At 42.2% G+C, this 60,948-nt stretch overlaps 3 protein-coding genes and 1 long non-coding RNA gene across 15 annotated transcripts; 2 read left to right on the top strand and 2 right to left on the bottom strand.

Annotated features, from left to right (window-relative positions):
• Nucleotides 1-10,537: 10,537 nt before the first annotated feature.
• On the bottom strand, nucleotides 10,538-29,415 carry NME5 (NME/NM23 family member 5). 6 transcript variants are annotated; one of them, XM_062002053.1, is made up of 8 exons: nucleotides 28,392-29,415; nucleotides 25,962-26,084; nucleotides 24,847-24,967; nucleotides 18,721-18,887; nucleotides 16,289-16,494; nucleotides 15,829-15,929; nucleotides 14,787-14,905; nucleotides 10,538-11,837 (listed from the first exon to the last, which is right to left on the bottom strand). In XM_062002053.1, exons 4-8 carry the CDS (start codon nucleotides 18,871-18,873, stop codon nucleotides 11,751-11,753), a joined length of 666 nt encoding a protein of 221 aa, XP_061858037.1. In that variant the 5' UTR covers nucleotides 18,874-18,887; nucleotides 24,847-24,967; nucleotides 25,962-26,084; nucleotides 28,392-29,415; the 3' UTR covers nucleotides 10,538-11,750. The 6 variants fall into 6 exon arrangements, with proteins under 6 accessions (XP_061858037.1, XP_061858039.1, XP_061858042.1 ...); XM_062002055.1 differs by having other exon boundaries at nucleotides 25,962-26,068; XM_062002058.1 differs by lacking the exon at nucleotides 18,721-18,887.
• LOC133626029 (uncharacterized) lies at nucleotides 21,119-27,715 on the top strand. Its single transcript, XR_009819235.1, has 3 exons — nucleotides 21,119-21,261; nucleotides 24,958-25,043; nucleotides 27,361-27,715. It is a non-coding gene; the product is annotated as an uncharacterized LOC133626029 (long non-coding RNA).
• On the top strand, nucleotides 28,489-54,335 carry HNRNPAB (heterogeneous nuclear ribonucleoprotein A/B). Of its 4 annotated transcripts, none has more exons than XM_062002049.1 (9): nucleotides 28,489-28,742; nucleotides 29,004-29,298; nucleotides 32,434-32,602; nucleotides 32,686-32,844; nucleotides 33,261-33,392; nucleotides 35,125-35,233; nucleotides 35,328-35,480; nucleotides 35,559-35,643; nucleotides 53,627-54,335. In XM_062002049.1, the coding sequence occupies exons 2-8, from the start codon at nucleotides 29,042-29,044 to the stop codon at nucleotides 35,627-35,629; spliced, it is 1,050 nt and encodes a 349-aa protein (XP_061858033.1). In that variant the 5' UTR covers nucleotides 28,489-28,742; nucleotides 29,004-29,041; the 3' UTR covers nucleotides 35,630-35,643; nucleotides 53,627-54,335. The 4 variants fall into 4 exon arrangements, with proteins under 4 accessions (XP_061858033.1, XP_061858032.1, XP_061858034.1 ...); XM_062002048.1 differs by lacking the exon at nucleotides 28,489-28,742 and adding an exon at nucleotides 28,749-28,886; XM_062002050.1 differs by lacking the exons at nucleotides 28,489-28,742; nucleotides 53,627-54,335 and adding exons at nucleotides 28,749-28,886; nucleotides 35,897-36,220.
• On the bottom strand, nucleotides 38,195-46,922 carry PHYKPL (5-phosphohydroxy-L-lysine phospho-lyase). Of its 4 annotated transcripts, XR_009819234.1 has the most exons (14): nucleotides 46,797-46,922; nucleotides 45,118-45,236; nucleotides 44,197-44,356; nucleotides 43,533-43,607; nucleotides 42,566-42,674; nucleotides 42,355-42,471; nucleotides 42,062-42,144; nucleotides 41,559-41,784; nucleotides 41,147-41,301; nucleotides 40,573-40,662; nucleotides 40,230-40,360; nucleotides 39,773-39,829; nucleotides 38,448-38,509; nucleotides 38,195-38,358 (listed from the first exon to the last, which is right to left on the bottom strand). XR_009819234.1 is itself a non-coding variant. In XM_062002045.1 (13 exons), exons 1-12 carry the CDS (start codon nucleotides 46,853-46,855, stop codon nucleotides 39,777-39,779), a joined length of 1,377 nt encoding a protein of 458 aa, XP_061858029.1. In that variant the 5' UTR covers nucleotides 46,856-46,922; the 3' UTR covers nucleotides 38,195-38,358; nucleotides 39,773-39,776. The 4 variants fall into 4 exon arrangements, 3 of the variants coding, with proteins under 3 accessions (XP_061858029.1, XP_061858030.1, XP_061858031.1); XM_062002045.1 differs by lacking the exon at nucleotides 38,448-38,509; XM_062002046.1 differs by lacking the exon at nucleotides 38,448-38,509 and having other exon boundaries at nucleotides 42,566-42,653; nucleotides 46,797-46,920.
• Nucleotides 54,336-60,948: the final 6,613 nt, after the last annotated feature.

Raw genomic sequence — 60,948 nt, 5'->3', positions numbered from 1 at the left:
TGGCAGAGCAGAGGACACCGCCACTGCAGAGCTTTATCTCACCCATCACCACAGAGGTCACAAATCACCATCCAGTCCCTTTCAAGCAGTTGGCAGCACTAAATTGTACCTCTCATACCCAGGCAACACCAAATCTCCCAGGGCCAGGCCAGGTACATTGATAAGGAGACAGTATAAGTGGTCAAACAGGATGGAACCCAAAGTTCACCATTTCCTGTGCTTTAACCTAGAGAGTGTCAGAACTGTGTGAGAGTCTCATTTAGGTCATTTTAGATTATCTTGCTTGCTGAAGGGGGCTGCTCTGGCCAAGGACTTGCCACTGCTCTGCTTCAGTGAAGAGGATCTCAGGTTTCACATGAAATTAAGTATAGGGTGCTCTGTATGTTTTCAGCACAAATTTAATTACAGCAATGATCAAATCTATATTTGAGAAGAGTACCAAACAGTACCATGAAGATAACTGAGAATGGCAATCAGCACCTTCCAGCAGGAAGCCAAGAGAAGTTTTAAACCCCAGAGGATCTTTGGGACACCTGTACTTTCTCTGTTCTGTGAAGAAGGTGTAATTAAATTCCATACCACCATGATTTGTTCAGGCTCATCCTGTCTCATAACCAAGTTAAGCACTGATAGAAACTCTTCGACTCATTCCCATGAAACGTGACTGCAGGAGGACACTGACCTCACCCTAGGGAAGTGTTTTCTTGAAGATTTTTTTCTAGCACTAAACACACAGTTACATCTTGGTAGGCTATTAAATCCACATGTGAAAATAAACTCATTTATCATCTTGTGCATGCAGTTTAGCTTCCTTTTAAGGAGACATAAATGCACTAGAGCATCCCATTAAAGCAATTTACATGTCTCACTTTATTTTCCCAGGCAGGCTGTTTCTCCCTTGCCTTTTGGGAAAATGCTACCAACTAAAGAATCATAGAATCACAGACTCGTCCTTCAGGTGCTCCTCTCTGGAACTAAATGCCAGCACTCTGGCCTGTGTTTTGAATGACATTTGGCTTTTCACACAGACCCCTTCAACCCCAAGGCACTTTGTCACAGCCACATGGCAACATGGGAAAGACAAAATTAAGGTCCAAAGACTGGAAAAATTGAAAAAAAAAAAGCAGCAAAGCACCACTGAGACAGCAAGTCAGTGCTTGCAGGGTATGAGGAGACTGGCTGGAGAGGCATGCCCCACAGCAGCTCCTCATCAGGGCTGCAGATGCCTGGGAAGCAAAAGGGGAAGAGCCAGGATGGCAGATGGCTCACCAGCTTTACTTCAGCATTGTCCTCTCTCCGAAGGCCCATCAATCATCATTCAGCAGCCAGCTAATGATGGAGACGCCTCTCTACAAGTGCTCAAGCTACCAGAGCTTTTAAGACACAAGGAAATGGGCTCAAGTTGTACCAGTGGAGGTTTTGATTTGAATTTTTTACCAAGAGTTTTATCAAGCACTGGCACAGGCTGACCAGGGAGGTGGTGGAGTCCCCATCCCTGGGGACATTTAAAAGATGCATAGCTGAGGTGCTGAGGGACATGGTTTAGTGGTGGGCTTGGCAGTGTGAGGTGAGTGGTTGGACTCGATGATCTTAAAGTTATTTTGCAATGGCAATGATTCTGAGACAGGCCGTGAACAGTGGGAGATCAAACCCCCATCTCACCAGTGTGTGGCTGCTTCTGAGATGGATCAGGCATAGCCTGATTTTATGAGGTGTGACAGAAGAGACACACACATGCTTCTCTGCTTGCTGAAAGACATGGATTCTCAAGACAACTAAATGATAGAATCATAGAATTGTTTCAGCACCTTTAAGATCATTGAGCCCGGCATTTGTCGTTGCACTATCAACCACTAGATCAAAATAAATCAAACCAGAAAAAGTCTAACAGTAAAAACCAACAACATCCTTAAAAAAAGGTTTGGATATCACAGGCTTCCTTCTATCATTCCAACCGTGGCCCTACCACCATGGACACATTGCCTTGTAGCCTCTGCCTCAGAGGTTTGGTTACCAATCCACTCACCAGTCCTTGAGGAAGAAACACCCTGGAGATTTCATATGGGTTAGAAATAATCCTCATTTCTTAATGACAGCCCAGGTGATGAGACGGCGCTCTGTGGTCCTACCAGCCGCTGCTCTGGCCAGCTTCCCACGGTAGGTCATGCTGTGACAAATCACAGAGTGGTTTTTCTCAATGAAATGTCTTCGGTAGCATTTAGAATCCAGAAAACCTGCAGCTTGCTCAAATAAGGTACATTTCACGGGTTTTAATGTCTTTTTTTTCCTAAACATCCATCATTCCTTGACACCTGTTAATATCTTTAAAAAATTTGCTTGCACAAGAAGTAACTGTTTCCAACAGGAAGCAATTTGTGACTAACTTCACCACAGGCCTGCAGTACATGACATGCAAATCATGGCACTGCAAATATGCAAGCAGCTGGGGAAAAGGTGAGTAATGCAGGTGCTTGGCAAAGGATTGCAGTGGCCTGTGTTCTCACCCAGAAATTTTAGAGCATGGTTGCTGTGATGCAAGCAGAGATCACAGCAGGCCAAAGACCTGAAGCCACCCAACTGGCTTCTTACTCCTCTGTCCCACCAGCAATAAGGTTTTGGGAACACTGAGAGGTCACCTGGAAACACCTCTGGGCTGTGGATAAATATGGACAGCCCCCTCACAAGTGTAATTTTGTCCTTATTTTAGGATGTCAGAAGACTCTGATGTCCTTGGATCTGGCCTCAATCTCCTATTATGTAAAAATATAATGAGGAACATGTCTGACTCCCTGGCTGATGGTCTGGAGGAGCAGACAATCTGCTTCCCAGGCTCTGTCACATGGGATGATGGAGAAAAATAGATGTAACGCGTGTTGGCAGTGGCATACGTTATCATATTTCTTTGCTGTTATGTTTATTGTCACTGATTTTTTTAAGTACTCATTCAGTATCTTACTCAGTGTACTTAAAAACACTCCTTCCACATTAATCATGTTAGAGGAACAAAATATCTTGTGCCAACATACTGACACCTACCCCAAAGGTCTCTTTTTATGACATAGGATGCCTGGACCAAGCCTGTTGGTGTGCCAGAGCAAGATAATCAAAGCAAGATTACATCAGGCTTGGACATTTCAGGGAAGGATGTACTAGAGACAGTTGTAAGGTTGTAAAGAAAAGGAGTGAATTTGTGCTTCCTGTAATTATAAAGATGAATGTATTGATTGGCCCTGAAGGGTTGTAAGGGGAAAAAAAAGGCTTATTTTCTGCAGGGCAAGCCATTAGAACTAAGAAGGCTAAGCCAGAAGTAGAGCCTACAGGTAAGTGATGGCTCAATTTAATTCATAAACCAAGTTTAACTACTTTATCAGAGAAAGAAAAAGCAACCCAGCAGTAACAAAAAAAAAAAAAAAAAGAGAGAAAAAAAATAATCAAAACAGGCTTGGAATGTTTTTCAAGTGTTTCAGCCAAGGAAAAATGCCCTATCCACTGCAGTGGGCAGTCAAGTAAACTCATGGTGTGGATACCAAGTCAGAGAGTTGACACAGAGGCCAGGAAAAGCCAAGCCTAGAACAAAACACATCATCAAATTGTTTATGTGGGAACAGCCCTCATTATGGAGAGGGGAGGCATACTTTCCCAGGACACTGTGTTCGTACTTTCAGTTTTTCAGGAAAGCAGTATCTCTTTGAAACTGAAAAATTATGCCAAAAATTTCTTGGTTTCCACAAAGGAAATAACAGCACTGATGGCAAGGACAGGAGTGCCCAGTCTGTGTAGACACTTAGGTACCTCAAGGCAGCCTTTATCTGCTGCAGCCTTGCTTAAAAGACTGCCCATCTCTTCTCTTATCCCCCAGAGCCTTACTAATTCAGCTGAAGGGGTTAATTGAGACTCATCTCATTATTTCTTCCAAAGGAAAGATCCAGAAAGTTCTTGTGTTCCCCATAGGTGTCTGCACCCCCCACTGCAGCCTGAACGTAAGACCAGAGCTGCAATATTAGCTGCACTGGAATGTTTTGGTTTCCCCTTGCAAAACAGGCTCACCTCTCCAAGTGTGAATGTGCTTCCCTTACCTAAACATACTTGAGAGGGGGGGGAAAAAAGGAAATTTCCATATTTTATGTTTAACTAAAGGGTTCCCATTTTTGTTGAAAGGAAACTGAGAAGGGCATGCCTCAACATGTTCCCCTTGCACTATGGATTGAGGCAAGAAGAAACTTATAGGTGACAATTTTTTCATCTAAAAGAATTCTATCTCCTCTGCACCAACATGCAAATCCTACAGCCCCTGTGAGCAGAAAGAATTTCAGGTTACACATGTGTGCACATAACAGACACTGGAAAACCCACCTGGACCAGCTACTGCTATTCCATATGCACATACAAACCTAACTTCTGAGAATTCTTCTGCATTTAAACTTTCTTAACCATAAGGAAGCAAATCTGTGGTAGGACTGCAAGGTAATGCTAGGTGACAATGAAATGGTGGATTTTCCTTGGAACTGGATAGATAAAGATCCAATTTCTTGTCAGTACAAGGAAGTAAAAATCAAAAGGTGCCACTTTACACCGTCAGGACATTACAGCCTTAGGTCATACCCAAACTGACATAACATTCACCTCAGTAGAATTACACCCAGAGTACAGTACCCAAGGATGTGGCACAACACTGCCTTCTGCATTAAATTTGGAAGGGAAAAAAAATAGCTACCAAATCTGCAGTCGTCATGGAGCAGAGTTCAGTAAGAATATTTGCAAGGTGAAGGCATAGGGAAACATTTTATCTCAGTGTTGCAGGAGCAGAGAAAGACATAGACACCTGAAGCTGAGTTTGCAGAGAAAAGAAACATGCCTGTCCTCGTTTGGTCCTTTCTCTACCTGTTCTCTGTTTCCTCTTGGATCATTGCATTTAGTGGCTATAGAAAATATGACAATCTGAGATGTCTCTAGAGCAGAGAAACACAGACCCCCTGGTCACAGAACCACCTGTATCGCTGGAGCTGAATTACTCCAGCTTTGGAGCTGCTCCAAACCTGCTAGTTCAAAACCTATAGATATGACATCAGAATGATGTTGCTCTGCTCATCTTCACTTCCATGGATGAAGCATGACTTCTTGCTCTCCATTACAGCTCCCCAGTCTCCTTCTCCCACAGCTGTGTTATGTAAAAGTTTTCTCATGACTGCTTTCAGTTGAAATGTTGTTTTGGCTTTGATTTATTCCCACTAAACTGAGTTGTCAGCTAGTAGTTTTGCAGTGCCTGAGCAAAAGATGCTGAAAAGATGCTTTTCTTTTGCTATAAGACATTCTTCTAAGATCTTAGACCAACTGACTCTTGAAGGTTATTCTACAATATATTTTTAGAAATAAGCCTTGGCTGGATTGAAGAAAAACTGGCCACTCATTTTTGATCATCGATTTAAGACGTCAAGAAGTCATTAACAGACTTGTTACAGACATTACTACAGGGATAGCAGCTTTCTTCACTCAAACATCATACAACACAGAGTAATTCTCCACATGTACTCAGCTAACAGTCACTGCTTCCAAAGAAACATTCCAAACCACGGCATGTCAAATGATCCAAGCACTGAGCGAATGGCACACTTTGAAAGCATAGGTATTAAACGCCTCATTCCTGTGTACAAGTAGGTGCTTAAACATGCAGATCCTAGCAGTGCATAAGCAGTAACTGCCTGCTTGCGCAACTACCTGTATTTCCTCCCACTCCAAAGTCCAGCGCAGGCAAGAGGTGCACGAGCACTAACGCTCCAGGGAACAGGCTGTTCATCCAAGCAGGCTGTGAGGAATTGGATGGTCATGTGACTATTTGCCTGTATTTAGATGGGAAAATTGAGATGTTAGGCGCACAGAAGACTGACAGACAAGCCTGAATTGAGAATCCAGGAGCTTTCACTTGTGTTCTGTTCCAGAAAACAGTAAAGAGACTTCCTCCATATTGACTAGGGGATGTTGGACTGGGCTACACACCCAGTACTCAGTGCCAAACCTCCCTAACGACAAGCTGTCTTTTTTCATTGATATACTTGTCAGCTGACATGACATAAAGTTGGAACTAAAGAGAGATGGGTTTTATTCTTGATGCTCCTTCTGCTCCAAAGAGTGACTCTAGGAGAGTCATTTCACTTCTCTGTCCCTGACCTTCGTACTTGTACTATTAGTTCCTTTATGCAGTATTGCTTCAGCTACTGAAGAGAGATGTTATAAGGAAACTCGGTATCACTATTAAAACTATGTTTATGGATTACTTAAAATTGTTCACTCCAGGGATCGCATGTGGTCCTAAAAAAGAACATTTTGCAGAAAAATGAGCAACTGGTAAAGATACATCACAGCTACTGCAATGTGGTGACATTCTTTGCTAAGGGCAATGAGGAGTTAACAGCAAATCTAACACTAAGCTCGACACTGACTCAGCACTCAGGTGAGGCCATGCTTTATTGCAGTTCATTAAAAAAGGGCAATAAAAGGCTTAAGAGCCATCACAAATCCTAACTACATGAAGCTAATAATCAGTATGATAAACTATCATTTACATGAATAGGGAATTGAATGGGCATTTCATTTCCTACGCTTTGGTTGCTCCCATTCAGTTGCACTGACTATGCTATTCAGGGAAGCCAGCATGGTGCCTGTTTACAAGAGAACTTTGCAAAACAAAGACAGTCATGGTCAAAACTTTGCTGGTCAATTCAGTATATTGACATGGAAGACCTCTGAAGAAAAAAAAAAAAAAATCTGAAATAGCCTCATGGGATAATTTAGCTGGAAGTGGTAATTAGCAGGGAATGATCTCAGGGCTAATCTAGACTTGTGGTGGCCACAGAAAAAAAACCCATCTGGTTTTCAAACAGAAGCTTGATCAAACTTCTCTCACCAGGCAAAAACACCATCGCACAACTCCCTCAGCAAAATGAGAAAGTGTTCTGCATGCAGAAAACAGCATTGTCCAAGTCTGGCTCCAGAGAAATCTGGCACAAACTCTTTCCTTTCAATAGGAGTGGAGAATATGCCATGCCAACATCTGACAATACATTTCAGATGTAAGTATAATGTACCAGCTGAGTAGCTCCAGCAATTATCTCATTTTCCTTCTTTCTTTTAACTAAGAGAATGGAAGTGCTCTGGATTTATAATGAAGTGAACCGAAAGCACAGTTGGACCCACTGTTTTGGAGCTGACTTTGCTATGCCGCAACTTTGCACGGTTCAGTTGCTAAATGGTGCACTATAAAAAATAAGTAAGTGCAAGTGAGAGACTGTGTTAATCTCAGGCGTTCAAACATGGCCCTGTAATGACTGCTTTATATTGTCCCACATTAAAGTACCTTACGGGGCAGGCAGGAGATTTACCCTCATGTGCACTTTAAATGCTCCTTGGAATTTTCTCACGTGGAGAGACAGAGGCCCAACACAAAACTCAACACATAGAAAACACTATCGTTGTTCACGGCGCAACAACCATGCCACCCAGTGAAGAAAAAAGCTTTACAGCACCTCACGGAGGTAAGAACTGAGAGACAGCACAGCATTAAGATATTGCTTTTGAAAGTACAGGATTTCCTAACTTGACAATCAGTGCAGGTTCTGGAAACATAATGAAAACACAAACTGTCTCCTTGCAGAGGAATGAGAGCTTAGATGTTGACTATAAATACATCATAATGAGGCATGGATGTTTTGCAGAGTAGCTTACTAAAGCCAAGAGTATTTAGAGACAAATTAGGTTCTTGCACATAAAATTTTCCTGGAGTTTAGAGTGAGTTTGTATCTGTCTCCTGACCCAAGCACTCTGGGGCTGATACACTGCACCTAACAGTTCTCTCTAGTCATGCAGAGGATCCATCCAGGCTGACTCAGAGGCCCCAGGTGAGACTTTAAAATGAAGTAAATACGGTGGTAAATAAGTTGCACCTATGGCACCAGTGTCTTTTTCTGTCTTTCTTTCCTTTTTTAGATAATCAGGCTTCAGAATAGCACCACAGCTAAGCAGGAACGAGTCAGGCAGGTGTTCTCAGGACAAAATACAGTGCCAAACAAGACAAATATAAGTGTACCCAGCAAGGCACTGGGTGAAGTACTTTGTATGACAGCACCACCTCTGAGCTGTAAAACATTCAGAAGCAGTAAACTGAAGAGAATTCTTAATCCTTCAGTGTTATCATTATTAGAGTATCATTCACTCACTTGTCTGCGAGCTGCTTTCTTCTCCCACCAGCTGCTTCATCTTACAACAATGACTCATTTCTGGCTCAGAAGACCAACAATAGGCTCTCCCCTGAGCTTATGGCAGCATCTCCGTGATCCCTTGGCAGGAGGCAGCATGACAATAATTTAACAGACATCCTCCCAAGGAGACTCAGCACATCAGTCATGCTGCTGCCATGCTCCACACCGAGGAGCTCATCCAGGCTACAGATGATTTCTAGGTGCAGGCAGCTCCTCTTGATTGACTGTCCAAAAGATAGTAGGTTTTTCTGTTTCACTGACAGCAGAATAAGAAAGCACTTTGTTTCCTGTGATGGTCCCTGTGACATTGCCATGCTGGTTTGAGCTAAATCTGCTTGTGTAAAGGAAAGCAGCAGGTAATCAGTAGAGAAGACTGAAGTCTTCTCTAGTCCAAGGACAAATTTACTGACTGGCATCTAGAAGGAAACAGTATTGCAGAAATGGTTGCAATGAGCTACTCTTTCCAACAGATATAAAAAGACTACTCTTCACATTTATTTGAGGCAGGAAATTGGAAAAAACCCAGCATTTTCAGAGGATACACTGTTGTTGGGTAGTGCCAAAAAGGATCAACAATTAGCTATGACCATTGTGTCTTTAAATAAAGTCTCTTATTCTAACATAGCACTGAAAAATAAGAGTTTGAGTCACTCCTTCCCTTCCTAGAGTGCAATGGGACAAACACCCATCAATTTATTACCAACACACCAATTTTGTTTAGACAACTGTTGTTTAAAGGATTAATAGCTTGAATGAGGGAAGAAAGAAAATCCTCTCTTCCTTTCCTACATGAGAAAGGCAAAGGTTTGCAGATGTCCATGTAACACTTTTTTTTTTGCTCAGAGTTGCTGAATAGCAAACCTAAGTGCTCAACAGCGACTCCTTTCTGAAGCTTGGCATGCTGAAATCCTCTGACTCACGTAGGCAATGGGTGGGTGGCTTTGACTGAGGTTTCTGCCATCTTTAAAGTACGGTCAAGGTTCCTGGCAATTTAACTGCTCTTAAAGATAATAAAACCCTTATGAGACACGAAGGCTGAACAATCATGTATTTCAGACTAGCTCAATTTGCACAGTTCCAAGAATAACTTCCAGTGCAGGTGATAGCAAGCATTTGATAAGTAAAGTTCCAGAAGAATGCTGAAAAAAAGAGAATTATGGGAAACAGCCTGAACTGCTGGGTTTATGGACAGAGCTCTATTCCAGCCCTCAGTCAGTAAAACTAAAATGAACTCCCTCAAAGTTAGAAATGCCTAATAAAGCTCAATAGACAAGGTAAGCATTTTGACTCAGAGGGAGAAGGGAGGTCACTCACTCCCACAGAGAGCAGGTGACCTTGCTGATACCAGATAAGATATCTTTCAGCTCATCTAGGTTTTTTTCAAAAGCTATATTTTCTGTGATAGGGTTTTAAATCACTAGCCAAGCCTACATCATCCTGAGCCAAAGAAAAAAAAAACCCTTAAGGCCCAAGGAAATGTAAGCAATATGTCCTCCAACAGCCTTTCCTGTGGTGTCACAGCTCCTCCCGGGGACCAGGCGCATTTTACATCTCCTGGACTGACCTGCTCACATCCAGCTTACTAAGGCAGGTTCATCAAGGTCTGGCCTGTGAGATTTGCTGGATCAATACTTGTCCTGAGCACATGGATACCGTGAGACAGGATGGCACTCAAGGGATGAGGGTAGCTGCTCTCTTTCTACCTTTCCCTTGGAAAAATGGAAACGGACACCAGTTAGTAGGTGTTAGCTCTAATGTCAGGGAATAAATCCATGGTAGACATTTGCTTGAGTGACACGAAACTTCACTTTGCATTGGTTATAAAAGTAACATTTGCAACATCAGCCCTTTTTCCTCCTGATAAGGGCCCAGATGCTCTTTACAGAAGTTATGATCTTCTGTAGGTATGACACAACACTGTCTGTCACAAAAGCAAATCATAAACTCCAGCAGTAACATAAAAGGAGATATTGTCAAGCAGTATCATGCTAACTTAAGTAAGGAATAATAACTAATAAAACACAAGAGAATGTCTTGTGAATTCACCAGATTTTTGTTTCTGGCATCTTTAAAAAATAAATGTTTTGGTTTGGCTGACAGCAAACAACTAAGTACAACTGTCCTGTAATTGGAGCAATCAGACACATATGGGGATAATAATTACAAGCAAAATAAATTACTAGTAAACAGATCTGCTTGCTATATTTTCAACCACCTCATTTTTCTTCTTCATATTTGAGAGTTTGTTATTGCTTTTCTTATTTCATTGGGTTTTTTTCCCTGCTCCTAAAAGTCCCCAAACTTCTAGGTTCCAGAATTGTAGGGACCGGTTTTCTAAATGTTTATTCTCTGGGCTGGCAATAGTGGTTTACCCCATAAAGAAGAGAAACAATTATCCTAAACAAAATTACTGTTACAGACAAATTACTTGTGTTTCTCGTAATTACTCAAGTTGGGGGAGCAGGTTTTTTCATGAAACAAATTATTAAATTGCTTGCTTGTTTAGCATTAGTCAAGCATACTAGTATTTCAGTTATGAAAATTACTCTCCCTCTGAGACAGTCAAAACATAAGATACGAATCTTGAAGTTAACAGTGCAAATAGAAACTCATGAGAAAATTAAAAAGCCTCCTCCCCACAAAAAAATAAAACCAACAGTCCAATTACTTTAAGGTAATAGCACAGGAATAACCTATCACTCTAACCCACCTTAGCCTCTAACCCATTCTCTTGAAATTCACACATAGAACACATTGAAAGTTCAAGGGTAAACATCAATATAAGGAAAACAACAGAAATCAGCATTTTAAGAGCAGAACACAGTAAACATCCTTAAGGTGTTCCAATTAAGCACCTTTCTTCCAAACCAATGTTGCAAGACAGCATTAGTTTGTGACTTCTAATGGAAATCAAAGACTGGTTTATACTACTGAGAAAGGAAAGGTACATTTGATGGACCTTCAAATTACATTCTGACAAGATACATCAGGCTCAAGTGAATCATGTTCAAGAGTGACCTTAGCCCAGTGCTGTGGTCAGCAATTAAAATGCCAAAGTTGCTAATATGCCTCTAGTAACTAATTTCTAACTTATATCCAAGTACCTTCCTTCATGATGGAATTGGTGTCTGCTAAAAAAATGAAACAACTCCCAGTTTCACAGAGCACAGGCCAGCTGTATGCCACTTGGGAATCTGCACTGCTGTAAAGAATTTGTTTCTCCACAGACAGCCAACTCGAGATAAATACAAAAAATAGCAATCACATCACATCTGAGGGGAATTTTGTCCTTTTCTAGTTACCTGACATCATATCACTTTGTCGATAAAGGCACTTAACCAGGATTTAATAGTTCTAGTAGAAGTCTATTTAACCCATGAAGACACAAGTAGTTATGACATTTACTTCAGATAATATTGATTACATAGCCAAGAGATTCAATAAAAACAGTAACATGTATTATAATGTGGAATGCTTGAGAGGGGTTCCACTGAGCTCTCAGCCCCGCTGCTCTTCCTTGGTGATCTGATACTGTAGCTTCGGTTTATTGGGATTGTGTTCAATCAACCAGTCAGCAAGCCAAGTCTGTGCAAGAGAACACACAAACATTTTCAGTTTTCTATGAGAACATTAAAAGCATTATTTGAAATCTCTGACAAAGATGCTTTCCTACTGTGCTGTGAAATGAAGACCTTTCAGAATAAACGGACATACCAATAACCTGCTTCTTCTAAGTGTACTTTTAAATCTTCACAGCTTATATTGCTTTTGAACACTTCACACTGACCTTTCAAAGACAGCTTTGCCTGGCAATGTCTATCTTTGTGTATGTATAAGAACATTTGAACCACACTTCAAATAATCTGGTTAACTCTTTTGTAATGAGGCTGTACAACATGCAGGAAACAACCTAATGAAATATTACTCCCAAAAACACTTTATTTAGTAATTATTGATTAAAAGTGCCAGTCTTCCCTACTGAAAACAAGAGTACTGAAAACATAAATGCAAAATGTCATTACTTTTTGGAATTCATCTTCTAAGTTTTTCAGCAAATCATACTTGAATAAGGATGTGGGAGGTAGGAATAATGTCAGTCCTAACTTCATCTGCCACTGCCTTGGCCTGGCCTTGGGCAAATTAACCCTTTACCTCCATTTCTCCACTTGTAAAGAAGAAATTTTAACACATCCTTATTGACTTTACCAGGCTGTTGACGATTAGTTTCTGGAATGCTAAGTACAACAAACTTCATACCATATTGTGAAATAAAACAATTGATAGGAGACCAGGAAGGTAAGCAACACTCTCCTTTTATTATCAGGTACAAAAACATTGGTTTGCAAAGACAGAGATAATCCTCACAAGTTAGTCAGCAATGGCAGAAGAACAGCAAGGAATCAAGACAGATGGAAAACAGATCAACCAACCAAGCCAAAACCCAAGCCCTTGTAAAGACTATTTGGGAAAACATCATTTGAGTCTGATTAAATTAATTGGCTGAGACAATCCCTTTACTGCTAGCAAGTATTTCTGAGTGGGAAGATAGTTTCTGATGCCACCTTTGAAAAGAAAGGGGAAAAAAACCCCGACAAACCAAATCACTCCAACTTCAGTTATTCACTTTTGGAAAGAATGCTAGAAAAAAAAAACCCCAAACCCATTCTATCAATCTCCCTGTGAGTCACCTAGCAGACAAACTGAAAAGCAATAGACATATATATTTGTATATTTCTGGGGGAAAAAAAAAGGTAGTATCAAATCAACATGATTTTCCTTCTGTTACAAGGTCACAGACATTATGGGCAGAAATGAAACAGCAAATATCATGTTTTCATCTTAGTAACTCTAGTGGCGCTGCTTCACAAAGCTTCACAGCTTTTCTACGAGCAAGGAAAGAAAGCATGGTCTCAGTGAGGTTACTACTAGGTGCCACATAACTGGACAGAAAATTGTGCCCAGGATGCAGAGATTAATTAGAAGCAAAATCAAACAATGAGTTACAGAAATGTGATTAGTAAGATGAAAAAAAAACCTCCAACCCACAGTTTTTAATATCCTGAAGAGATGACTGAAGGAAAAAAAAAAAAAAAAGAGATGTCAATGTTCTTCAAATGTGCAATAGGTTGCTGTAAATAATTAAAAAAAATTATATTACATTGTCTCCAAAGTCCTGTGAGAATGGTAAAAAGGGGGGGAAAGTAAGTAATGGGTTTAAAACTGGGATATGGGAAATGCAGGCTAACTTCTAGTGGAAGCTTTTTAGCTAAGTAAAACTAAGCATTGAAACAGATTGCCTAGGGAGTTTGCAGCCTGTCCATCTTTTGGAGTGCTAAAGAACAGGCCAGACAAACATTTTGTTAGGAATGGTGAGACACAATTGATCTGGCCTTTGGGCAGAGGGACAGATGAAAAGATTTCTTTATCTTGGTTTTATGGATTTCTACAGTAACAGTGCCAGACATACAGAAAGAGTGAAGAGGGCACAAAGCTGGAACAATCAGCATATATTTAATCCAACCTCATGTATACAACACAGTTCATTTTGTGGCTTTTTTTTTTCTGAAATGTATCTTTTAAAAAAAATACAATGTTGATTGAAAACCCAATAAGAACACAGAATCCACCACAACTGCCACTAAACTGTCACACTGACTAGTTATCTGCATTCTTAAAGTACTAGTTTGAAGGACTTGAACTTTAAGAATACAAAAAGCATTTACCATATTTTTCCAGAGGAAAGAAAGTTAACTAACTTTGTTTAGAGACTGAACAAAAAACCAAACCACACCATCACCAAAACCCCAGGAAATTAACTCTAGTCTTTAAATGAAGAACTGTAGTTTGAATAGCATCCTTAACTAACAGGAAAAAATATGTGAAAGTAGGGTTAGGTCCATTAGCTTGATAACTGTAAAGGAGTCAAGAAGAAGACAGATGAATGTTCTGTAAGACAATTTGACTATTCAAGATATGTTTCACTTAAAAGAATCATAATTCATTTTCCTGGTGAACTGTTGAGCAATCCAAGCAAATGCTAATCAATGCCGTATAGTGAAAATAATATCTTATCCTAATGAAGGAATTACAACATTAATTTAAATAAATATAACAATGACAAAATATAGGCAGCCTTGCTATGAACTCTACAGTATTTCATTCAAGTACATAACTACTAACAATATAATCAGCATCTAATCTCACTTAGTACCCACTGTGTAAGAGCTATTTCATCTCAAACTCATCTCAGAAACAGTAACATTCCCATTTACCTTTCCAGCCATCTGTAACAACTATCTGTTAGAACCAGCTTTATACAAGTCACCTGAAAACCCTATCTTGCATCAAGGCTAATTTAATTTAGTTATCAAATCAATCAGCTTCTTGAAAGGCAAATGTTATTTGATCAGCTCATTATCAGGTAGCTAAACCAGCTCTTTAACAAAAGAGTGGCTTTCCTATACACAGGGACTTTACTAAAACCAAGTAACTGTATCACAAAGCATACACACACTACTGATCTGCTGCACCTACCATTGGATCTGCTGGCTTCTCTTTACATAGTGCGGTGAGCCCAGCCAGTAGCGTAGGCTTCACGTAAAGGCTCAAGTAATCCCGAGCTCTTTGTCCAGTTGGAATTGGCTCCAAGATCGCTGCGAAGAATAACCACGAGTGTTGGAAAGCAGTTTGCAGAGTGATTTTAAAAGGCATTCTTTCAAAGGTTGTTTATAGATGAGCTGCAGTTTTTGTTAATAATTTCCTTAATAAAACATAATGGGTTTCGTAGCTTCTCCCACAACAAACTGCAAAGAAACCACCTAAACCCCCTTACACTGACCCGGCTGCAATCTTACTAGTTACAGCCAATTATGAAAGGCAAGGAAGTCCGATCAGCTGGGGAAAACCTATATCCTTGAAAATGCATGGTGAGCAGGAGAGAAGCAAAATATCCCTTATTTAGTACTTCCTTCTTACAGTGTGAAGCTGGTCTCTGAAGATCCTACATCCCGCTTAGTCCTCAGGGTGAGGAAAAGAGACATGGCTTACAGAGGATAAGGTTTGTAGGGAAGTGTAATGTCTTTTATCAAACTATCCAGTAACAGTTGACAGACACAGGCATGTTTTTCTATCAGTTTCCCTTGCATCTTTCCATCAAAGTAATCTTTGAGCTGTTACACTACAAACAAGAGGTCCTCTCCTAGCTTTTCGGGGTTCTATGGCCCATTTCTCTGGCACTTGGAGAGAGTCTCTTCAAGCCAACTAGGGGTGACAGTGCCAAAAAATGTTGGAGTGTAATAGCTTCCCATTTCCTCTCATTTACCAGCTTTGCTCCCATTGCCAAGCCATAGTGTGTGAAAAATACAAGCAAACCCTGTAACTACAATGCCTCTTCAGATACATTTTGCTGTACCTTTCAGAGCAGAACATATCAGCTTATACATGAAAAGACTCATATTTTCATAAAGCAAACACACCCAACCTCTTCTTAATCCAACTGTACTTAAAGTCTAGACAGAGACAAAGGAAGAACATTATCCTCCCAAAGACTTGCAATTTATTATTTGTACCGTTTTACCTTCTGGAAACAGGAATCGAATTTCTCTTTCTGCTGAGGGAATGCTGAGACTGCCATGAAGTGCATTCCTTAGATCATCAGTCCCATAGATTGCTCTTAAGCTAAAAACAAGAGAAATAACTGCTTAGTAGGCAACTGCAAATCCCTTCCAAGTCTCCAAGAGCGTATAAAAAAAGAGTACAAAGAGAGTCTGAGCTGACATAAAAGCTGTATATATGGGCTAATTAACAAGGCATCTGCTTGGTTTTGTTTTTAAACAAAGTAAGTAGCTGCCTAGAATTTATGTTCCTGCACTCAGCATGAACTGTGCATGCTAAAAAAACAAAGGTGAAAAGCTATGATACACAAAATTGAAGAGATAACAGGCCACTCTAAACCTCTGTTGGGGAGGGGGGAGAGAGGGAATTATCTCAAATAAGAGAAATCCTACCAACTTCAGCAAGGCAAATCAGTGAGTTACCTGTGCGGGTGAGTTCTCCTAGCTTTCGTGCTGTTTGATGGTCCAAGCAATTCCTTCCAATAGGAGACTGCACAATGTCTCGCAAGAACCATAGCAACTAAAGGTCCAGAACTCATATAGGCTGTTAAATTGGGAAAAAACACTTTTCCATACTGGTCTGCGTAAAAGTTGCTACATTGCTCTGGGCTGAACTGGAGCTTCCGTTTCTATAAAGTGTAAAAGAAAAAAAGTATAAAAAAAACTTTGCCAAATTAAGATGGTGTGCTACCTCAAGTAGCATGCAGTCCTCTGTTGCACGCCTATCTTCAGCTGCAGAACACAGTAACATCCCAGCCTAATCTGACTCTTCCAGATCTGATCTTCTATGAAATACAGAGTAAAAAGGGCAAAATCATTCCAAATTAATTAAGGAGACAAACAGGCCATTTGAACAAGACGTGACTTCAGCCTATGCAAAAAACAGCCATTTAAAAACTGCTGCATGACTTAAAGTATAGTCAGGGCACAGTACAGGAAAAGTGAAAAGCATTACAAGGACAGGATTAATTACTCAGCTGCTCCTGCATAATATTTTACTTTCAAACAATTTTTTCTGCAGCCCACACTGTTATTTGTGCAATTGTTGTATGTTTCATTCAGTATTTGTGCTTTAAGACTCTCACAATAACTGCTCGGCCTGCAGGTGAACAGGATTAGGACAAATTTGGGAGGTTATCAGAAACCATCAGGCACTCAAGAAGAAACAAGCAGAGTTTCTTAAGTGCACTCTTGGAGCCTGAACAAGCATATCACAAATTCAGATGCCTAATAACTTCGGTGCCAAAAGTCATTGGAGACACCAGAAGACACTATGAATATATTGTAATAAAAAAAAAAACCAAAATTTAATTTCACTCATTTTCTGATAAATTTCATACAAATGAAAAAAAAAACAAAACTAAACCCAAAAACTTAAAACCAACAAAACAGGAAGGGAGGTTTAGATTGGAGATTAGGAAGAACTTTTTCCCTGAGAGGGTTGTTAGACACTGGCACAGGCTGCCCAGGGAGGTGGTGGAGTCCCCATCCTTGGACAAATTGAAAAGCTGTATAGCTGAGGTGCTGAGAGATTTGGTTTTGTGGTGGGCTTGGCAGAGTTAGACTCGATGATCTTAAAGGTGTTTTCCAAACCAATTCCATGATTCTACGGTAAGGGTGGAAATTAAAAAATTAACAAATATGGCAATAGGGGTATTTACAAGAACATTTATTCTATTTCTGAGGAAAACAACAACCAAGAAGAACAAAACAATAAAACACCTTAGAGTTTTATCTAGTAAGGCGTGTCCGCAGCTCGTTCAGTGCCACACAGCCCGCGGCCAAGGCCACGGCCAGCCCCGAGGGGCCGACAGCAAGCAGAGGAGCGCTCGCGTGAGGAAGGGGAGGAGGACGAGCGTGAGGGGAGGCGCGGGAGGAGCGTGAGGCGGCTCCGCCGCCGCGGGGAGCCCGGGCCGCGCCCCGCCGCCGCCGCTGCCAGGCGCGAGGGCACAGCGCCCCCCAGCGGTCGCCCGCGGCCCGGGCACGGCGCTCGGCCTCACCCCGCGCCGGGAATCAACCGCAGCGACCAGGCGGGAGCAACGTCCCGGCCGCCACGGAGCGGCACTGCCGGCCGCCCGCCCAACAGCCTGCCGGAGCCCTCTCTTACAGCAGTTCAGCCCGCCCGCTCTGTCTCCCTGATTCTGACAGCCGCGTTACATTCTTGTTATAAATATTCTTACGGAGCAAGTGCATAAAGAGCTCCATAAAAGAGGACTGAGAGAATGTATTATTAGCTAGCGGCAAATTTCCTCTTAGAGCAACTTCTGTTAAATATCACACTCTGGAGCCTTTCCCAGCAGCACAGGGTCTGACACGAGTGCTCAAGGCAACATTCCCATGGCATTCATGTCACGTCCAAAATGCAGATGGACAAACTCAGTAAGATCTATTTAAAGGGAACATTTGTTGGACATTTAAATATCCAAACGTTCATTTGCATTGAAAACAGAGGAAACAACACCTCAGACCGCAACTGGCCAACTATCCAACTCTTAAATATCGCCTTGACAAATGTATGGTATGTGAAACCCTGGGATACCAGAACCAAAAGCTCTCCAAAGAGATACTTCAGAGAGTCCGTGGATCTGGTACACGTTTGCTAAACCTGAGTTTGTTGTTAACAAAGTCTGTGTTTTCCTGTGGTCAGCAAAATAGTCAAGTCTGTTCTCTTCTATCCCATGCCCCAACAAAATGTATCTTTACAAACAGTCTGGCAGCAGTGGTTGATATAAAAAACATAAATCGATTTTTTGGACATACTAGCTTTTAGTTACTGGCTTGGCTGTGGAAAGTTTGGACAAACGCTGTTCTGAGTTATAAACTGCAGTTATTTTTTCCAGAGCACAGCTTGTTACCTGAATGATCAGAAATCCTGATCGGAGAATTAGGTCCTCTATTTCTTCTTCTTTATCAACGACATCTGGTTTGATGAGAGCCAGAGTTCTTTCCAGATAAATCTGAGGTTCGGGCATTAACATCTGCATCTCCACTTCTAAATTAGGATTCATATGCCCCTTCTGTACTGCAATGACACCAGTTACCACTGTGGTAATATTTACTATGTACTCTAGGAATGACCACCCCCATTTCACAAAACCCAAGTGAGATTTTTCTCTAGACTAGCACTCTGCAGTTCACATTCCCATTCTCAGTGTAGTAACGTTTTGTGGAAAATAAGCCAAAAAGTCAATGTTGTAGCCAACTGTAAAAAAAAGAGTGAGATATTCTAATATTTCATTAACTAACTTGGACAAGTTTGACAGAAAGACGACTACTCTCACATTTTGGTGTTCACAGCACTTCCACATCATCCATCTACCACCCTTATCTCTCATCAGTCCCCAGATCTGTATTCTCATGCATGCAGATGGTGGTGTTGGACTTACTACTCGAAGGCTGTCTCATCTGTAAGCCTCAGGCTATGTCCCCATTGTTATTTAATTCTTTTATTTACAGACTTATTTATTTAAGTGACCTTTAAAAAAAAGAGAAACAACTCATCGCATTAGGCTATGACCAAGGCTATTTAGGACACAAGATTGTTCTGCAAACAGAGCAACTAGTACAGATGGGTTTCCTCCAGACTCGCGATTCCCTGTGACCTCTTTCTCCCTTTTTCGCCTGCCTACAGGCTTCCAGCTCTAGATCTCTCTGTCTGCACTAGCCAAGACACGGGTACGCAGCCGACTGCCCTTTGCCGACTGCAAGGTGCAGCCGACTGCACTTCTGCAAAGATCAGATGCAGTCACTCAGTTATACCTATCTTGATGATCTTTTCTGCATCTACACCTCTGAGCCCCCTTCTTCGCTTTCAAATGTGAACAGGCTGCGGCCTCCGCAGGGGAGGAAAGGCGGAGAGCTCAGCACAGCACCGCCGGGGCTGCCTTTGCCTAGGAACCAGACCGAAAGCATGGAATGCTTGGAGCAGCCGGCCTGGAGCCACAGCATGGACACCGGCAGCCCCAGGGCTCGATGGAGGATACGGCTTCCTGCTCTCCTCAGACCACTCCCCGCCGGCCGACCCGGAGAAGGGTTCAGCTCCACCTGCCCTAAAGGACCCACCGCCACGCCAGCGGCTCCGCCTGCTTAGCCCTCACAGCGGTTGGGGCCGGTCCCCCTGCCCAGCTCAGCCCCTCAGCCCGGAGCGGCGCCTTTCCCACCCGCAGCGCCTTGCCACGCACCTTTCCGCTCCGCCGCCGTTGCTAGGGAACGGCGGGGCCGGCTCCCCGGGTGGCGCGGCCACAAGATGGCCTCCGCGCGCCTGGGCTGCCTGCTGAGAGGAGGGCGGGATCAAAGATGGCGTCGGGACAGTCCCGCGGGGCTGGTGGCGGCCTCCGCAGCGTTGGGCTGCCTCGGGACGCGCCTCGCTGCTCGGGGCAGCCGCAGTCTGCGGGCAAATAACTGAGGGCTACATCTGCCTGTTTATGGGCACCTCGTGATGCGAGAATAAGGAAGGGAACAGCATGAGCCAGGAGAGTTCGTTTCTCCTTTACAATAAAAGCTTTATGTCGGTTTTACTTCAAACTCAGGACTGCTGAAGGAACCTTGGTCTAGCAGCAAATGTTCATGAACTGAGGTAATGTTATTCATTGCAAAAAAAAAAAAAGAATAAGCACACAAACCCTTCTTCGTAGCATTTAAATTTCAGTATTTATTGTGGGAGCATGCCCGAGGTTTCCTGTTTACATGCCTGATGAACATCAGGGTCAGGAGCTTACAATATGCAGGCTTTGGTCACACCAGATGTACTAACCCAAATCTACAGTTCTCTAATACTGTTTCTCAGCATTTTTTTTCTGAATTGTACAGCATCCACCTGGTGCTACTTAGCTTTTATCACAAATGCAAACATGTAATGAGAAACGATTACTGTTTTCTGAGTTAAATCATGAGGTGAGCCATGAACAGAGCTGGGGATGTCACGTTCCTAGGGATTTTTCCACCATCACACCAATACCCTTGATCCCTGACACTCTACCCATCTCTCTCCTCAGCTGCCCCCACATGGAGCAATTACAATGCAGCCATCTGATGTCATCTTCCACACCATAGCCTGGAAGCCAAAGTGTTAGATGCTGCAGTATGGCTTCCTTGTCTTCCCTGTTTACCCTGCACAGGGCTGCACGTGCTGTGGCCAGCTCTTGAAGCTGAATGCCTGCCAGCTGGCCCGACACTATCGGGGTGTGGGCTGGAAAACAGCACTGATAACTACAGAACTTGCTCTGCAGCCCTGAACTTCTCCTTTGGGCCTCATCCCTTCTCATTACCCACTTCTCAAAAACTATGGGATCCAAAGTGCTGTTAAGGCCTCTGGCTTGCTGGTGAATTCAGCTGAAACTGGCCACTGTATTTGAGTTCTTGAGGTGACACTGACAAAGGACAGAGAGAACACACAGGTAAATAGTCTTCAACTTTTTTTAAAGAAGTCAGACTGAAAGTAGCTGCAATGGAGGAAAGACTAAAAAAACCCCAAACACTTTAAGAGCCAAAACTGTCTGCACTGGTTAGCAGAGCAAATAGCAAATTTACTGCAAAAGCTGGTTTTAGTGTAAAAAAATACACTTTGCCTTTATCTTTTTCATGAGTAATGTAAATAATACAGAACTGAGAAATGAAACTATGCAAGTATTTCCTTGCACATGGAGTTTGTTTAAGAGAGATACCTTATCCACTATTTAATTTGAAGACATTGTAAACAGTGGAACTACACAGAGATAATGCATAAATAGGTTTCATTTAAAAAAAATCAGAAGCTGATATTAAAGTTCACCTGTTTTTTAGTTTAGTTCGGAATTAATTCAGCAAGAGTAATTTCTTTTCGAAGTCAAGGAGCACAAGTCTGACAGCCCTAGCTTAGATTTAGCAGTTCAAAGGCTTCATCAGCCTGGATGAACACTTCAGAATTACTGTTACATACGAAATGTTGAATTTAATATATGTGTACAGCACTGCTAACATTAATCTCTTGCAATTTCCTTATTGTGTGCATTCTTTTTTCAGCTAACCAAGTAGGAAAAACCCCAAAAGTATCTCAGTGAGCATCATTCAGCATTGCAATTTCGCCAGGAACAGGGTTCTTGCAGTTCACTCCCCACTGCGGGCCCTCTGTCTGTGTCAGAATTTCTCCTCCTCGCTGTTTCCAGAAGCATTTCTGGAGGGCGGAGATTGTCTAATTTTAGTATCTCGGAGAATCCTCCGTGCTCCAATGAGCAGGCGGCTGCAACTAGCGCTGCAGCCAATTACTCCGGGTTTCCTCCTGCTGTGCTTCCCACGAGGGCTTTAATAATGCAGACTTACAAATTTAAAGTGGCCTCACATGTTGAGAGAAAATAACATTATATGCTCCCTAACAAAGGCATATCTTTTCACAGTAATAGAGAAATTTATTCTAAAGCCTTGGATTCCAAAAACCTGACCTTACTACCCTGAATTAATATGGGGGTTTTTTTAATGTATATTATCTTTATAGTGCTTGAAAGAATATGTCTAATAACTAAGAGGCTGGATTAAAACATCTTCCCAAACCTCTGTAGGCCTGGGATGTTAATTTAAGAAACAAAACAAAAAAGAGAAAAATTATTATTATTCCAATATTATTATTCCAATTTAGAACTACTGCAGTTCTAAATACTTCTCTGGCCATAGCTTTGCTGATGCATCTTATCTGTTAAGCGGTTTAACAAGCCTTAGTTGTCTCATTTATTTTTAGGGCAGGGAATATATCAACACTGGAAGACTGCGACTGTTGGTGCATTTGCATTCTAGTAACAACTGATAAGTGACCTTTTTAAAGAAAAATATTCTTTCAGAGCTTTATACACCAATGCTGCAAGAAAGTGGAGAAACTAGTGTCTTGTGAACTGTTAAAAAAAGTAAAGAAAAACAGAACGATTGCAATAAGAGTGAAGGAAAGCTAAAGGAATAACACCAACTAGTTGCAGTGAGGAAAAATGAAGCTTGCACACCTTTTAGCTTTATTTGCATTTTGATGTTAAGCATAGAAAAAAAAGGTATTTGCCTCAGTAGTAATTTACCAGCTATTCATTTACCACACATACACCTTTCTTCCACCACTTTTTTTTTTCTTCTGTCTCTCAGAATAAACTGTCATAGCTACCCACTGCACTGACTTACCTTCAGCACACACTTCATCCATGCTCGCTTTTGCAGTGCAACATGCCTCTGACGGAAATCCTGTGATCGAGCTAACTTCCTCTCCTGCAAGCCAGCTCTCTCCTCCATTTCTGCCTTACAGCTAACAGTTCTACTTCTGCAGCTTATCTGCATGCTTGTAATCCTGGTCAGCTTTTCACTGCCGCTCACTAACCCTCGCCAAGCCTTCCTTCCTGCTTTCCTCTACTTGGTATCTCACTATTTTCTTTAAAGATAAAATTAACAAAATATTCTCATGATGCTTCCCCTTCCTACAAGGCTCTAGGTGGCAACAACAAAAATCTTATCTACATGTCTTCTGTGACTTCATCACTCGCCCTACTAACCTCACCCTATTTCATTTTCTGATCTTCCTCACACGCACTCTTGCATTTCTTCACAGCTTTAGTCATTCGGACTGCTCTGACCCACAGCATCCCACACACATGTGACTGTCTCTTTTACATTAAAAAAAGAAAAAAGCCTTTTGTACAAGGGCCTCCTGGCTTCTCACTTCTACAAGTCTTCCAGTCACATCTCTTGTCCAGTTCAACTCTAAATCCCCTTCAAACTTGGTTTTGATACTTTTCATTATCTGAAAGCTTCTTAACCTATCTTCAGCCAATCTCCTCTGTGGCCTCCAGTCACATTTAATACAGCTAGTACCCTATCTTAGCTTTTACAGTGATTCTCACCTATTATTTTTTCTCCATCCACTATTTCAGCTTGGCTTGTTAGCGCCTTCCCTGTGTTCCTTCCTCTTTGCTGCAAGAGCCATGGTGAGCATTGATTTTGATTGTCCTCTCTTTCCTTCTGGTTCACAGCTCAACCTTACAGCCAGGAGCATGGGGTTTGGCCTTAGGTTGGTCTGAACTGCTGTGGACATGTCAACCAAAACATGATCTTTGTTATTTATTGACATGGTTGGAATCCTGCTCAAGCTTTCTTCATCTCAGTTATTGACATTCTTTTGTCTGTCCTCAACAAAGAAATAATTTGTTTCCATTCAGAAAGCTCTGTGACACCATTTTCTTAGTTATTCAGTTTGAAGAACTGTTGTTAGTTCTTCACATCTTTCCAAAGAGTCTTCCCTATCACACACAAAACTGTTACTCTTCAACTCACACATTGATCTGGTCTTACGTATCTTTTGTTCTTGTCCCACACTGAAAGGATATCTCCTATTTCCTGCCAGCCCCTACAACTGAATTCCACAACTATACTTTCAAATAAAGACCTTCCTGCTTTATCCCACACTGCTGCTCTGGATGAGCTCGTGTTGCACACCTGGAGGAGCTGGCATTGACAACTTACTTTCTATAATGCTCTTCCTCATCAGTGTATAGACATTGTGCAGAGATCCTACAGGTAGATGTAAAGGCCTAACCTTTCAGAATAGAATCACTTGCAGGAGTTTGCTTTCATCGTTCTACATAATATTTAACAACACACTGGTTTGGATTATGCCTGAGGCCACTAAGGTCAGAGATAAGTGTTCACCGTGATAATATCCACAATGAATAAATGAATGTGTGAATAAACCAATAAAAATATTTAATTTGCCAAATTACAAGAGACAATCAGTTAAATAAGGCTTTTTTTTTGAAGTGGTGTTGTCAATGCTTCATTAAATGCATCTTCCATGTAGCCTAATGCATCCTTTTTTCCATTCTTATTTTTAGCACTTTCAGCCATAACACTACAATCAATAGGATTATTTGCAGAGTTATTGTTGTTAAATTTATTTGTTGATACTGTGCATAAAGTCTAACCCAGGCAGAAGCTGGTGTTTTGTATACAGCAAGCAGGTTGTGACCTGGGATACTTACCATCAATTTAGACAAAGTGGACATAGGGTATGGGAAATGGATAAATTACATCAGCAGTTTCAGGGCAGTGAATGATATGTTGGTTCTCTTTTTTATTTTTTTTCTCTCCAGAAGAGAAGATCTAGGAAAAAATCAACACAATGGAAATAATAAGGAAACAGAGAGGATGAAGAAAGGGAAGGAGGCAATGAAGACAGGTATGACCCCAAATTGGTATGAACTGACAGCAAGGGTATGGCTTGGAGTGACAGTTTGACAGAACAGCAAAATTAGGCCAAATATCAGAAAGTCCACACACAAGTACGATTCAATTAAATTTCAGTCAACACCATGAATAGTAATTACAGGATTAAAAAAAGGGTAAATAGAATGATCGTTTTTTCTCAGCAGTAATGTGTCATGTGAGGAAGATTACCATCAAAGAAGGTCTGTGTGCATTTTTCTTTCATTAACCATAGGCCTTGAGTAGGGAGTAAAGGGGACTTTACTCAAAGTCCCCACTTTGAGTAGGGACTAAAACCCAAGTCATAGCCCAGAGGAATTCCTTAAAATTACCTGTAGCATGATGGGGCTTGGTGAGACAAATACTGATCTTAACAAGCCAGGTTATCAAGATTCTCCTCTTCAGTGTTTTAAAATATGTAAAGACTTTGTCATGCGAGTCGCTGTTTTCAAACGGGGCTGCTTAGCCACTCTGCAACCACTGTGTTATCCTGCCTATGGATGTGGGACATACAAGGCAGAGCCTTGGCCGTTGGGAACTGCTGCCTGGAATGGCCAAGATGACAGACTGAGATGGACCTGACCAGGAGAAATGGGCAGCTGGTAAAGGGTGCTCCTTTAAAGAATGTACCGTTAAGCAGGAAAAGAGTAACATGTGCAAAGTACCAGTGCAAGGGCTATGAGAGGAAACACCAGACAAGTTCAGCAAAGAGAACTGGAGGAAATAAAAAGAAAGGGAAAGGAATGGAGAGTCCAAATGAAATGACAATCATTCCAGTCCTTAGCAAGGCTTGATGAAATACAAAGGTGCTGTTTGGGGCAGTGAATCTTGCAAGGATATTAAGTAATATATCATCAAAAGAGCTCAGGTTACATCCATCAGCTAAACTTACCTGTGAGGCTCATAACAAAACTGCTGCCAGATTCAGTTTCTTCTCAGTTACTGGTCTATAAACTCATAACTTCAGTGCAGATGTATTTCTGCAGCCAGCTGCCACAGCTGCAAACATAAAAACCTGCAAAAAGGTGGACAGGCCACAGAGGTGACAGCATTTACCCCTTCAGCCATCCCAGTTACATCACCTGCAAACCCCAGTTTGGCCTGAGTTCCCTGAACTGACTGTAGCAAATGTGTGTTATTTGTCAATTTAAGCAGGCTACAGCTCTATGTAAAGGAATGCAGCAACTGACACTTTTGTTTTTGTTTGTTTTTAATCACAAACCATACGTTTCTCCTACAGACCTGGTTGATAGGCTTACAGTCTAAGCCAAAGCTGCCTAAAAAAAAATTAAAAGAAATAATCTTGCTGGATGTGAGTTAAGTTCCTCTGAGATGGTGTATCTTAGGATAAAGAATATCTTATAAAAAAAAATTGATGCTTTTAACATTTTAAAGTTGAATACAGGAAAAAAAAAGTAAAAAATATCCTGTCATAAAGATGAGTATCTTTATCAGGTAACACACACAACCTGTCCTGCAGATATTGCATTTTCAAGTGTACTGGTTGGGTACTCTGTGCCATCTTTACAAAGCCTGACCTCGTATAACACTTTCACAAACTTCAGTGTAAAGAGCTGGTTGTAGCACTTCTCCATAGTGTCCCGACCCTGTCAGCAGACTAGCTTGTGATAAACATCTCTAAAGTTTAAGTTGTGAGCTATTACAGCTTTGGCTCAAAGTGTGTCAGAATACTTAAAAATCAATGTCTTTCACAGACAGAGCAACTGGCTGACATCACGTAGTGTATACTATGCCCACATACGATTGAAATTAGTCATGTTGGGCACACATTTTCAGATTCCTTTAATAACTTTTCCATTTGTGAGCAGCAAAGATGCAGGGAGGTGGAGTAGTGGTGAAAATTTAAAAAACCAAATAGTTACTATGGCGGAGGACTTAAAATCCAGAAATTATTAAAAAAACAGTTGCATTTTCAGTAACAAATATGATGCAGTCTTGCTGCATGTGTGCATGGGTAGCAAAGCAGAAAACTCAGCTTGGACCAGCTGAAGTGAAGCCTGTGGCAAGTACAAGCATCAAAGCAAGAGTGGCTTGATGTATTTGTCTGTAGTAAGGGTCTGTTTTTGATATGATGTCCCAATACCAAACAATTTTGGTTTGTTTGTAGTTTAACTTCTCCTAACTTCTCCTTAAGAGGTCTGACTTATAGCCTGAAGCAATAAAATGGTTTTATAAAAAAAACCCAAAACATGCAGATCAGGCCCATACCCAGAATGTACTGTTGATATTGTGTTCACTTTTATTGCCCTGTTTGCTGTTCTGCTACAAAGCTTACAAGACCAAACCAAGTATCTACTTCAGAAAGGCAGAATCCTGTAGAGGATAAAAAGTGCTCTAAAAGCAGTTCACGGGAAGGACAGCCTGGATCCTAGACCAGACTACTTCACAACGAGATGTAAGTTATTTTTATTTACAAGTAGCTACGTGCAGTCTTTCTGAATTGTAAAAGCAGATGAAAATATGCAAGTTGAGCCAGAGGAGATATTTGACTGAGAGTGGAACAAAGTAATAATGTATGCATGCATTACTACAGTTAGGTAATAATTCTAACTTTTTGCCCACAAGCAAAGGGCTTTTTTTTTTTTCCCAAGATGTGATAGTAAGCTTTGTCTGCCTATCCAAAAGCCAAACTGTCTCGTTGACATGGACAAGTGGGACACTAGGAATGGTATACTGTACAAGGACCACTTGTCCTCTGCACTTTTTACATGCAACTTTGTCAAAAAGCCCGATATATCTTGCGGCAAAAGGAATTAAGGCCCAGGCACATGCTCAGGGCTTCAGCTCCCAGACTTATGTAATATCGAAATTTAAGTATTCAGTAAAAGCAATAAATTCTGGCGCTTTTGGCTGCAAAACCAGTAGAGCTGGAAACATTAAGTAAACCTCTTGTACTGCAGTAACTGACTCGGTGTACATACCACACCTTAAGTTAAACCAGTGCAACACTAAGTAAATACTGCACTCAAGTGCAGCGCCTGTTTCTGTAACCTCACCATCCGGGACGCAAGGGCCTTGGGCTACCTCAGCAGGGCTTTGGCGGGACAGGCCTGCCCGGGGCAGCGGGAACAGCTATCCCGCCGTGACCGAACAGCAGAAGAGCGTCAGAAGAGCGCTGACTCTTAACTACCTCACCCAAGCCCAGAAGAGCGCCGACTCTTAACTACCTCACCCAAGCCCTGCACCCTCAAGGGCTGGGTTTCTTCCATGCCACGCTTATGACTTTCGTGAAGCGCCCGGTGAGGACGGTAACTTGGCCCTTTCCCCCCACATCAACCCTCATGGGCACAACGCGCCGGACCTGCGGGCTCCGAAGGAAGCAGGGCGGTGCTCCCCGGCGCGCTGCACCTCCTGGGCTGCCCCGGCGATAACAGCACGAGGGCCGGCCCGCCGGCCGCCGTCCCGCGGGCAGGCGGCTCGGGGAGAGCCGCTCTCAGCACTGAGGCGACAGGCGCGAGGCCTCCGCGCGTCTTTCTGTGCCTCCCAGCCCAGTCTCGCGGGCCCCTACCCGCCTCCCACAGCGGAGCCAACCGAAAACGCCGAATGGTGGGAGTGACAGGCGCAGGCGACCAACGAAGAAGCTCCTTATTGGTGTGTGGCTGAGGCTCCGGCCGTATAAAGGCGGCCACGCGTTAAGGCTCCGAGCTGGAGAGTACGTGTCTCAGGGGGAGGAGAAGGTGGCGGCGGGGCTGGTGCGGAGCAGCCGAGCGCCGCGGGGAGGGGTGTCAGCTCCAGCGCGTGCGGGATTTTAATCCGATTCCGGCCGGCCCGGATTTTATTGCGAGCGGGTTTTAAAGTGAGTACGAGCGGGATGGCGGCGGAAAAGGGGGGAGGGGCGGGACCAGACCGGATTAGACCGGCCCAGTGGGGGGAGCCGCCTCGCTGACCCGTGGGCCGCGTTCGTTTCTTGCAGGCGTCTGTCGTCCCTCTTGCCTCTGCGGGCAGGGCAGCATGTCCGAAGCGGAGCAGCAGTTGGCGGCCGCCGCTGGCGCCACCCAGAACGGGCACGAAGCGGCCGAGAGCGCCGGAGAGCAGCAGGCCGAAAGCGGCGGGGCTCCGGCGGCGGCGGCGGCGGCAGGAGCGGCGACGGCGGGAACGGCGGCGGCGGCGGCAGCCGGACCGGCGGCGGGAACAGCGGGGACGGCCGCTAGCCAGAATGGAGCCGAGGGCGATCAGATCAATGCCAGCAAGAACGAGGAGGACGCGGGGTAAGCGCCGAGCCTCCGTCGCCGGGTTGAGGCGGGAGCAGGCCGCGCCTCCCCCCTCCCCCCCGGCGCCATGTGTGGCGCGGAGCGCGGCCGCTAGGCCCCGGCGCGGCCCTTCGGCGGGAGCGGAAGCGAGGCGGGCGAGTGGTGCGCTCTGCCGCCGCGGGCTCCGCTCCGCCCGGCGGGGGAGGGCGGCGGGCGGCCCCGCTGCGGAGGGATCGTGCGGGCGGTGAGTCGGCGGCCCTGCAGCACCAGCGCTTCCTTTGTTCTGGAGCTGCCTTTTGTTGGCGCCATGTGGTGGCTGGGGGAGGGGCGGGGAGCGCGTTTGTTGCCGTCTCACGCTGTAAAATGGAAGGGGATTTGCCTCGGCTCGCTTCGTATCCCGCCTTTTTCTCATCCTTAATGTTTTTAACGAAAGGAGCGGATAGAAGGAGTTGCTTTCTGTCGGGAGGGTGAACTGGTTCAAACTTTCTGGGGATTGTATGACCGATCAGCACCGGCGTCGGTGTAAATACGAAAGCGTTCTCGACAACGCATATAGGAAAATCATTCTGGTTTTAGAAGCTAGTCGGTGGTAAGCTAAGAATTTTTGGAGGGAGCAGAAGGAAAAACAGCGTGGTTGAGACTATGTGCGATGTGTTTAAGGCAGTAAAAGCGATTTTGGTGTACTACTTTGCAGCATTGTCAGAAAACAGCTTATCTTTTAAAACTCATTTCTGGACGAGGCAATATATCTTCACTCTGATTTGGTAGTGGCATCTGAGTACAAAATAATTTCTTTACTATTATAGTTGGTCTGTTTATGAACGTGTGCCTGACTTGCAAATTACCTACCTGTTTCTCAAGTGGGTCTTTGTGATTCAAGCTACCCAGTGGATTTAATTGAACTCCCTTTGTCCCTGGGCCCTGAACCAGAGGGTCTGTTCCCTCAGGTGGAACAGAGAGCTGAAGCTACAGTAGTGCAAGAGATTTTTGCTGTAAGGGAAGGAGTAAGAATTGCAAAAGTTTTTTATAAACTAGGGCTGGGTGCAGCTTTTTCAGGTAACTAGACGAATGGAGAACCATTTATTTTGAGATTAGAGCTTTAGATTGAGAACCTGAACTCTACATTGAGAACCCTAACAGCCCTTCAGCCATGTACACATTTTCTTTTGACTTTTTTAGTATTCTGCCCTGAAAAGTGTGTGATATTCTTTCCCTTTCTTGAAACCCCAAATCTGTGTGAAATGAAACTCTGAGGAAAAGTAATTGGTTATGTGAAAAATTAAATGCTGTGCTAAAACAAGAACTGTCCAAAAAACAAGAGCTGTCCAAGGCAAAGTTAGAGATGCTGACTTTGGTGTGTTTTGTTAAGTGCTGAAACATGCTTCGATTTACCTGCATTAATATGTTAAAGAGGAGAAAAGTAAACTAGATGTTAACAGTGCAGTTATCTGGTTTGGCTTTGCCTTCAGAGGCCACAAATACTAGGAATTTGTCCTTAATTTCAAAGGCTACATACAGTGTTATTTACATAGATGGAGGTATAAAGCATTCAAATTGCAAAACAAAGGACTCTAAATTACAAAGTGAAATATCTACTGCTGTGGTTAGTGAATTTAGCATGTGGCAATATGTGTGTATGTGTACCATAGCTCCATCCTGATGGCATAAAGCAGCTAAAGCTGCCTCCAGACAAATTCCTGTCATCCCCAACAACCAGACTTGTCATGTAGTCAATGATGACAGGGTATGCTATGGAAAACCACTGTCAGTTTGTGCTGATTATAGCAGTTGTGCTTGGTCAGTAAGCTGTTGCGATGAGAAGGAGTCCATCCATTTCCCTTTCTTTCACCTGTTATTGAAGGTGAAAGGCTTAGGAAGCTTTCTAAAGCCTTTTTTCTAAGTCTGTATTATAATGGCTGCAAGAAGCACACAGACTTTGTGGACCCTGTGTATCATGCTGTACTTGTCACTCAAGAGTGCACAGCTTGATATTCTGAAAAAACCCAAGGATTTAGCCTACTAAGGATACAGTTTAATCCAGTTTTAAGGCAAAAAAACCCCATAGTGCATGTGTTTTTTCGCTATTTCCTTTTGAACACAAATGGGTGCTAGTTCTAGCAAATCAGAGTCTTACACATCGACACCAACAGCCAATTTTATTTAAACATAGCCCAGTTTCTGAAGGACTTCTAGTCCCAAATCTAGGTTGCCTGTAAACAGAGTAATGACAACTTCAAACTGTTTTGGTCTATAGTTAGATAAAAAGGCTCAAATGATTTTAAAAACATAGTTTGTTACCTTGGAAACTGAAAATAGAAGATACAGCCATGTTATTAATGTTTTCCTTTGAAGTCAGGCATTTGAGAATTGCCTTATTGGCTGATCTGAGTTTTGTTACCTTCAATTTTGTATTTGCACTTCACTACTATTTAGTTCTTTGAGATGCTTCAGAGGATATTTTGTAGGGGAATGTGGGCAGGGAAATATTGTATTAGCCGTTCATGAAAGTAAAGACTAGTAGTGGAGATAGTGCTGTAGCACTGATGAAAATAGAACTAGATTAGGTAACTAAGCAGGAAGAAGTACACAACGTAGTAGTTAAGGCAGGTCCAAAGTCCCATTTGCTGTATGTGACTGTTCTCGGGGGTCATAGAAATCTAGCTTAAATTTTGTAGATTGTTCTCAGGACTAATTTTTACAGCCATTTGTCCAAATCCTAAGAGTGTTTTGCTTTTCGTGCCTTACTGCTTTGAAAACATTCAGGATGGAGTAGGAACAATCAGAAGTTCTTTCTCAGAACTGAGTTGTTGGTACTTGATAGTTAATACTACTGCTTTATAAATAACAGGATAGTCTTGAATGTGAGGTTAGTACTGAGGAATATTTTAGGTATTTTTTCCTGTTTCTTACAGCCTGCAATAAATTTCAGAGTGCATTGTGTCATTCCCTCAAAAAGGAAGTGGGGAATGCACCCTTGTGTACTCTACAGTGTCAGTGGTTTTTGATAATATGGAAAAGTGTTCAACTTTGGACACTTGTTCCTGTTTCTGACAATGCTGCCGAGGTGTGTGTACCCCTGGGAGTGTCTTACTGAATGTGCTTTCCTGTAGTACTTCCTGAATCTAAATAGCCCTTACCTCTTTGAAATTTCAGGAAGATGTTTGTTGGCGGCCTCAGTTGGGATACAAGCAAAAAAGACTTAAAAGATTACTTCACCAAATTTGGTGAGGTAACTGACTGTACGATAAAGATGGACCCTAACACAGGAAGATCCAGAGGCTTTGGATTTATTCTCTTCAAAGAACCTGGGAGTGTTGAAAAGGTGAATTGAAGATTCAAATTCCAGATTCTTAAGTCTAGGGGAAACTCTTCGGCTTGAGTTAATTCTATCAAACTATTTTTCAGGTTCTGGAACAGAAAGAACACAGGCTAGATGGACGACTAATTGACCCCAAGAAGGCCATGGCAATGAAAAAGGATCCAGTAAAGAAGATATTTGTTGGTGGACTTAACCCAGAAGCCACAGAAGAGAAAATCAGGGAATACTTCGGAGAGTTTGGAGAGGTGTGTAATGTTATCTTAGTAAACATTGAAACTTAAGAGTCTCCAGTTGATGTTTTTGTTTACCAATAATTTGCATGTTGCAAACTAACTTCATAGGTATCAAGCTGCATGTTAATGACCCACATGTTTCTCACCTAGAGAGCAAGGAAGGCATATACTGCACTACTTGCTTCCAGTGCTAGATAGATATCTTTGTCTTTAACTCAAAACGTTGTGTCTTATCTTAAAATTGTTTTTTTAAGAGTTGTGAAGTTAAAACTTCTGGTCTGAAATACAATGGCAGCATGGGAAGAATATAACAGCTTTGGTGTTGCATAATACACATAGATAGGGAACTTAGTTATTCAGTCCCAAACACCTCAGACTTAACTGCTCTGTTAAAATACAAGTCTGAAAGTAACATTTTCTGTCTTCAGATTGAAGCAATTGAACTTCCAATGGATCCGAAGACCAACAAAAGGAGGGGGTTTGTGTTCATCACTTTCAAGGAAGAAGATCCGGTGAAGAAGGTTTTGGAGAAGAAATTCCATAACGTCAGTGGAAGCAAGGTAGAAACTTTGACTTGTAAATTTTGGTCTGAGTTCTTAAGCATAATACCACTACATCTATAACCTGAGTAGGGTTTTGAAGACCTCTGATCTCAAGGTACTGCAATTGCAATAAGGACATCTTGCAGTTTACCGCAGCTGCAAGTTCAGTCACAGAGGCTACTCTTTGCCAATACTTGTGGCTTTCATAGTTGTTATATTCTAAAGGCTTTTGTATGTAAAGCATCTAATTGCAGTCATTAAATACATGGGGGGAGAAAAGGCTTATTTACATGAAAGTCTAGCAATATGAGCCATTTCAACAGATAAATACATCTTTCAGTATGTACTTGCTTAAATTCAAGGCTTATAGACATGAACTTTGTAAGCAGCTAGCTGAACTTGGCTCAGTCCGACATGGAGACAGCTTCTGGTTTCTTCCCTCACAAGCCCCCCCGCTACCAAAACCTTCCTCCAGAGAGGAAATGAATGCTTGTAGTACCTTGGACCTGGTCAGTTGAACTGCTGTAAAAGTTGTGTGAGATACTGTTAACAACTGACAGAGCTTACCTGTGGCAGTGGCTGCTAGAGGCTTATTGTCAAGCTAATGAGAAGAGGACTGGAGGCAAATGATGTATGCTGGCTGGAGGTGTCCCTTTTTCTTTGCTCCACGGCAGCTGCTTGACGATAGGCTTCTAAGTTGAAGCCCTATTAGATCTGGTAATGCTGTCTGACACAGTGACTTAGGTTATACTGTAAGGCTGGTCTTGACACTGTACAGAATAAACTTTGCCAAACATAATGCACAGGCAGTTACAAGGTGCTGTAGTTAGCAGTAAAGTTTTTCAGAACAAATTAATGCTTAGGTGCCAAGGGAACTGAGAAATCGTACCTGTATCTCCTAAGTGTGGCTCGTTTTTGTGTCATAATGATACTAAAAAGTGCAAGTTACCTTAAAGCTCCTTCTGTGAAGAATTCCAAGCCAGGCTTGCTCAGGTGCTGTTGTCAGAGTTGTTCCTTTCATAGCAGCAGTAGCTTTCATCTCTGACTGTACACAGATTCAAGAGATAGGAAGCTGGCTGTCAGCTTGAACTGCAGCTTGTGAACATGAAAATGTCAGTTCTGGTTGTCTGTAGCTTTTCCTGGTATTGGATAAGCGATGATTTCAAATGTTGGTAGGTGTAGTGTACAGTCCCAACACAGGTGCTCGGTGTATAGGGTATATGCGTATGTGAAGGCTTCCAGGATAGGTTGCTGTGGTGCATTTCTCAGAGCCTTGATGATTCAGTGCAGCTGATGTCCAATAGCAACAGCCTCTTGGAGGATATGCCTGCATGGAGGCAGCCTCCTGGCTACTACAGGAGCCCCAGCAGCAGTGGCTATGCTGAGGTGACCTCAGCACAGCTTCCGTGGGGGAGCTGATATCAAAGAACAGGCAGTACTGAAATTGTTTGAAAGCAGCTTGCTTTGTATGGCCAATAGTGACTAACCTGCCCCTTCTGTGGGGCAGCTGATGCTGGGAACAGGCAGTATAAAATACTTAGAAGCAGTGTCTTGTTTTTGAATGGCCATCATTGTTACCTTTGCCCAGGCAACACAATTAATCAGATACTTCTGAATATGTGTTAGTTTCACTCACATGACAAGGCGCACAGCACATTTGCCTCCTTTACCTCTAGAGTAACCTCTTGCTTTGCTAGGTGGTTAGGTTGAGTAGTGCTGCTGCTCACTCATCCTTGTCTCTCATTTTCAGTGCGAGATTAAGGTAGCGCAGCCAAAAGAAGTATACCAGCAGCAGCAGTTCAGCAGTGGCGGAGGAAGAGGTAGCTATGGAGGAAGAGGCAGAGGTGGAAGAGGCGGCGGTAAGTACCACACACACTACTTTAGTATGGACACATTCTAAATAAAGTTGTGTGTACTAAAATGGGATTTTGTGGATGGTTTTCCCTTCTATAGCTCAAAGTCAAAATTGGAATCAAGGTTATGGCAATTACTGGAACCAGGGTTATGGGAATCAAGGATACGGCTATCAGCAAGGTTATGGTGGCTATGGAGGCTATGATTATTCAGGATATGGGTATTATGGATATGGACCAGGCTATGATTACAGTAAGTAAAGAGAACTGTATTGGGTATAAGCAAACGTAACTAATTAGCAGTTTAATGCATTTGTTCTCTTGTTCATAGGTCAAGGCAGTGCAAATTACGGGAAGACACCAAGACGTGGTGGTCATCAGAATAACTACAAGCCATATTGATCAAACTTATTCAGGTATGCAGTGGCATGGTCTCTTTTGGAAAATGACTGCATAGGTTTTGTATACAATGCTGTAGATGGATATTTCAGTTCTGTACCAAATTTAACTTTACAATAAATTTCTATGGCCTGTTAAATGTGCATCTTACTTGGAAGAGCTCCCTGGAAATGTTTTACATGTTTAATACTTGCAGATAACTAGTTGTCTAGACAGTGTGGTGTGTAAATTTCAGCCTTGCTGAAGATTAATTAATGATTTTATTAATAGGTTAAACTGAAACTGATTTTGAGGGTCTGCTTAAAGCTGCAGCTCTGCATCTAGGGACTGCCTCTTGGAGTTAACTATGGACTCTGCATTACTCCAGTTGTACAGAATGAGATGCATCTTAGCGAACCAGTGTCACTTCCACCTTTTTATTTTGTATTGTTTTTGTGTCATACATTTCCTGTAATGGAAGTGTTAATTTTACTGTACTTTTTGGTACCTTTTTGGAATCTAATGTATTGTAAGGTATTTTACATGTGTTCTGATTCACCATGACATGGATATTGAAGCTATCCTAGCTTTTGAAATAAAAAAGGCGTAATCTAGTGTCTTGTGCCATTCTTCAGCAAAATGCCAGTATGCTGTTCCCAGAATGTAGTTCATGGCAGTACCATGATAGATGGAGAGTTGTGCTCCAGTGTTTTTCATCTTAAAGCTAGAAGACTCTATTGGTAGTTGTGCTTGTTTGCAGTTAAGTGGCAGCGAACTACTGCAGTCACTTCTGCCTGGAAGTTATGGAAGAGAACTCAGGTAGGAAGCCCCAGCGGTTTTGGAGGCAGTGGTGATTGCTGGTGGCTCTTGTTCTAGACAAGCACAGAGGCTCAGTATAAAACTTAGTGTCTGCGTTACAGGGCTCTGCTAGGAGGGACCAGAGGCATACATTTTAGAAAGAGCTTTGGAGTCTGGGCTCCTTGCAGGAAGATGCCAAGAGATGTGCAAGAACTTAGCTGCACATACTTCATGTTCATTATCTTGAATCTGCGACTCTTCTAGGAGTTCTTAATATTATGTATACCTGCCTTGAAAGACAGGTTAGACAGACATTAAATTACCAATGCAAAGTCTGAATTTTTGCAGCCTTTTTATGTGTCAAAAAAGGCTAAAAACTTCTAAAAATGGATAGAAAACAAAAATCTTCAGAGATCAGTGACCAGTTAGAAATATGCTCTTCTCTTTTGACTAGTTAACTGTTATTTTAAGGCAATAACTATCATGTGATTTGTCTGTCTCACTGCAGAATAGTCTCAATCACAGATTTATAATTGGCAAACGCTGCTGCAAAAGTAAACTTCTAATCTTTGTTGCAGTAATCAATTTGATTTCTCATTTCCTTTTAAGGGTACAAATATGTCCTTTTTTTCTTGTAATAAATTCTATTGGAACAAATGAGAACCTGAAGTGAAATCAAACTAAGTAACTTAAGACATAAACAGATGTTACTAGAGACCTGTTCAGGTTTTTTTAACCAAGAGGTGCAGTTATTCCTGCAAGAACTGTAACATACTGCTCCCCACTGGCTGTCCTTGGAAAGAAAAAAAGTGTTGTGAACTTAGAAGCCTGAAAGCTTTTCTGGAGTGAAACAGGAATTTTGAATCTAAAACAAAGATGAATCAGACTTTAAATCTGATAGTTGACATGACCGCTTTACAGCTGGAGTATGTAACCTAATGTCCAACTTGAAAAGAACAAAATGCATACCACTGACACAAATGAGTACAGTATTTAAAAGTATTGCTGTCTCAAGACTTAAATGGAAGTGCTTTATGCTGTTGCATACTTTTACTTTTCTTAAGAAATAAAGGGTAGCAGAGTATTTTTCTAGCAAACAGTTTATCTTACAACTTAGAATTTTGCATAGTATCAGGACCATACTGCTGCAGTAACTCTGGCTCTAGTGCATTAACAATAGTTTGTCAGCTATCTGTTGCTTTGGTGGTTTTTTGGAAGCAGGTTCTTGGCTAATGCTTCCTTGACAGGGCATGTGGCCTTAAGGATAAATTAAGGGTACTGGTACTTCAATGCAGAGCTGGCTTTCATACAAAGAACGTGTAATTGCCTGGTGGAAGCAAGGCCTTGTACATGAGGTTGTTGTTTGTGGTTGTATTCAGTTTACTAATCTTACTTGGGTATTTATTGAGGACAGAAGATTTTGTAACAACTGGTTTAGCAGCCAAACCCTCATCTATCTGCTCCTCCTGCATTTGATATTATGAATATGGGACTGAAGTGTTTGTTTGACTTAATCTGGTCATCGAGATTGAATATAGTGCTAGTAGGCACCCTGTTACGAAACTGGTCAGAGGAGCCTGGGAAGGATTGGGTGTACTGGCAGCTAGAATGGTGTTTGCTTAGGTAGCTGCAGAGTTAAAATAAGAACCCATTCTCTCAATTTGCTGAAGTCAACCTAAAAGCATGAATTTATAAAATGTTAGTTTATAGTAGCTGCTAGAAATACATTCCATTATAATCAGTTTTAGATAAACTATTTTAAGTAAATTCAGTTCCACACTTCTGCCACAGTTGAAACAAGCTCTTGTAAAGTTTATTTCTCCTAAGTATTTTACTAATAACTGAAAATAACAAAATCAAAGGTAACTTATCTGGTTTAATACATGCTAGGATGAAGCTTAAGTATGCGTTAATAGAATGTTTCTTAGTAGTAGATCTTGAGCATTGTTTGAAACCTATGGAAAGAAAATAATGTTATGTGGTGGTTTTTTTTGTAAAAGCATCATTAAAAGAACTCTACTTCATTGCCTCATTTTTCGCTTACATTGTATGTAAGTGTCTTACTAGGACTGTACTTAGTAAGAGGCTTTTTGCATTCTTGGTTTCCTGCAGAAAATAAAGACATTTTTATTGCTTAGTTTAGATTGCAGACAAGCACATAAAGTCAATAGGTCTCTTAAGTTAAATTAGCACTGTTGAGTGATCTTTCTGTTCTCAAGAATAAGTAGTACAAACAGGTGTATGTCTTTTTCCATTACCTTGCTAAATAAAATATTAACACATTTTTCTTGTGCCTGCTATACTAATACTGCACTAAACTAAATGCATATTTCTACTTAACTCAGGACCATAGCACTGTGAATGGAGTGACTGAGGCCACCAGTGATTCCATTGATTACAGTGACTACATTAGGTACATTACTGTCCAGGTACCTAGAGTTTTATTGGCTACCTGGCTGAAAACCACTTGGCTGTCAGAGTTGGCTGAAGTACTGAGTGTACCAAAGAGTGTTTTGATCAAGGTGTTAACTGTAAGGATACATTCTGCTTATTGTGAGTTTGTGGTAAAATGAACTGTAGCTAGGTGTTCTCTTTTAGCAAGCTGTAGAGGGACCTCAACAGACATTTAAGATTTACAAGGCTTGTGTTACTTAACAGGACTCAGTCTCATTGATGCTCACAAACTTCTGAGTGTAGGGGTAAATTGATTCATGAGTTAACAGCCACAAACCTGAAATGATTCTACAAAGTAGTCAATGTTCAAGAGAACAGAAGGCAATACTGTTTCAAAGTCAGATATTAAGTGAAATCGGAGTAGTAAAAGTACAGTTCTGTAGTTATTCATAAAGTTGTTTAGCATAATTGGAGGTCTCCAAATTGCAGCATGCACAATGTACAGCACTCTTGCCTTTAAGGGCAGTTAAGGGGAGGCTTGCTGACAAGTAGTTAGGCAGCTGGAACAGCTGCTGTCTTGAGACTTAGGGCACTGAGCAGCTGGCATAAAAACTGGTTTTGTTGTGATATGCATGTTACTTGCATGTCAAGGGTTAAACCCAGTCACTCCTAAAAGATTTCCAGACAAGCATAGCATGCCCTAGTGGTAGATATTTCTAGGATGTGTTGGGCCTAGCTTATAAACAAATAAATACATACTGTGTTACTAGAAGTGTCAGACTGAGAGAAGGTAGCTGTGAATGCCAGATGTACACAAGTCTGGTCCATGCTTCTAGATAGCCAGAAATTCCTGCAAACTTAACTTCAAGTAAAAGCATCTCTGAGGAGGCTTAATCCTGCTCTCCTGCCAGTGACAATGCTTGTGAAGTTATATTAGGAACCTTGGCTTTTAAATAGTCAAGTGCGAATAAATACCTGCTCAGGTAGAACAAGTGGATGTTTTCTCTTGCTTCACACACTCCTTTTCCATCTCTGGAGAGAGAATAAGCAACAACTAAGTAAAGTCTTTACTTTGAGACTTTTGTACTAATATTTTTAATACAGAAGTTGTATAAAAAGCTAAGTGGCAAATGCACACAGTTTCTAAGAGTGAAATCTGGACAGCTTTTACTATTCCTCATGTTCAGATAGGTAAACACTTGGACCTCTACCCCAGAGCAAAGCTACTTTAACATACATACATCTGTGCAGTAGATAGTTTTGGATGAAAAACCTTAAAACGGTAATTTAGAAGTGAAAGCTAAACTTGCATTGATTAGGACTATTTTTCCTTTGTACTCAGCAAATATCTTGGCTCTATTTTAGCAGGTTTGACATTAACTTTAAGACAGTCCGACAGCAGCCCTCTAAAGCAGTTTTCATCTGTTCTTACCTGTTAGTAGCTTGTCAATTGTGTCCACAACAAACTTTGCATCCTCCATGTTGAAGCACATTGGGGGTTTGAATTTAAGCACATTTCTTCCCGGCCCATCTGTACTTAGTAGAATATATTCTTCCTTAAGTCTGAAAAGAGCAATAACAGAGTTGTTTACTTTTGCATGTAGTTCAGAGAAACTTGCAAGCATCAGCATACAGGCAGTCCAGACAATGCCTTTTTGCACTGGATGGTTTCTTTTTCTGCCAGTTGGCTATATTTTAATTATTGAATGGCAAGGTTATTCTGTAATTGTGTGCTTGCCTCACACATTGAGATGCTATGTGATTGTCCCTTGTACCTTGTTATTAGATACTCTGCTTCTGCTGTGGCTGGGGTCCTTTCTGATGGATCCTTGATTAAGTCCACTCCAATGAATAACCCAGAACCCCTTCAAAAGAAATAAAAATAGTTAATCTGTGTTAGAGAAAGGAACTACAAGGAAAAATCTGAAATATTTTTGTGAAACCAAACCTTTACTGCCTAAGAATTACCTGATATTTTTCTAGTGATAGAAAAAGTACTGCTGTCTTGAAGAAATGGAGTAATACAGTACAGACTGCTCAGAATGGCAGCACAGGAAATGTTAAGCATATTTTTCATCCAGTTCACTCATTCTGTATTTTTTGCACTTGAAGGAAAAGTTGAAACAGGAAAGAAAATTCCTTCAGCAACTAGCAAATGAATAATGCAGTACTAGCCTAGAGTGGCAAAGTATATCAGATTTTTTTATAAGCTCAAGTTTTTTTTTAATTGAGCTGTTGATTTTTGCTGAAAGCAAAGATTTACTGAATTGCTCAAAACCTTACCAGTTACCTTGTTGTTTGATCAAACTAAAGAAAAAGCAGCTAAAAGTGTAAATAAGGCACCCATACCTGACATCACCAATGATGGAATGCTTGATTTTCTGCTCCTTGAGTAGCTTCATCAAGAAGTTGCCTACTTCTGTGGCATGAGCCTGAAGGTTTTCCTTTTCAATCACATCTAACACAGCTAATCCAATTGCACATGAAACAGGGTTCCCTCCAAACTGAGCTCAGGAAAGCAACACACACCCACAGAAAGGGGAGAAAGATGCAAATATGTCACAAAGTGTAGTGTCAGTGATAACAATGTGTACTGCCATTTTTGTCAGATTGAGCTAATAAATAGGAAGTTGTGTATTGGAAAGACAGGAATAAAATAAATAGTGACTGAGTGAGATTAATAAAAACACAGAATTATTATCCTAACTTTATTACTTGGACTCCTGTACAGAAGGAGAGGTTGGGCAACTTTTTTACTTACTGTATTGAAATACTCTACTCCTGTGGCTGCAAATGCTTCTGCTATTTCTTTTGTTGTTGCTACACAGGCAATAGGGTGCCCATTTCCTATTGGTTTCCCCATAGTGACAATATCAGGTATAAAATCTTCTCCCTGAAGCTGGAAGGCCCAAAAGTGCTTGCCAACCCTGCCAAAGCCAACTTGAATTTCATCAGCAATAAATACACCTCCTGCCCTGTGCACATGCCTGTAACACAAAAGATTTTATTGTCTCTAAGAGGAAAGAGGATATAATATTTACTGTTTAAGAACATTCAGAAAACATTATTTTGCAAACCTCCAGGAAACAGGCCTATATGCTGTATCATATATTTAAAAGCAGGTCTCTGCTATTTAAAAAACAGTTCTAACATGAAGGCATAGGCCATTTCCTGCCTATCAAGCCCCAGCAGGCAGAAATTCTCTTATCTATATTTAACAAGTATGTTCAATTAAAAAACTTAGGATAATGAATGATCACTTACTCTGCCACCTTCTGAAAATAGCCTGCTGGTGGAATGATTTGTCCACCCACACTTGGCAGAGATTCAACAAAAAATGCAGCAATCTGAAACAGACATAGCATGTAATGTGTGAACACAATACAGAAAGTTGTGGAAACTGTTAACAACTAGCAAACTCTTTGTCATTTGATAGTTCTTGCATTATGTTAATTTTTTTTGACAAGTCCATGCCAGTTAGCTCAGTAATCCTGAATGACATTAACAGCCTTGCTCACCTCTGAGGCAAAGCAAATGGTTAAGGAAATCACTTTTACCTTTCTGCCCCTCTCATGTGCTTTCTCAATAATATTTTTCACTTCATTAGCATAGGCTGTTACTGAATCTTCGTGGTCTTCTCGGTAAAGTCCTCTGTATGTGTCTGGAACAGGAGCCTATGCAAAGGAACAGTATCCTGTATTTGGTATTCTACAAGTAATAGTTAATGAAATTGACAAGTAGTTGGTAGTTTTAGGATGAAGTACATACCACATGGACCCATTCCTTTTGTCCTTCTAGATTTCTGAATTTATAGGGGCTTATGTCAATCAAGGATGTCAGATGTCCGTGGTAAGCACTTAAAAAACAATTAGCAGAACTAATTTCCTCAGTATCAATAGTTCCCTAGTATTAGCATTACTGATAGCTAAAGACTAGCTAGGCTCTGTCACTTAGTGAGAATACAGTCCCTTCAGCTGGGATGTGCTCTGCAATTTCTATCAATAAGCTAAGCTGAGTACTACTTGGAATTTTTTGTGTCTGAATATGAGGGAGAGAGAGGGACAGTACTCATTGTGTCCGGTGTGCCTCGACCACTGACTAGAATCACACCACTGTTAAGTCATGAGCAGTATTACAAGATGACAGAACAACTGGAAGAGGCCTGTCTGATTTACTCCTGAATATCTTCAGCGATGGGTTTTATAGTCTCTGGGCATCCCATTCTAATATTTGACGACCTTCAAGTAAAAGAAGTTTTCCCTACATCTCATCAGAATTTGTCAGGTTTCAGCTTCTGTTGGTTGTCTTTTTTTTTTTTTTTTTTTTTTTTTTTTTTTTTTTTTTCCCCTGTTACTCTACATCCTCAGACCTGGCTCCATTGTTTCTGCCCATTTCCATCAGGCACTTGTAGTTGCACTAAGATTTGCCATTAGCTGTCTCTTACAGCTGAACAAATCCACTTTTTTTAAACCCCTCATGCTTGTGGCTTCCTACTCATTGTGGCAGGCCACTGCTGACCATCTTCCAGTATGGCAGTGTCTATCATGTACTGGAGAGCCCAACCTGGACACAGTTCTCTGGACTGAACTCACAAATATTGAGCAAAGGGAAAAAATTACTTCCTTAACTTCCTGGTTACAGTCTTTCTACAACAACAGATTTTCAGAAATGCTCTGATGATGGACCAAAACTGAGCCTTATACCCCACAGCAAATAAAATTGCCAATATACTTACTGGTCTAAGACTATAACATCATCATGTTTTGTATACTGTCGTGCCAATCTTAGGGCAAGATCGTTAGCTTCAGATCTACAATTGAAAAATAAGATATGATTAATTGCTGATGTCTAAGTCTTGAAATCTTAACCTCCCTTGAATGCTCTTTGTGTCTGCAAAGAACAGGCAGAACTCAGTGGGTGTAACTCTCAGATCCCTCAGTAATCAGCACTCAGTAGGTAGGAGTGTTCACCAGAACAGAATTAATCTTAAAAAGCTGATGTACAGAAACTACTTTAACAACAAGTTAGGGTTTTTTTTACCCTCCCCCCAGCATTGTTACATTTAATTTTGATAATAGAAGCAAATCCTAGCAGAAGGCAAGTCAAATCAGAAATTCATACAGTAAAATATTAATGTTACTGTTTGGTAGTCCTAAGCCTTATAGATAGCATAAAATCCTCTTCAAATAAAGCACTAGTTTAGTTTCCTGATAGTTTACATTTAGCAAGTTGAGTCACTCAAATTCTAAAAAGAATCAGTTTCTTCAAAAACAAAACTCCCAAACTATGTTATTGCCAGTACCTAGTCAACCACAGCAGATCATGCAAGCTAGGCTGTTAATAAGAAAGTATGTCTTGTATGTAACCTACTCAAAACACTGTAGTGTTATGCAGCTTACCCAGAATTCAGAAAATAAAAGATGCACAGCTTCTCAGGCAGTGTTTTTGAAAGTCTGTGTGCATAATCAACCAAGTTGTCGTGAAGGTAACGAGAATTTGTATTTAACAGTTGATTTTGTTCATGGGCTGCTTTTACTACTTCAGGGTGACAATGCCCAACTGCAAGAGAGTGGAGAGTGGTGTGAGAGTTCATGCATGTTACCTACAGTGTTCATTCACATTACCTATGGTGTTGATTCACATACTAACAACGCTGATACTTCTCTAATAGTACAGAGGAATTCCCACTCATTTAGTCAGTGGGGTGTTAATGATACTGTCATCAGGAAACCATGTCAGTGCACCCCATAAGCTTGTTTAAAGCCCTTTGTACCCCTTCAAAAAGTTTGAAGTTGCTATTGTACTTTAAGGTGGGTAGTTACTAGTGGAAATTGATGTGCTAAAACAAATAGTGTTTGATATATAGGGGTTTGAGTATGTGCAGGGTCAGGTTTACCATCAAAGCAGCTAGTGACCAGTTAGAGAGATTGGAGCTACTGTAAGAGAGCAGCAGCTACTTCATGAAACACCATTAAGGCACTACACTGGGCAATGGTTCTGTGGCTGTGAGTAGTAACTTCTAAAAACATGCCAAAATATCACTGTTGGTTTAAAGTACTTTACTTGAGCTTTGAAGGGAAAAAATCTGGAAGTTTCAGACAAGTATGTTCTAGGAAGACAGAACAGGAAGCAAGTGTAGAAAAGCACATCCACAAAATGAAATGTGATCCGTGGCTTCCCAAACTATAGGCTCAAAAAACGGTTCATCTGCTTTTCCACTTAACCCCTTCCCCAACAATGCAACAGTGGGGAAAATGTACTGATTGTTCCTTGTTCTGCTTGGAAAAACACGGTATGAAGGAGCAGGTATTTTAACTTACCGTGAGCAACATTGTTTATGCAGTCAAGGTATCGTCTTCCATTCTCGTCATACATATACTGGCCTTCTGCCCTCACGATCTTCACTGGATCGTTAGAAAAAAATAGCTTGCAAGATGAGCTATGGGGAGCATCAGAAAACAAATCTTAGTGAATTCGAAAAGTCACATTATTTGTGCTGCTGGTCACACTTTCAGGGAATCCAGAGATGACGTTTCCTCACTTTGCCAGCACATGTCACCATCCTGCTCTGAACAGGCTTTGTGCTCTAAAGTCAAATTCCAGTAGACTCAAAGGAAAAAGTTCCCCACTGTCCATGGCTGTCTACCCTTCATGGTCTTGAAAAGCTCTCCTGAGTGCTTCTTACCTTGTAATCGGGGTGTTTTTCTGGTTGCATGTTGGGCTTTTTTTTTAATATTCTTGCTATTCTCACTAAAGTTCTGATTTCCCAGGGGGCATGGTGCAGGTGATGGTCACAGCTGTATAAAACTTCACTAACCTTAGCTGAAATCTTGAGTATTTTACGTTTGTGTCTGCTTAAGTGTGTTAGATTATCACTTTTTAAATAAACTGCCAAACAAGTAAAATTGGAACACGTCTGCCTAAGTAGGAGCTGCAGAGATTTAACTTTGCAGGGCAATGCCAAACTTTGATGCTTTGTTTAGTAAAAGATTGCTTACACAAAAATAAAGTAATAATTTGACCATAAATACAAAATCATTGTCAAATGAATGATAAAAGACTGATAAAATGAGAAACTATCTCCAACCCCCCCCAGGTTGGCAGCAGAATGGTAAAACAGTCAGGTTTTTTATAAGCTTACCCTGACTGTTTCCAAGTGGTAATAAAGCACTGGGTGAGGCTGCATCGTTGTTCCCAGCGACAAGGCAAATGACTTAAAAAAAGATGTGTTATAACACATTTACTATAACACCTACATTTCTGTATTCATAAAATGCAGAAATATTAAAATAACCTTGGTTTTGAATATTTAGTATGAAAGCGTCCCCACAGTTCATAGTTCTGTTACAGTTCTGCTGCCGTTCCTCGTAGCACTCTAAAGAACTAAGAATTTACTAGGTCAGTTGAAGCAACCTAAGTAATGGGAAGTTTGGAGCTGAGACTTTTTAATGTAATTGTCAGACTGGGTAGATATATGTTGTTAATTCTATCATGGTTTTGGTGTAATAGAAGTTTTCTGATATGAGATATAAATCTATTTGTCTATATATATGCACGTATGTAATACTAGAACCCTTGTGTGGCCCACACGTTCGGGCAGGCACCGGCTGTGCACTTTTTACAGGAACGCTGGCCATCAGACAGATCTTATTAATTCGTAGCTCCTCTACTTATGAAATGTTAATTACTGTTAATTACACGAGTAAAGTGGGGCTGTGCACGTTACCAGCATCGACTGTCTCCGCGATGTCATTAGTTTGAACGTAAAATTCTGGAGAGGCAGGAAGTCGGTTGCCTTAGTCTCGGGAGGAGTGATGGCGGCGCCCGAGGGCGGCGCCCGAGGGCCGGGCCCGGAGCAGCCCCAGCCCGCCGCTGCCGACGTGCAGGGCGGGAGCAGCCGCCGAGCGCGGCCCAGCTCGGGGCCTGTAGGGCCGGGGCCCCGCGGCCGGCCCGGCCGCGGCTCTTTTCCGGCCCGAGGCGGGGAACCGCAGCAACTCACCCGATGAGCTGCCGGCGCAGGGCCAGGGTCTGGTGCCGGGAGCGCGGCGCCGGCCTCATGGCCGCTCCCGCCGCCGCGGAGCGCTCGGACCGGAGAGAGCGGGGCGGAGCCGGGGCCGGGCTGCCCGGGGAGGGGCCCGCCGCGCGGCCGCAGCGCCCTCTGCGGGTCGCGCTGGGGTTTTGTCGCCGCGCTGCCCGCGTGTGGCCGCGCAGTGCCCGGTACCGCCGGGCGGACAAAGCCCCTTCCCGGGACACACGGGCACTGCGTCTCTGTCGGTTCCAGCAGCGTTGTAACCGTGCTACTCGCTCACCCTAGAGCCCAGCGCCGATCCTCTGCCCCCTTCCAAATAACAGCCGAAACATGACTTCGGGCAAGCCGATGGCACTGGGGTAGAACAGTAACTCAACAACACTTCCAGGCTTCTCCAGTCACTTGCAGCATGAGGAGCAGTGCGTTCATCTCCGAAGTCCTGTCACACAAACCAGGGAGAGGCTGCACTCCCTTGGGGCCAGCGAGGTTGTCGGTGGCTCTGGGAAAGCACACCTGACTTGGGGTGTCACACACCAGCAGCACATGGTTACCAGGCCCCTCACAGATAATATGTTTTTTAAGGGCTGCTGAGGATCGTTATTGAAGCTATGTCATGTCTCTCTTGTGAAATACTTACATGTTGAGGAAGTTTCTTTTACAGCTCAAAAAAAATTGGAGGTCATAGTCTAGATGTTACAACTGTATTAATTGTTCAACACATACTTCACTGTTTACATAAATCTCAACCATTTCTGGTTTTGTAGACATGACTGCTTAACAGTCAGTCTGAGAACAGGCAGTAAGTTAGGATTAAAAGAAGAAAGGCTGTCAGCAGATTAGAATGGGCATCCCTTCATTCCTGTTTGACTGGAATTAAAGAAAAACAGGAAGAGAAAGAAGCAGAAAGGGTGTTCTGGGATGGGTCAGGTCCTCTGCTACCGTGGGTGTTGTATCCTGTACTGAGTTTATAAACCTACCAAACCTCATTGTGAGAGATGCCAGATTTCTTCTCCTTCCAAATGAATGTTGACATTCTTTTGTTTTAAATTGGCAACATCTGTTAAGAAGACTCTAGAAAATGGAGCAGACCTTTTTAAAACTACATACTTGTCAGACTTTGTTGCTGACTAGATCAAGCTGCCAGTAATTATCTTGAGTTGCAGCTACTTGCTCAACACAGGAGCAACTGACAATTGTGTGCACTGTGGAGAATCCAAACCTGAAGCGCTGTATGCTTAAGGTTTGATTGAAATTAGGAAGTCCAGCATTTTTTGCATAAAAGTTGGGTTTTAAGTAACAAAAGACAGTGGAGAAAAGGTTAATAATGGCTGTTAATCTTTTATTTGAACTCTTGTCTGGTTAAGATATTTAGTAACGATTTATAATAACAACCTGAACATTTACAATTTGGAAAGTTTACTCTTGGTTACAAGTGCAGAGTTCATTATACATATTCACATGATTGTAAAAGCAATCTGTACAGAGAAACCATTTTTCAAATCTAGTCTTTGCTTTTGTTACAGAAAGCACAAGAAGAAATAGTTTGAGAAGTCTCAAGCTAAAGTACTGTCCATTACAGCTTTAAATACATGATGCAGTACAAATTAATACCATTTTAACATGTTAATGGATAAGAAACACTAATGGATAAGAAACTAATGCCTTCATTTTAAAGTCAATGTTCCCCAAAGAAAAGAGTAAATAGAATACTTTCCATGGCACATACATGATTAAAAAGCACAAAGAATTTGCAAATAGAGATGTTAAGTACATTTTCTGTGTTTTTCATATCTCTGTACTTCTTTTACAGAGATTTAGTCAGCTTTGTATAAAATACCTTGTAAATACATTCAAACCAAAACTGATTCTTGGGAGGTGTTCAAACCATCTCCCTTTCTCCTCTGAACAGCCTTAATGGAGTGATGCAACCACTCCCCTGAATAAGGGTCACTTGCATAACAGGGTAGAGGATTAAGCCCAAGCTGCATAATATCAAAACAAACATGGATAGATAAAGCACACGTTGCATGTATTTTTCTAAACTGTATACAGAGGAGGGAGATTTTCATTCAGGTTTTAAATACTGGCAAGAATGGTTTCTCAAATGATGCCGTTTCAGAAATGCCCACATACATGCCAGTTTTAAAATATTTCTCTCTCCAAAAGTAATTCAGTGCAGCAGAGCAGGTGGCTTGCTTTCAGTTTTGAGTATGGCATTTTGAGCTGAACGTTCATCATACTGAATACTTTTTATTGGGTTTTTTTAAGATACCAGAGAAAACCCCAAATAGTAGTGCAGAAAGTTGCTATGTTATGAAATTGTCTATAAAACTGCACTCTGTCCATAAAGCTGGCAGCCAACACCCCAACTCTTGTAGCCCGCGGCCACTTACTACCTCTTCTGCTTGAGTTTGGAAATTCAGTAGGAAATGTGGGTGCTTTTGCTTTGCAAGACTAGGTCCTAATATTTGCATGTAATTGGCAGAAATGCAGGTTTGATGTACACCCACCTGCACTTAATACATTCACATAACATGCACTTTGCAAAGTTAAGCCAGCAGAGCAGCACTTACCAGTATGTAACAAAGCAGCAAGTGGTGGTGGTGTCATTAACAGATATTCAGGACATCTCTATTTTTCTGTTAATTAATAGCTACATTATATGAGAAACCACACAGGAAAGTGAGCTGCTTGATGAAAATGAACAACTGGGAGGCAACATCTACCAGAATTTAGCAAGCATGGATTGGTTGTTGTCCTGAGACACAGGAAAAGCACCAATGCCAATAATGCATTTCTTATTCCACCCTCTTGTCCATAATGCCCCTTCTTAGGCATTGAAACCTTTTGTTTCCCAGCTTTCCTGTGGTTTCCCCCCAGGCAATGTAGTACAGAGCCATACAATTAAGTCTTTCTTCCATTCATTTCTAAGGGACAGGGTTTTGGCACTGACTTAACCCACAGATGACAGTTGAGCATTAAATGTATGGAAAAGGTGCAGTATTTCACCTGGGGATGTGAAAATACTAGGAGTAATTTTTAGCTTACAAATGTAAATGATAATCAAGGAAAACAAAGTTTAGGAAATGGATTTTTTTACTCACTGATGTGCTTCAGTTTGTAGTAGGTTCTCCAAAGTGAAGCTGTGAAGTGTTTCAAACTGCACTAATTACAGGCAGGTTTCCTGCATTGCCAGGGACAATTAAAAGGCAAGTGGCTCTTGTAAATGGCAGTGAGATTGGACTAACTAGAGTACATGTTTTCTTCCCAAACCCAACCAAGCACAACACTATGGCAAGAGGGTCTAAAAAATATTCCTGTGTACTGTAAGGTTGCCAAAGTCAGTGTCTGCTGCACTGATTGCCTTGGCAAGCTAAAGTGACTTGGGCCTCTTGAAACCTATCCAAATATGTCACCTCTCACTTGAAAAATCTTCCTGGTTAAATAACTGGAAGGCTAGCTCGGCTGCTAAGCCCATCAGCAGATACGTAATGGGTAAAACTTAGAAGCTTCAGATGAATTAAAGCAGAACTGGTCACACCTAGCTGTGCTGGTGCAAGCTAGAACCAAGCTCCCTGATCTGAATTCAGCCAGTTACCTACAGCATTTATTTTTCCATACCTTAAAGGCAAATCTGTTGTCTGTAAAGAAAACAAAGCTGCTGTGCTCCAAAATTTTAAAATAGGCACTTGACAGGTAACCTACTATAGATAGATTTTATTTGTAGAATGATTTAAATTGTCTGGGCAACAGTAGAGGACTAAGAAAACCCCAAAGGAGTGAGCATATGATATTTCCCAAGGAAGAAATGCCAGATTTGGAAAAGAGATTAAAGTTTCTATCTACACACTCCCTCAAATACTGCTTCAAAGCATATTGTTACTGAAAAGGTGTGCTGTCCATCAAGGGACAGTGTCAGAGCATAAAGTTTGTCCCAGAATAACATTTGTTTCTGTCTTGTAACAAAAAGGGCTCTAGAGGGCAGCATTAAATCCACATTCACTGTCTGGGAAACCCAAGACTAATACGCCTTCTAGAATATGTGCTACATTTACAGGCTCCTACGGCACACTTCTTTGGACCAAGGATGGTTGTTTGCCATCAGGATAAAGCTGGAAATCTCCAGTATCTTAATATTTTAATTATGCTATGCATTACAGATGAGCAGCCTCTTGGGCCCATATGGGACTGATTGCAAACCCACATGCCAGGCATAAAAGTCCAGAGCTTTGTTCTTAGCTATGGGCTGTTAGACAGTAACCCTGCAGAGCGAGACAGCGAGCTCGCCTTGGCAGGAGGAGGGAGGGAAGAAAGCAGCCAAAGGGGAACACTGGCTTTCTGGTCATCACAAAGGTGCCTCCTGGGTAGTGGTTACTCTAACAATTTTAAAGCCCCACAGGCAATGACCCGTATCACTCCGTTGCTTCTCCATTTTTATCATTGCATAGAGGTCTTGAGCTGCCAAAACCTCACGCGAGCTCTGCTGGCTGGCTTAATTACTGAAGAAATTAAAGAAGGAAAAAGCTCACCTAAATAGTTCATCTATTGATTCCCTGCAAATAGAATACATCAGAAAGTGTTTTCTTGTTAGAAGAAACATTTTTAAATACACAGGACAAAAATCTGTATGGAGATCAGTTCATCACCGTTCCATGTAGAGCACTGGTTGTGTGTACACCAAGATGACTTTCCCCACAAGAGCAGAACAAAGCACGTGGCAATATCTTGATTTTCCTTTTTAAGCCATTCTGGCTTGGAAACAGTTTCACTTTACAGTTGGACCAAGTTTTCTCTAACACCTGTTTCATAATCCAGGGAAATATTCCAGAACTCAAGTGGCCAAGCCCACCATTTAGCTGCAAAACTCTTAAGTAATCTCACCTACCCCCATCAGCACAGGTCAGATCACCAGGTTCACAGTCTGGCAAGGGACCTCTTGAGCTGCCAGCATACCTTCAACACTAAACTGGAGTTACAGACCTGGGGGTAGTTTAGCCATGTTCCTTAACCCCCAAAATCTCCCCCCTATAAGCTATAGAGAACACTCCCCATGCTTACATTTGGGTGCAGTGTCACCTGCGTTTGTCACCTGGTGCATTTGCCATAGTTTGTGGCAAGGTCACCTTGCCCTCAGAGCTTTGGGGATGAAAAACTCAGAGGTTTCAGGTGAGTTCTTAGGACTCAGTTTGGGAAGTTTGCTTCCAAACTTTGATAGACTACAGTAGAGGGTATTGGTACTAACTGGAAAGAAGGTCATTAGCTACAACTTTATGTAGAACAAGCCTTAAAGAATGCAGCTTGTCCTCTGCTGCTGGGAAACTGGCAGATGAGCTCATCTAGACATAGTGGAAATGGCCATGCTTTCGCTGTCAGCTAAATTGACTCTAAACCAGAAAACAAAGACCAAATGTGAATTTGGCTGGGCTTCACATTGCCCTAAGATCAGTAAATTCAGTGAGTTATCCAAAATGGCCATTGATTAATCCATGGAGCCAATATTATAAATACTTTAGTGATGGAGATAAATCAATTGGTCTCAGACTGACCTATATTTTGTAAGCATGAACAGCCTCCTTCCTGTCAGTCATCCTCAGTGCTGCTGTCATCTTGTCATAACATTCAGCTGCATTTCTGGATTCCTGCAAAACCAGCTCACATTCTCTCAAACCAGAGAAAAAACCAAAACCAGAGAGGGCTTTCCTGGGAAATATGCTGTGCTTTGAGGGAGGCTGAGATAATTATTGAGTTTTGAGCACGACTGCCAGTACTACCTAAAAGTAAAATTTATCTTGGTGAGCTATTTGCAAACTCAAAAGTCTTCCAAAAGACCCACATAATAATTTTAATTTGGAAGGGGAAAACAATCAACTGATCTGGCACAAATTTGCTGAGCAAAGCACATCTTTTTAACACCTCCCAAGAAGATCCTGACTGCCCTGAAACAGTTTATCATTGTACAACCTCCTCTTCTGAATATGCGAAATCGGAACAGATGCCGCCTTAGGCTCGGTGCAATCGATAATAAACCAATTGCTCTTGTACAGTCTGTGGCTCAGCATGATGGGAGCAGGGAGCACACCAAGCTCAGAATATAAAGGGCAAATGTATGGCTGTCAGGGAGGGCTGGGCAGGACTGCAAGCACAGGGCACAGCCACAGCCCTGGCGAGGCCTGGTGCTGTGCCTTGTTCTGCTCCCAGGAGCTTGCCTGTGTGTCCACAGGTCTCAGGTTCTTTGGTAGCAGAGGGGTGGTAGAGTAGATGTAGCACCAGCAGATCCTTGGAGATCTACTGGTTAGTTCCTCATAGCTGCAGGGGCAATATGGTGCTGTGTACAGCAGGCTTCCTCTGCCAGCATTTCTGCACGTGTGTGGCATGGGATATCCTGAGCATGCCAGGCTGGCTGCAGGGGCAGCAGTGGATCTCCTTTGTACATGCTGGACTCGTGGCATGCAGTATAATTAAATGCAAGGAGGGCATTTCCCTGGGAATTTTCCAAGATGATCACTACCAGGTTTGGCAGATGAGGTGGTTGTGCTGCTGGGTGAGGACACCATCCTGGGCTACGAACACGATTCCAGCCTTCCTCCTCGATGGTGTGGGAATGTACCTTGGGCACGGGGAAGAACAACCCCAGTTAAGAGGTTTAGTCAATTCAAAATGGGCTCTTCCTCCGTTACCAACAAATGTCTCGGGTTCTGTGGCAGCAGAGGCTCTGCGTTGGGAGGGGGACGGCTGCCGTGCAGAGCGATGACAGCAATAGGTAAAGCACTGTTCTGGTATTCTGTATCAATGTTTTGCAGGCCTGGCAGTGGTCACAGTTGATGCCTACAAGCACTGGATATTCCACAAGTTGAAGACGGAATACTGACTTGTTTACCTGAAGATAATAGGACTTCGGGGTATTTCCTCAGAGAAAATATAAATTTTAATATAATTTCATAAGCTTTTGGAGGTTAGCTTGTCTTGTAGCTTCAGTGATATCAAACTTCTTCAAGTAGGAGCTAGATAGAAAGCTGTTTAGTTTTTGCCAGCGTATGTAAAACAAGACTTTTCTATCTGCATTGTAGATTGTTTGTGGACACTTCCAGATTCTTGTGCTTTCTGCAGTCATTCTGGGGACTGAACTCTCATTGATAGTGATAGAGGTTCCATGAGCAGGACACGTGCAGGAATTTGAGTGTAGAAGCCCACAGTGTGGTTTGGAGTAGTGAATTGCTTTTAGTTTGGAGAAGACTGAGGGAGATGGGAAGAGCAACTGTACTTTAAGGGAACAATTACAGATCTTCTTCCCGGTGACATCAGTGAGAGATTTGCCTTCAACCTTCCACAGAAGAAGATTTTTAGCTTTAATTTGGGACAGTAAAGGGGTTTTCAAAAGCACTAAAAACCAGTGGGAGTGGTTTTGGCTGCTCCTTAGGCCTTTCAAAACCCCTACACCGAAAGTAATAGCCAACAACGTGAAATGGAAGTAAATAAAATGCATTTTCATTGCTGTTTTGAGTTACATAATTCTCGTTTCTTGATTTGTTAGTTGATCTGAATTTACATGGATTTAATCTATATGGTGACCAAGAAAATGGTCAGCAACTGGTCAAGATGCAAAGTATAGCCACAAAGCAAGCAATGTGTACGGGTAGACCCCAAGCAGCTAGCAAAGACAGGTAACAGAGGTTCACCACCTACAGCCATCAGTCTTTAATGTCCCCATCTATCAAGCTAGATGACCATTTCAGACAACTGCTCCCAGCTGACCCAAAGGATAAGCTCTGGACACTTAGGACACAGTCACAGATAGAAATCACAGACATCCATCAAACATGAGCCTGCCTGCGTGGGGCACTGAGCATGTTCCTACTGTTCTCCAGAATACTGGGGCAAGAACTACCTTAGCTCTAGTTCAGCATGCACAGGGCAGGTTAGCCCTGCATGGCCACATCCCTGTCCTGCTCCCTGGCAGTAGCTTCTCATAGGGATGCGGTAGAACAGGGCTCTAACCAAGGGTTTGGATCTACTCAGTGCACCAAAAATGACTCCCTGCTGTATTCTCAAAGATCAAGGCCACAAAGAGCCCTCACACCGTCTGGTTTGATGTGGACAGGCTCTTCATTTCAACTAAGATCCCTACACAGAACCTAGCAACTTGGATTGGGCCAAAGCATTTCCTCCAGAAATGATCTGTTAAATCAAAAAGGGATTGAAGGGATGGGGATGATGTCACTGATCTGGTTAGGATTAAACCGGGCCCACCATTAAAAATCCACAACTTTGTTTGGTTTTGTGTGGCTTCAGCTTCTGCCCATTGGACAGATATTTTTACATCTTTTTCTGTTCAGTTTAAGAACTTGTTAATATAAAGTATCTCCTCCCTGTAAAGGAATTTGATTGCCTCTTTGTCTTCATTAGAAGCTGAACAGACTCAGCTGTAAACCATTTTCTTCCTCCCTGAAATAATTTTTAATGGCTCTTTACAGCACAATCTGGGTTTTTTTTTTTCCACATCTTTAAAAATTGAAATAGTTGGCAATTTTTTTATTCATGTCACTTAATGCCATGTGCAGATAACAGAATCATAATCCTTTTTATTCATTACCCTGCTCTGCACGGGATGTGCCTGAGATGAGAGAATTTAAAGAAAGAGACCAAAAAAGGGTAGAGGAGGACAGGGACAAGAGGACTCTGCAGAGTTACAGAGTTTACAGTTAAAACCACATAAACCAAGAAGAATCAAAATGCAAATGAACCCTATAAACCAAGACAATTAAATACTCCAAATTCCCAAGTTTTGAGAACCCCAACAGCAACATTTTGTGCTCTGCTGCTTAAGAAAAGACTTGAGCAGAGCCCTCCCTGTCCTGCAGCTGTCTGCACTGAAATTATTACTGGGATTTTGCATTTTGAAATGCTGCAGTGGAGGTTTCTTGGGGAATTTGGGTTCCACAGTAACAAAGCGCTTGCACATCTTCAGCCACAGACCTCGCACAGGACACAGAGGTGCTTCCTCTTGAGAAAGAAGCTTTTCTTGATAGTAGTGGAAATCACCACAGGTAGTCGAGGTTGTTCTGTTTAGCCAAATAACTGCTGTTTCCATCACATCAACAGCAGGTAGCAATGAATGGAGCTTGGCTTTGTTTCCCCTGCAAGTTGCAAGTCCTTCTCTTGTTTGACCAGATGGTACAGAGCAGCTGCCTTCATTTCTAGGGCTGCATCCTTTTTTTCTTCTTTGTTTTCAGATAGTTTTTGTCACCCTTTTAATGTGCGTGTGCAATGCAAGTACAGAGTTGAGAGCCAAGTCAGGCCAGGGCTTTCTCCCTCGGTCCCACGGCAAGGCACAGCAGGCAGCACGCTCCCTCAGTGCTGTTAGTTCAGGCAGAGAGGTTAGCAGGCAGCACTCTGCATTCCCAGCCACTGTAGTCCCGTGTGGCCACGTGCATCTTACCGGTTTGGGAGCTTTACAGTATTTTCAAAGTCCATTAAGTGACAGGATCCAGTATAAAAAAAGGTCAATATATTACTGTTGAAAGTTCTTTTTTTTTTTCCTTTTTTTATACAAAAATTAAAAAGATCAAAATATGTCACACTATTTACATACTGTGCTTCATGCTTAGAGATCACTGAAAGAGAACACACAAACACTTCCATCAGAGAAACGATGCTCCGTTCAATACACTGACCAATCTTCCTGTTAGTATTATAAGGAGCTGCATTCAGCTTTCTTTTAGTATTATCAGTACACCCAAATTACCACAGAATTAAAATCTTCTCAATGCTAAGGGCGTGCTCATGTTCTAACTGAGGGTGTGCAGCCAGTTAGTAACATGCTTGCTATTAACTCAGACCGTGTGCACATACCACATGCTTCAAACTGGGTTGGTAATTCCACTCAGCTTCAGTGTCATGTCCTCATTGGAGGATGAAGTTACAGCCTCCTCCTCCAAGTCTGGATCAAACCCTTATCTTACAGGGGAAAATGTCTCTCTGGGTCCTCCCAGGCTGTCTTTAGCACTTACCACCCCAGTCTCTTCTTGGTACGTGAGACTGCACAAATTACCTGGCACGTGCACCCAGGTTGACCAATTCCAGCACTGAAGGAAGCAGTTTATTGGTCATTACAATGGCAGAGAAGTCTTTGTTTCAAGGTGTAACCTGTCATAGTCCCAGCTGGAGGGTCTGGGCTGAGGATGCCACACCAGCATGTTTTGCAGTGTGTGCAAGGGTAATCCTTGCACAAGTGGTTCCTAAACTGCCTGGGCTGTGATAAAGCCAAGCCTGGGCAAGCCTGCACAACGGCATTGCCACCAGCACTATTAAGAAAAATGCCTTTCTGTGCTTAGGCAGTTTTGGCAGCAGTGTTCCTAGCACCAGCCTACAGCTGTAGGGATAAGACATGAAGCTGGGTGGAATCCTGCACTCTCAAGGCATGACATTACATCTGCCAGGCACATAACCTGTTGCTTAAAGGATGTGCAAGAGTGCAAACAATCACCATGCAGCAAACATCCTTACTCAGGACATGCTCAAGGTTATACAACGATGATTACTACCATACCTTATGCCAACATCCTGCCACTGGCAGTCCGTCTGGTCCCTGCAAAATTCAATTTACAGATTTAATGTCTGTTGACAGTGACTTAAGGGTCAGACCCAAAAACCTGAGGCTCAGTCTTCACAACAACGAAAGGTTTAGCAGCACCATTACCATGCAAAACCCATTTACTGTATAGGCACAAAAATATGCAGGCAATATAATCCATGTGTCACGCACAACACAAAACCAAATACACCCCCGGGGAAAAAGAGAAGAAAATCTACACTTTCTTTTTCCTTTAAGCAAAAAAGAAAATGTGCACAAATATAAAAGTTTGGAACCACAGCTAATTAACTTCATAATCTGCTCTATAAGGTAGTGGCTTTTTGCAGTCAGACATATATATAGAAAGCATGATGTGGAAATGTATCTTTTGTTAATTTTTGATTTTCAGTTTGGGGGTGGTGATGTGATTCCCCCCCCCCATCTCCCCAGGTATCCTAAAATGTGTTACATTTGATCCTGCAGTACTTAGTTTCTTTAAGAAATCTTGAGTTGCTGAACTGATTGAAATGGGATGAGTTGTGGACTATGGAAAAGGAGCGAAAATACTTGTCTTTTTCTGATGGAGATACAAGAAACATACAGCAATCAGAAAGCAGAAGAGCTTACTTACCAGGAGGGGAACACTGAGAAGGAAGGAGACCCTTAGAAGAGGAATGGACTATGTCTGACCAACTCTTACAAGATACTTTAGAAGAAACAGCTGACTTCAGCTGCCTTTTCTGATGCCGTTTTGTTTTTTAAGGCTCCTGGATCTCTGATTGCGTGAATTTCTGCATGTAATGCTGCAGAGAGCACACATGCACTGACCCTTCCCTCAGAGCCACCTCCACATCCCCTCGGGGTGGGAAGCCCAGGAGGTGTGTACACAACGGAGGCAACTGCTAGTGCAAATACAGGGCAAAATGCGTTTTTACCTTTTTTTTACTGTAAATGTCAGTCATCACATTTTTTGTATTCTGTATTGATTTTCTATGTAAAATAGCCTATGCCCAATAAAACAGATGCAGTGAAGTAAGGTCACTCTCTCCAGCTACTTGTAGTATAACAGGTCAAGTTATTTTTACATGCTTTCCTGTGATATTAGTTAGAAAACATACATATTTTTACGCTGACATCAGCCAATATTTTGCTCCATAACTATTCATAAAAAGGGAAAAGTGCAACTTGTACATTTGTCAGAGTTGTTTGGGGGCAAAGGGAACAAAATACAGAGCAGTTATTTGACCTAGAAAGATCTTGGCCTGCTGTTAAAGCGCATCTTAATGCCAATGGTGACAGAGCTGATTTCTGTTCTGCGCTTTTCCCCCTTCCTGTGCTCTCAAAATGCTTATTTTGGCCATCATAGAACTCCATGCCTTTCTACCATGTTCCACTTGAGTGGTTCCAAAATGTCTTGTCAGCTTAATCTGCACGTAAGGCTCATGCTTGTGCTCCTGGACTGAAAGCCATTGCTGAGAGCCCTGCAGCAGGGTGGGGACGAGGACAACACATCAGCCAACATGCACCTAGCCCTCACCAACCTAAGCATGGACAAGTGCTTTATGCCTAATCACGTAGCAGTTACCTATTGGTGAAGACATCTACTGCAGTTTACAGTGTCTTCAATACAGACAGGTCTTGTGTTTCCTCTAAATGGAGAGCTGAAGCGGGCCTGCTGCTAGTAATTGGTTGCTTGGACACATATGAAAGTAATTTAACTTTTTGAAAGAGAGACAGCTTAGTGCCCTTTTGTTTCTCTGAAGACAACTGCAAATCATCTAACATGCAGCATTTTCTATGGTTAAAAAAAACAAGAAAAGAAAACAATGACTCTCTTAGCTAGTCATGCAGAGCCCTTTCAGGGAGCAGAGCAGGAACCTTCCTGCGTGACCACTGGCCTCCAACCTGAGCTCTGTGAAGCACAGCAAAAGCCCTCCGGGGCTTACAGCAGAACAGGCTCTTGCTCTGGGGAAAGCTTTTCAAAACCCAGCTAGGAATCAGACTCAAAGGCTGCAGCAGCACAGGTATAAGGGGAACGAAACCAGGCCGTAGGTGTCAAGAGAGCAGAACTAACTTTTAGCACCTTTCCATGAAGGGGAAACCATCCTACACGTGCTCTCCCATTGCCCACGTTCCTTATCTAGTCATTTTGACTGGAAGAAGGCACAACACATTGGCATCCTTTCCTAAACACCAATGTGAAACATCTTGCCCCAGCTCTGCTGCCTTGTGTCCTTCCTTTCCCAAGAGGGATTTACTCCTCAGGATGGGGCTTGGCCGCAGCAGAAACACACACAAGCCATGCAAGAAAGCAAACGAGCAGATATGGTGCCAAAGGGCATGGCACGCTCACCCCGTCCAGGCCTGGTAAACCTGGGTCCCTTTTGCTGCCTGCAATGCTACCATCTCCCTGTTTGAGAAAAATAACTGCTTGTTGAGATTGATAAAGGACATGGGAGTTACTCAAACAGATGCCTATCTTTAAGCAGAGGGGAGGAGGACAAGCCTAGGACTGTACACCTCAGTTTCTGATGACACAGCAAGTAAGTCAGTAGAGTTTTATGGTGGGGGATTCACAGAGGTCTAGAGTCTGTCATCTGGGAGAGATCTTCTGTACACAAACCAGAGATTCAGATTTGTAACAGTGCAGTGAAAAAAGATGAGTGTTAAATCATCCAGCACATTGAGGGAGGAAGGCTGATTATCAGAAATGAGAAAATTAATTGTAGTTCACATTCAGTCTCCAAACAAAACAAAGCATATTGGCTGAAAGAGGGTTTTTTTGCTGGGACAGTGGAGCTATGCAACAGCTTGGACTGCCATAGCTGTGCTGGCAGGGCAAGAAAAAGTCACACATTTAGGAAAGAAATGGGTTTTTTGGAGCACGTACCTGCCACTACTCATTAGGTACAGCTGAACTAGGGACTAACAGCTACGTTTAAACAGCTTTAGTTCAGTAACTGATAGAAATCCCTCTTTCATCCTACAGACACAAACCATTTTAGGGAAGTGTCTGGTTTTAGTCTTTATATAGAAAATGGTAAAGAAGTGATTTTTACCAGGTGAAATAACTTCTTATAAACCAGTATAGGTTTGTTTTCTTTTCCTGTGGGCCCTATCAGAGGAATGAGAGGTTTTGGAAATGGACTTGGGAGATCCACCTTCCTCAGGTTTTTTCAAACTCCCAGGAGGTTTCCTGAAAAGCCTCTTTGTGTGCACACTGCATGGTGGTGGCCTGGGACGTGTCTGAGAAGGGACAGATCTGAGCTGCTGTCTCATGCAGAGAAACACAAGGAGGTCTCTTCTTCCAGAGGCACTTCTTGGCAGCCTGGGGAGCTCCAGAGCATCCATCACTTCTCTTTGGCAGCACTCAGATGCTGTTAACTCCAACCCCCTGAGCTGGAGCTGGCCTCAGCCTTCGCTTGGCTTGTGGAGGTGAGGAGAAGGAGTTGACCTTGTTTTTCAGTCGCCTCTCATCCACTGCACTGAGTTTCTTCCAGATTCCCAATGTGCTCAAGAGCCAGGCCAGAAGCTTCACCACAACACTATCTC

Source organism: Colius striatus, chromosome 9, assembly GCF_028858725.1.
Source record: "Colius striatus isolate bColStr4 chromosome 9, bColStr4.1.hap1, whole genome shotgun sequence".
Lineage (NCBI taxonomy): Eukaryota > Metazoa > Chordata > Aves > Coliiformes > Coliidae > Colius > Colius striatus.
This window is presented reverse-complemented; position numbering and strand designations above follow the sequence as displayed.

Bases quoted from the DNA above. Each gene is read 5' to 3' on its own strand.
- PHYKPL (XM_062002045.1), bottom strand. From the start codon at position 46,855: ATGAGGCCGGCGCCGCGCTCCCGGCACCAGACCCTGGCCCTGCGCCGG. The intron at 44,357-45,117 runs GTAAGTTAAAAT...ACTCTCTTGCAG, and splicing joins CATAAACAATGTTGCTCACG to TTGGGCATTGTCACCCTGAA. The intron at 40,361-40,572 runs GTACAAGGGACA...TGCTCTTTTCAG, and splicing joins GCAGAGTATCTAATAACAAG to ACTTAAGGAAGAATATATTC.
- NME5 (XM_062002052.1), bottom strand. From the start codon at position 19,200: ATGAGAGATAAGGGTGGTAGATGGATGATGTGGAAGTGCTGTGAACAC. The intron at 15,930-16,288 runs GTAACTCACTGA...TCTTGTTTTTAG, and splicing joins AGGAGAACTCACCCGCACAG to CTTAAGAGCAATCTATGGGA. The intron at 11,838-14,786 runs GTAGGTGCAGCA...TCTCTTGCACAG, and splicing joins AGAAGCCAGCAGATCCAATG to ACTTGGCTTGCTGACTGGTT.
- HNRNPAB (XM_062002049.1), top strand. From the start codon at position 29,042: ATGTCCGAAGCGGAGCAGCAGTTGGCGGCCGCCGCTGGCGCCACCCAG. The intron at 32,603-32,685 runs GTGAATTGAAGA...ACTATTTTTCAG, and splicing joins AACCTGGGAGTGTTGAAAAG to GTTCTGGAACAGAAAGAACA. The intron at 32,845-33,260 runs GTGTGTAATGTT...TTCTGTCTTCAG, and splicing joins ACTTCGGAGAGTTTGGAGAG to ATTGAAGCAATTGAACTTCC.